The sequence below is a fragment of the Thermobia domestica genome, chromosome 14 (genome assembly GCF_964235325.1).
Source record: "Thermobia domestica chromosome 14, izTheDome1.hap1.1, whole genome shotgun sequence".
NCBI lineage: Eukaryota > Metazoa > Arthropoda > Insecta > Zygentoma > Lepismatidae > Thermobia > Thermobia domestica.
In genome coordinates this window covers 102,299,895-102,371,983 of record NC_137467.1, presented here as the reverse complement: position 1 = coordinate 102,371,983, position 72,089 = coordinate 102,299,895, and positions in this window count along the sequence as shown.

Below are 72,089 nucleotides of genomic sequence, written 5' to 3'. Positions count from 1 at the left end.
GAAAGATATTAATCAAATTACGTTGGGTGTTTATCAGATTAAACTAGAACCTTCGTATATTACAAGATTATTTAGACCATGAAAGATCTGACATTTTTTAATTTGATAGAAATAGGTTTGAGACATGATTGTTACGTTTTAGAATCCTTTGAAGATGTAAAAACGCTACTCGTTATCAGCTTTGGTACGCTTTGCAGTGAATAATGACGAATTGCCCACCATGAAAGTAGAAGACGATCCGATGCTAGGGTATTATTGTACTTGTAAGTCCAGTACTAAGACATTAGGTTGTTGTACACATGTAGAAAATGTCCTATGTTTTTTTTTGGGGGGGGGATTGACATCAACAATAAATCAAATACTCTAGTCGTGCTCTTCTAGAATACATACAATGTGCAGCTAGTCGTAATGTGAACAACGATGGAAACGAAGATGAAATAGTGGAGGTTGAAGTTCAAGAATGATGAGACGTGAGATGCAGAACAAATCTTTATTTGAGAAGAAAACACTGCAAATGACTGACTGGAAAACTAAATGGATAATATTAACGATAAGTTCGGTTAACACTGACCTCGGATTGGGAATCAGCGGGATTTCTTGAACGGTGTTAAGTTAGAGGCGAAACAGGTAAAAAAAAAAAAGTTATTTTTTATGAGAAAGAAATGAAATTCTATAGCGACGGGATAATTACCATATTTGCTAGTGTTTTAGTTTATTAATGAATAACTTCCCTTAGAGTACTATTTTGTATATCGAGGGGACTCCAAAGTGCAATACAAAACAGTACTCAGGTTTTAATTCGAGGTAAACACTTTTCTCTCGTGGAAATTAGTATTATATGCTCGAATTATAGTACAAACAGCGTTAATATTTCTTCATTCTTTCCCACAAAAGTTATGATTTTACCATTTCAAAATGTACAACAAGAAATAAGTTTTCTATTTGAAATGAAAACTTGTGGAATAATTATGTTACGAATCAGAGGATAATAGTTGTAAGTTTGACCTTAAATTTCCTTTCAGCACCGGACTTTTCTTTTCTTTTCTTTTTTTTTTTTTTTTTTTTTTTTTTTTTTTTTTTTTTTTTGAAACGTGCACTCACGACTCAACATGAAATCCAAACCACATAAGCTACTACCGAGAATTAAACCTTGTCTCTCTCGCTTGAAAGGATTATAGAATACTGAAGATAGTTAAGACCTTGTTTTCAGCTATGACACTTTACATTTACTATTCTTATAATATTTTCTCGTAATCGAGATTGGAAAGAAACAAGTTAAAACAGTCCTATCTTCAGGCAGGTAGGAAGTTAAAAAAAAAAGAGAGAGAGAGAGAAAGAGAGAGAGACTGATTCCAAATTTTGCACATACAAACAACAACTGTTCACCCAAACCTCTTGGCTGTTTTTGTTATTGTTGTACTTATTATGCTTGTGTTTGGTAAATTACAAAATATTGTAAACTTTTGGTATGCCAGGGAATAAGCAAAAACTAAAACTAAAGTTCTCTCCGAAGGTGAAAGACAATTGCACCTTACCAAATATATAAAATCACATTGCGTTATTTATTAGTAAGGGAGGAACAAATCAGCGTAACATCGTTTCCAAGAAACCTTCAAATTGACGTTTCTCTAACATGCGAAAATAACTTACGTTATGTCCGTTTTAAAAACACAAAATAGTATCGGCATACAACTTTGACATGTAACGCTGAAAGTACGAAATAATTCTAGCTAATAATAATAATAAAAAAAGAGAGTCGTATTGCGTTTTGCTGGTGGAAAATAAGGAAAGTCTGGAAACACAAACTGAGCAGCTGTAAACAGTCTCGGTGCGCGAACAAAATGATCTCCAATGCCTCCGTAAGACAGGTCGACACTTCAGCTGAGTCGGTATAGATAGTATAGCAATGCTACGTATCTTCATGAGAACACAAAAGACAGTGAATTTGGGGCAGAGTTCGACGCGAGTAAGTGATCACGTGAAGATACTCCCTTATCCACTCAATCTGAGTGTGATGTAAAATCTGTAATATATATCTTGCACACCCTTGTGAAAGAAAGAGCCAGAGAAACAAACGAGAAGTATGTTCCAATGCAGAAACAGTGGTCCTTCCATATGTCCACATTCGGATCAATAAACTGATATAGGAGGGACAGTCTACATCAAATTCTATATACGTTGGATTGGATGGCTATTCGTAGCTCAACCAGAAAAACCTTTGGTGGGAAAAGGAATTTTTTATCTCCTTCGAATGATAAGAGCATAAATATAAACCGCTTGGAATGTTAAACGAATAAATTTCGGTTCTTTTAATTCTGAAAAAGGATCCTTGCTAGATATTCCGCAAAAAGAGTGATTCCATCCTTTTAGCATAGAGTTCCGGTAGAGAAAATACATTTCCATAACACCACAGTTTTGTGGCTTCATGTACCTTAAAAAATTTGGCTCGGTGTATCAAATCCAAACAACGAAAGGGCTGCGTATGGATCATGTTACGAATCTGCATGACTGGGAATCAGATCGCATTATAAAGTGGACCGGATACTTAATATTTTAAAGGATGAAACATGTGACAATGTCGTCCTGAAGGAGATGCAAGCAGTAAAAGAAATCCATTAAACTGCTACAGTTTTACTTTTTGCGGATTATAAGTAAGACCCGAACATAACGCACATTGCTGTAAGACCGGAGAAACATTTAACATTTCCTCCGAGCGGAACCTGTAATCGTAATATAATCCACCAAGGCGAAGACCCTAGAAACGAGAGGAACGAGGCGTCTGTAAATTTACTAAGTTCCAAAGTAACAGACTAACACAAGTGCAAATATTTTCGGTGTCGTAGACAATGCATTCCGTTGTGTAAGAACCCGACCCAGCACAATTAACTGGGACAAGTGTTCTTTTGTATTAAAAAAAAAAACTTTAATGTCTACATGACCTAAGGAGATCGGTAGATAACCTTAACAGTATGAGCAGCCCTTTTCGAGATTAACACTATTACTGCCGTTTTATCCACAAAGCAAATAGATGCATGACACAGTCTTTAATATGAGATCAGTACTGTTTATAATACTGGACGGTAAAGCCATCCAACCCTGGAGAGCTACGCCTTTTCGCACAACGGAGCGCTTCGTAGATATCGTCGGTCGTGATAGAGTTTAGGAGTTCAGATCCATCCTGTTCAGACAAATGGTATTGTAAACTTTGTAAAAGTTCGTAGCGTATGTTTAATCCGTTTCGAAGATCGGCGATACCATTATAGTCCCCTGCTATAATAAGATTGAGAACAGGTGTATCAAATTGAAAGCACTGTTACATAGAACTCCCCCTCTCCCTTTTATACAAAAAAATATTTTTTAATGGATGCCCACACTTCACTACTTATGAGATAAATCACAACATTTCGTTTTCTTTTTTAAATATTTTTTAGCAGATCGAATACTGCATTGGTTCCCAAACTGGGGAGATCATCCCTGAAACGCATGAAAAAATCAAGACGGCTCAGATTACTAAAGTACATCGAATTGCAAAATTATTTTTACACTCTAAAGGCGTCAGATTTTTTCTGAGCAAACTTCTAATTAAATATTGAGATTTTGTTTTACTAATTCTAATATGTACTCTATGGGACAGAAACATGGACATTACGCAAAAGCGATGAAAAAGAATGGAAACTTTCGAAACGTTGGCATAGAGAAAAAGGAGAGAATAACTGGGTTGAATGGAAAACGAATGAATTGTTAGGAATAGTAGCAGTAGGGGGGAAAGAAGAATTTTAAATGCAATTAAGAGGAGGAAAAGGAATTTGTTGGAACATTTACTGAGGAAGAACTGTATTATGAGGCAAGCCCTAGAGGGTGGTGAAAGGGAAGAGAGTGAAGGGATAAAGGGGACTGTAGATGAAGGAAGGTATTAAAACAGAAAATTACTGCGTCAAGACGAAGAGACTAGCTGAGACCGTATATCGAAGCTTCTCAGTTGCAGCAAGTGACTTGCCATTAATGGAAGAATAGCTATGGTGATGATTATGATGATACACTTAGAACTATTGGCCGAAAAGGGTAGAAAAAAATAAAATAATGATGATTATAATCAAACCTTTTCATATTTTACAATACTTTGAGTGAACAGTGAAAATGACTCAACTGTCTGTGTCTTTTGTGTAAACTGAATTTATGTAAATACTTTTGATCTACCAATACAAAATAACGGTATCGAACTCCAAGTTATTTGAAATAGACGTACAAAATCACTCTTACTTGTGAATATGGATTATTTATTCTTGTATAATGTTATATCGCTCAATCCTCGATGTGCCGTATACGCAAGGAGGATAAAAGTGATATTGATAGACAATTATTCAACGTATAAGTATTAATCCATGAAATCAAGCTTGCAGTTACGTGCACTTGTCAATGTCATGAAAATATTTCAATATGAATTTTACGAGCACACATTAAAAATTTCCAACGGATGCTTAAGCCTCGGAGCCAAGGCCATGTCCATGTAGTCGGCCCCTATGGTGTACGGAATTACCGTTGCTCGATACTACATTTTTCTTTAGTTTTGGAAGAACACCACTAATATATTTTGAAATGAAATGATATATCTCCTTTAAAGTCCCACGATTATTCATCGATTTTAAAGGAGACGGTAATGATGAGAAATGAATGAAATGGTGGAAAGAAGAAAGTAGGAGGAAACAGGAAAATCCCGAGAAAACTCTTGCACACGGTGTTTGCCCACCAAAAACGCTCACATGGCGCAAGCTGGGATCGAACCAGGGACTCTATACTCACAAGTGAATGCTCTACTACTGAGAAGATACTTGTGCAAGACTTGCGCAAAAGTCTTGGTCTTGGTCTTGGTCTTTCATCGGGATTCCTAGTCTCGATCTTGGTCTTGGTCTTAGTCTTGCATTGAGGACTCTTGCACAAACTGGTAGACCAAGGCTCTTGCGCTCATCACTAGCAATAAAGCATATATCCTGAATAAAACAAGGTATCACCCTTCCATCCAGGGCAAAAATTACTCGATTCCAAAGTAGATCCTTCGTAATCAGGATTACCATTCTGTGGATCTTTCACAATTAACTAAATATTTTTACATAGTCTTGAACTGAAAATTTTTCTACTGAACTGAAAAATGAAGCTACAACATAATAGCTATAAAATAGTTAGCCAATACTTTGCATAAAATCTACAAAAATTGCCGTAGCAAAACCTCTTCATTTATTACTAATTTTAGTTTTATTAAGTATGTTTGAACGAAAGACATAGTTTAGTAGTCCGCTAAGAACAGTTGAAGCGTAAGAAATCAAAGGCAGGATAGAAGCAAAATATTCATGTATTATGGTTAGTGCCACACCTGCTATTTTTGTCTGAGACAAAAACGTACATTGTGGCGATAAAACGTGACACTCGGATTTCTTAAATTCCTGGATAGGTATGTGTTGGTTTGACGGCACATATTTTTATTTGCAAAGGAAATATGTATTTTGATGTATTGGAGAGCTTCATTGTCTCGAGTTGTCCAGTGCTACGCTGAGCAGAGTAGAACTCAGGTATGAGACGTACATCTGTTACTAATATGCATTTTTAATTTTCTCAGAATAAATTACTAGAGCTCCCTATACTTAACATCGAACAATGCGACTCCATGGTTATAGTACAAATTATTTGTATCCGTGTTATTAATAAATAAATTTAGATTATTACTCACTAATAATATTTTAGCACTGGCCAATATTAAAAGAGGTGTAAAACTGTTAATTTGGTTAAAACAACGGACTAGAGGAAATAAAATAAAACGGTATTGACCAGTCTGAAACGATGCTTACGGTCATCTCAGTCACTACATACGTGAAAAGCGTATTATATGGAATGCTTATTTTATGAAGGACGACATACAAGTGACACTTAAATTAATGTTATTGGTATCTAGCTATTTTAGAGGTCCTGCCACCCAAATAAATAGTACCTTATTTGTACACCATTACGTTATTTGTGAATAACAGAATTAAACTACATTTTTCAAATATTGGTTCCATACTGTATTGGATTCAGTACTACCCGTATCACTTTGAACAAGATGAATTATGATATGACAGTTTGCTGCTCATGTGCAGTAGATATTTGAGAAAGAAATCACGTTCACATGGAGTAAGAAATAGATGCTGAAGAGAGAGTATTTATTACCTTTTAACTTGTGAATATATCAACAATGGTAACAAATTCGATGAAACCGTCGTCAGCCACAATGGCAGCTTTTACACGCTGTCAAAACTGCCTACAGATAGAAGTGAGATGAGTTCGCCATTGCATCCACAACAGGTGACCTGAGAGAAGCAACAGTGTTGTGTTTATGCTTATTAGAGCCCTTTTCAATCACGCCCCATACATAATAGTCGACCATTTGGTCAACATCTGAGGAGCTGAGGGGCTCATATCTACCAGCCATTTTTGAGTGACATGGGTTATGTGGGTAAATTGGAGTTCTGCTGAAAAACATGTTCCCGTAGTACAGGGAGCACGGTGGCTTAGTGGTAGAGTGCTTACCTCTGGTGCGTAGATCCCTGGTTCGATATCCGGCTAAGGAAGTTTATGGTGAACAACATCGTGTCCGTGGGTTTCTTCGGAGTACTCTCGTTTCCTCCAACATTCTCATTCCAGCAATTATTTTACCATAATTCACTTATCTCAATCACGTCTCCCTTATCCTAAAGGTCATAATCGTAGGACGTTAGACTGAAAGGTTTCATTTTCATTTTTTCCCAAGCAGCACACCAGTTAGGCCTATTCAGAGCTAAAGGAGCGTCTTCACCTCGATGTAAGCAACCTCGTTGACTCTGGTACCTTGATGAAAGGAATGTGAAGAAATCGTGCCATCTTCACTGCCGACGATCAAAGAAGTAGTGATGTCAACCGGCTTGGCTCGGTTCGGTTCAACTGAGCCAACAACCCGAGCCGGTTCGATTGGCACGAGCCATTGGCTCGGTTCGGCTTGGCTCAACTGAGCCGATGGCTCGAGCCGGCTCGGTTTCGATGAGCCACCGATTCGGCTCAGGTGAACTATCGGCTTGAACCGGCTCGGTTCGGTTTGTCTCAAGTGAGCCACCGGTTCTGTTCGGTTCGAGTCGGCTCGGTTGGGCGAGCTGTTAGCTCCGCTCACTTCTCGCTTCGGCTCGGTGGTGACTGAGCCGTGAGCCGAGCTGCTCGAGCCGTTGACAACACTACAAAGAAGCGTAACTGATACTAGGAATTTGGTATGCATGACTGCTGGAACTTCATCGTTACTTTTATACAGTAACCGACCATTATTGCGATTAACCTTCTAATCCTGGCAAAATGTTTTTCATCTTAGGAAAACAGAACATTCTGGTCCCCTCCGGATGTTTTAGCTTGTTCAGGAGGTGCTTGGCTCTGGCTTTTTCTGGCAAAAACTGTCCTCGCTATATCATGTAATACTTGTAGCGAAGGTTCTCATCAACCATAAGCTGGATAGTGAGCTCGTCAACTTGCAACCCTCTGCCGTGTGCTTTCATGGAATACCCGAGATAATCGTCGATGGCTGCTTATACAGAATGAAACAATTCCGATGTCCTGATAATATGTGAGCGCCAATAATGTCTCTTTCTATGGGAACGTGCGATATCAACCCGGACAGCCTTCAGATTTCTTCTAAATTTGAAGACTAACGACAAGGCGAAATTCGGGAATGCAGAGATTTGTGAATTGGAGTGGCTTGCAGACAAGGAGACCATGAAATGTTTCTTCATTTCTGGGTTAGCATAGTCATTCCATGTATACCTTAAAAGAAAGGCATTTTTTATATGATTAATATAATTGTTTTGAATATAATCTTAAGGTATCAACAAGCCTATCTTTACACATTTCGAATACGTTACATACTTTTCTTCGTTGTTTGCGATTTATTTTATTTTATTCGTGTCATAACAAACATATGATACAGCTATGAGCCGTGTCTCTCTGAACTTCCTAATTAAATGATCATGGCCTCTCACCTCTACCATGATAAAGTACAAGAATAGGATACTTTATTCTTGTCGCTTCTATAAAAACATTTTCATACTCAATTCTTGTTTTCTCCGAATTAACATATCCTTTTCCTTCTGAACAATTATACCTTCTTTCCTAACACCCATATTTGTTATTCAATGGCAGCTGGTGAATTATTTAATTTTTTGTCACATATATGACAAGTATTTGATGTGTTATATATTTGTCTTCATCTTAAGTTGTGGAATTCCTTTTAACTTCGTCATATATATCTTCTTTATTTCTATTGCTTCTTTTTATTGCATTTGAACAAAATTTTTCGAGTATCAAAACCAATATAACTAAGAGGATTTTTACAATCTCAATTTGCATATTTTAAATAGTAACAAAAAATTATAGGAAGATATTTTTGATATCTTTTAGTTTAAGAACAAATGGGGTCTACTTATAATTTACATAACAAACATTCAAGAGCATTTATTGTAAATAGAAATTTCGAAAAGCGATTATAGTTTTGGAATTCTTGACATTTTGACATGACATACTTTATTCACGCCGACTTTCGTCGAGCCAAGAACCATATGGTCTAATTAATAAGTAAGTAACTTATTGAATCTTGATGGATACTAGGGTTCGATTTGTGGTAAAATCCTGATTTGAGCTGCACTTACCTCCAGTTACCCGATTTCTACTCTTCCATAATTTCTCGCAACTATGACTCGATCCCAAGAGTTCGATTCCTGGCCTGAGCTCATGTTTTTCGGATTCCACGTTAATCAGTAGGTCCCGTCTCATATATCCTCGCTGCTGAAAGGGACGTTAAGCTCAAAATCAACTCAACTCTACTTGATTCCCGTACTCAGCAAGCTAAACAGCATCTTGCTCGAAGCGCTGCATGAGATTATTGGCTCGTAAGTTAAGATAGACAGAAAATACTGAGTGAAGTCACTGAGCTGGATCATTAACGCTGAGATCGGATCCCACACAGAAACGTTTCATGATTTCGAACCCTTATCACAATGTGCAAGACCTAGAACTCAGAATTTGAAGACAACGATATATAGACCCCATACGCAAATTTGGACATGGATATGTATTTAGTAACACATGTTTGAGAGGTTAACCCATTTTGTAAGAAATTACTGCCTTACCTTTAATTTAGGAATCTAAACTACTGGGACGACGAAAAAAAATCTAAAAATTAAATAAAAGTTAAAATAACAGACTATTAGATCGCATTGAAAAACCATAAAATAAAATCTTGTGTAAAGAAACATTAACCGACTTCAAAAAAAGCACTAAAAATAGAAAATAATAAAAGCACTAAAATGCAAACGCATAGAAGAAGTATTTTATTATTATCATTTATTTATTTATTTATTTATTTGTATTGAAGGCCTATGGCCCATAATACAATTCTACACGTTTATGACACACTCCTAGTTTGAATATACACAACAACAAATACAACTAAATAGGTACACTAAAACATTAATTTACAAATGTGTTTTCTTATGATGGAGTAGAGGGTGCATTGTTGTCCTCAACCTCTTTCAAAGCTTCTTCCCGTAAACGATAAAATGACTGCAAAAATTTCGCCAGAGTTGATAGCTTCTGTTTGTCAGTTGCATTTAGAATTTTGTTTAATTCTAAGTTTTTGTCATGGATCCTATCCCCTATCCTTCCCCTATTGCGTTCTTCCTCTAGCACCTTACATTCGAATAAAATATGTATTTCATTTTCAATCTCACCACATAAACTACATAAATAATTTCCGTTTTCATTTTTCGGACTTTTCCACCTGTATATCCCCATTCGAAATATTGCTATAGCGCGTCTTTGGTCCCTCCCTAGCTCGAGATATTTTTCTGCCCCCTCATTTGTTTTAGTCTTTACATATGTTGCCAAAGATCGCTTAGTCTCGCAATCAGCTTTCAAATTTTCAGTTGCATCTGAAATTACTTTTTCTCTAATTACTTTACACATTTCTTTTGATTTCTTGTTTCTTTTTTCTAACAAGTCGAACATATTTAGCTCGTGCAATAGTTTCCCTACTCCCATTATCCAAAAGTTATTACTTCTCTGTTTCATTTGAAAATCAAAGCATTGCTTTTGAATTTCCCTCCCGTTTTCTGATTCGCACAGGTTTAGCCAATATTTTAGAACCCTTATTTTTATGATTGAGCTGACGGGATGCCTCCCTGTATCAAGTAGGATCGCGCTGTTAGGTGCCGATTGTGGTACCCCTAATATTTGTTTAATGAACTTGGTTCCTGCTTTATTAATTATGTTATCAGCACAGTTTGTACCCCAGACTTCACATCCGTACAGAAGTATGGGCTGCAGTAGTGTATTAAATGCACGCATGGCCAATTTGAACGGAACGTTGTTGTGTCTGTTCAAGGTTTTTCGTGTTGCGAATATGCTTTTTTCTGTGATAGCTGCCGATTTTCTTTGGTGGTCGATCCAATTTCCATTATACGGTATGTTCACTCCCAGATATTTAAAAGTTTTAACTGTTTCCAACTCTTCCCCCTGGTATGACCACCTCTCTGCTTTTGCCAGTTTGTACCCCTTTTTAAATACTACTACTTTCGTTTTCTTTACGTTCACTTTGAGATTCCATTCTTTGCAATATGCTTCTAAAGCATTTAATGCTCTCTGCAATCCTATTACGGTTTGTGACATGATTGTCAAGTCGTCAGCGTACAACAATACTGGAATTGATGTTTGCAGTACATGCGGAGGGTGGCTATCGGTTTTATCTAGTGCATCAACTACGTCATTGATGAATAAATTAAATAGTTTTGGGGAAAGTTGGCACCCCTGTCTCAGGCCTATGTAAGATGGTATGGGTTCGGACATTTTATTTCGTCCGCTTTTTACACAGAAATCGACCCGTTTGTATATTTTTTCGATGCTTTGAAGTGTCTGAGTGGACATCCCGTACGTTCTTAGTTTGTACAGTAAAGCAGTTCTGCTAACGGTGTCGAAAGCTTTTTCAAAATCGACGAAGCAGCTGAACATTTTGCCTCGTTTCTGCGTCAACGCTTTGTCAATTAACGTACGCAACACCATTATATTGTCTATCGTGCTATAGCCTTTTCGGAACCCTGCTTGAAGTGGCGATACTTTGTTATTGCAGTTTGCCCAGAGTTCTATTCTTGTGGCCAGGATTCTTGTGTAAATTTTACTTATGACTGGTAAAAGTGTGATTCCTCTATAATTGTTAGGGTCCTGTGCATTACCTTTCCTTTTGTACAGTGGGACAATTATACCCCTTCCCCATAAGTCCGGTATGTCTGCTTCCCGTAGCAGCTTGTTGAACATTCCGGCTAACGATTTCATAAATTTTTCGTTCTCTACACTGTGTTTAAAAAATTCTGCTACAATACCGTCGACCCCTGCTGCTTTATTATTTCTCATACTTTTTGTAGCGAGCTTAATTTCGTGAATGGATATTTCTTTGTCGAGAATGGGATCAGTACTTGAAACTTGTAAGGGAATTGACCGCGTTGTTTTCCATGTGTCCTTACTACCAAGAATTTGCCTAAAGTGTTCCGCCCATACTTCTGTAGGGATTTTTTTGTTTCGGTGTTCCCTGTGTATTGTTTCCGCGAATCATACGCCATACTTCCTTATAATCGTTTGTATCTAGTGCTGTTTGTAAACTCTGGAACCACAGTTCACTCCATTCTTTCCTTTTGTTTTTACATACTTCTTTGTATCGGTTCCGCTTCTTCAGATATTCCGTTAGTAGATTAGAATCCCCTCTGACTCGTTTAAATGTACGTAATGCTGAAGTTGCTTCCCGACGCGCAGCGATGCAATCGGCATCATACCATGGACTTTTATTGTTGATTACTTTAGTGTTGTCAATCTTCATGATCCCCCCCACTGAGTATAGTAATTTGTTTAGAATTGAGTTTGCAGATTCAATATCTCTGCTGTTTACATATGTGTTTATGCCTATTAGGTATAGTTCTGTTAGAGGATTGTCCAGATTTTGTTTGAATTTCTCTTCATTGCTTTTCTGCCATTTGTATTTCAATACACTTTGAGTTTGCCCCTTATCTGGTTGTGTGTGTGTGTAGTGCTCATTATAGAGCTGATCGCTTGCGTGGTTGTGTTTTGTGCTGTTTAATTCTACTATTATAGGCAAAAATCACCTGATCTTAAAGGAACTTTTTGCGCTGAATTCGAATATGCACTCGGTTTCTCTCCATCACGTACAGTTTTCCCGTAACAGACGGATTTTCGGGAAATTCCCTCAAAAATTTCCCTTTTTCAGATATTTTATTCCCCTAGCTCCTGTCCCCTTACATATACTAACATAGAAATTATACCTAAGTATACCTTGATTTATATTTAATAAACCCTAAAAGTTTCGGAAAAATCGCTTTGTTCTTTCTAGAGAAATAAATATATTTGTATGTATACTGTGTGCACTGTTTATTGCACCTGATAGTAATGCTTTCAGATCTCCTGAGTTGGGGTAAAAACGATTTGATTTATTACTACAAACACAGACATAAAAATGAATATTTACAATAGTCAACAACACACTTGTATCTCTTCCCCCTACCAACTGGGAAGAGATATGGCCAAAAGACTCTGATGATGATCATGACCTTGATGAACCATCGACATCAACATGTACATCCAAGGATCAAACGTTCATCCCTGACTGTGTTCGCGAGCCACATTTCATCCGGCAATGTGAACTTAATGACCTAGTCCGTGATTTGCACCTGACAAAACAAGAGGCGGAACTTCTGGGATAAAGGCTCCAGCAGTGGAACTTATTGGATGCAGAAACGAACATATCAGTGTACAGGAAAAGGCATGTTCAATTTTCAAGCTATTTCTCAATGCAAGATAATGTGTGCGTATGTACGGATATAAATGGGTTGATGGCGGAGCTAGGAATTCCTTACGTTCCAGAAGAATGGAGGTTATTTATCGACGCGTCAAAGGCCAGCCTTAAAGCTGTTCTTTTACATAATGGAAATAAAAAACCTTCTATACCACTTGCGCACTCAGTGAAGATTAAGGAATCCTATGACACCATGTCAACTTTGCTAAATCTTATAAATTACAAGGACCATTGTTGGCAAATATGTTGTGATCTCAAGGTAGTTGGTATTTTATTAGGACTGCAGTGCGGTTACACGAAGTACCAATGTTTTTTATGTTTATGGGATAGCCGAGCTGATGACAAACATTATGAAGTGAAGGAATGGGAACCTAGAGTGAATTACGTACCTGGAGAATGCAACGTCAGATACGCTCCTTTGGTAGATCCTAATAAGATATTACTACCGCCACTTCATATCAAGTTAGGACTTATGAAAAACTTTGTCAAAGCCATGGACACATCTGGTGAAGGTTTCAAGTATTTGCGAGATAAGTTCCCTAACCTGAGTGATGCTAAGATTTCAGCGGGAGTGTTTATTGGTCCCCAAATTAGGAAATTAATGCTTGATGATAGCTTTGACAGCAAGTTAAACAGTGCTGAGCTAGCTGCCTGGACAGCATTTAAGTGCTGTGCGCAACTTTCTGGGCAATAACAAAGCTGAGAGTTACACAGAAATCGTACAGGACATGATACAGAAATACAAAGAGTTGGGTTGTAGGATGTCTTTAAAAGTCCACTTTTTGCACTCCCACCTCAGCTTCTTTCCTGCTAACCTAGGTGCTCTCAGCGACGAACAGGGGGAAAGATTCCACCAAGATATAATGGCAATGGAGAAAAGGTACCAGGGACGATGGGATCCTTCAATGATGGGGGACTATTGTTGGGGTCTTGTTAGAGAATGCAACATTTCTTACAAAAGAAGGAAGTAGTGTACGTTTTTGTAACCCAATGGAAGTTTCATATATTGTGATAGTTTTGATTGTCTTTTCATTACCTTTTGGTACATTTGTATTATTGTTTATTGTAAATTGTCACACTTGTAAATTATATTGTATTATATTTTATATATGTGTTTGTGGTAATAAAGCAAAACGTTTTACCTCAACTTAAGAGATCTGAAAGCATTACTATAAGGTGCAATAAACAGTACACACAGTATACATACAAACATATTTATTTAGGTAGAAAGAATAAAGCGATTATTACGAAACTTGGAGGGTTTATTAAATATGAATCAAAGTATACTTAGGTATAATTTCTATGTTAGTATATGCAAGGGGACAAGACCTTGGGGTGTAAAATAAACGAAAAGGGAAATTTTTGAGGGATTTTCCCGAAAATCCCTCTGTTACGGGAAAATCGTACGTGATGGAGAAAAACCGAGTGCATATTCGAATTCAGCGCAAAAAGTTCCTTTAAGAACAGGTATTTCCTTTTATCTAACAAAACCTTTGTTAACTAGTGTTATCTATAAAAAATTTAAATTTTGCCAATTCAAACAACTTAATGCCACATGAAATCATCTTCGAAACTAACTTTAAATTATATACTAATTTGTTTGGCCTGGTACAAATTCCATAATTTTTATAGATAATAGTAATAAAATATTTTCTGCTTTTTAAGCATATTATTATTATTATTATTATTATTATTATTATTATTATTATTATTATTATTATTATTATTATTATTATTATTATTATTATTATTATTATTGTATTAGCAATGGACTTAATTAACATTGTCTTGATTTTGAAAATGTTTTCTAAAAATATTTTTTCTACATTTTTAACAATTATAATGGTATGGTTTAAACCCGCTACACTTGGATCCGACGATACTGATTTGGGTGCGTAAGTTTTAAAGTTGCAAGTCAAAGTTGCCTTAATTTCTTCAAGAATTACGAATTTAATTGTCCACAGATGAAACCTTCCACTAATATAACAAATACTTGAGTGTGCAATGAAGAATTATCATGAAACCTAGCAAGTCTGTAGTTTTCACATCCGAAGTAATCTAAAACTTATGTTTGGAAAAACATTTGCTGAAATGAGTCCCGAAATTTCTTCAGTTTGGACTCACTAAAAGTGAGTTTCTCGAAACTCCACAGAATTGAGTAACTTTCAAATATTGTATCAAGTACCCGTCATCTGTTTTTGGTCGAATGTGCAGTCCAGCTAGTATTAAATTAAACTCATACAACAAAATTGCGTCCTCATAGCCACAACCTAAGTTGAATTACCGTAGAATGGAGAAATGAATGCGATTCATGTAATACTCATTTGTTAATTCGTTATTATTCAGATTAAACTAATTAGTTTATATTCTTCTTTAGCTTTCATAAATTGGATTCACTTCATGTATATAATAATTCATAATCAACTCTTTGAAACTGGAATTGGCATACATCTATATTTTCTCCAGTTTAAACTGGAAGAATGTTTTAGAGAGGGATGTTGTGTTTTATTACTGGTTTTATGAAAAAAAGTAATCGATGATATTGTGATAATTAATAAAGCTTTGGTGATCAATCACTGTCTATTTGCCTGATGCATAGGAAATGAGAAGGATCATAGAAAATTCCAATCAACAATGCTCTCGTTATGCCGGACTGATTGATAGATTGATGACGCAACAAAAGCATACGGTGATGGAGGCTACTAAACCTTGAGCGTTGTTAGTTTGTAATGAAGTTTTGATGAAATCAGCTCTGTGGGTAATATGAGAGTGGTCAGCTTCATTTTAACAATAATCCGCGGAAATTATTCAAACATAATGGGCGAAAGAGCTTCCACAATGAAATTCAACTCAACAAACAATTTTGGCAGTGTTATTAGCAGAACAGGGAAACATCAAAAGATTGTACTAGTATATATCTATATCTATATCTATCTATCTATCTATCTATCTATCTATCTATCTATCTATCTATCTATCTATATATCTATATATCTATATATATATATATGTATATATATATATATATACAGATATCTATCTATGTATAGATAGATATATACAGATCTATCTATCTATATCTATCTGAGAAATATACATGTTACACAGCTTGTGAGTAGATTCGTTGCACCAAACTGATTAAGTTTTCCTCAGTTCCATTTGAGCAACTACGGCGTCGTTTTCAAGATACAGGGTTTCCCATTTGGATGCGCTGGTGTACAACAGTGATAATATATTGCAGCAAGATGCTGTATCTACAATTAGTGCAATGTACACATGAATGTCAGTGACAAGGAGGTGACAGTGTGTCAAACAGTGGATAGCATTATATTGCTAACAAAAAAAAAAAAAATAAATAAATAAATAAAATAAAAAAGGTTATAGCATGTTTTGAGTTCTTTGGTACTGCTGAACAAAATGTGGGAAAACAATAATTTTGTATTTGTTAAGTATTGGGAAAGAAGACTACATGGCGGTTTTGCAATTTACCATTAATTTCGAAATATGCCGTACTGATGGTTTCAACAATACATATTAAGCTTCAGAGAAAAAACACTAAATGACCAGTAAACTCTTTGAATAGCAAAGAGGACATTCAGATGTGAATTTACGATCGAATACCTTGTACGTTCATTTCAGAATGCGGTGTCACTTTTGAAGAATGTCAACAACAACAACTAGAAACATTGTTGCTTTCTTAGAGTTTCCTGTGTAGTACTGCGATTATTACAGTTGGTTTTCAATTATTACAAGCTGGGGTAAACATGGATCTGGAAAGGTAGCGGCATGACATCATGCCGTCTCCCTACCTGTCTTTGCTCTTTGTATTTTTTTAGAAACTGGGGGCGAAACTAGTATATATTTCTTCGAGATCGGGGGACGACGTACCCCTGCGTTCCCCCTCACTTATTCCCCTGATTACAAGTAATTAGAAGGTGACACTGTGAGATATTTAATCCGAGTAGCAATTACAATAATAATAATAATAATAATAATAATAATAATAATAATAATAATAATAATAATAATAATAATAATAATAATAATAATAACAGAAAAATAAGAAGACAAAGAGGCGAGGGAGAAATAATAATTGTATTTTACAGTGTCAATGACACGATCTGGAGGGCTATGAGGCCTTCGAGCCCAGCTTGCACCCGCCTATATGTCTCGAAGAATGGCGAGAGACGCAAATGAAATCTGCACAAGCAGCATAAGTTCGTCTATTTGGCGGACGTTGTCGAAGTCAATGCTTCTCCTCTCGTAACTATGGATCGTTAATCATTGTGGTAATAGTCACTCGCTTTGGAAATGCCTTGTTTACCCGCTACGTATATATATATATATATATATATATATATATATATATATATATATATATATATATATATATATATATATATATATATATATATATATATATATATATATATATATATATATATATACACCAAGCAGTGACCGGGTGAGGCTGTACCGAATTCTACCCAGAAAAGGCCAGAAAAAGGCAGAAAATGAAAAACGCATGAAGGTAAGCTGATATCTACTGGAGCGGGACGCGTGACCAAGAACATGGCAGTAGTGCCATAGAAACAATGTTGCCATCCCAAAACAAATTTATAGTTTTCAGATACAACGTTTACCATTTTATGCCATTAAACCAATTAGCATAAAGCGTGAAAGAAAAATTAGCAAAAGGTGGGTTATTATTGTTTCGCGTTTTAGTTGCATCACATCCATCTAGCAGTTTGAGCTGTCTCCCAAGTGCGTAATTGTGGAAACGAAGGTACGCTTGTGGCAATACTTCAATTTTCACAGTGCCTCAGAATCAGACGCTTGACGTCGACGGGTGTTAGACAGACGTGTCGGTTTGCAGTAATAGTCAGGTGGAAGTTTCGAATGACGCATTCATACAAATAATGAGTGCTCTGAAATGCTTCTCATACACAAAAAAGACAAGCAAAATGGAAGAGAGGCAAGGAGATTGTATGGGGAGTGTTCTCCGAGTAAGCAACGACCTGCACACACCATATTTGCAAAGCTTGAACTTCGTTTGCGTAAAACAGGCCCGTTCATGTGCTACTAAATATGGCGTGGAGTTCTCAGAATAATTTACATCGCTAGATTTTATGAAGTGTTGCTACATTTTGAAGACAATCCCACCAGGACCTGGATCATCTCATGTGCCTTCAATATTGGGCGTATGACGGTGTGGCGTATTCTTCACGATGAGCATATTCATCCTTAACACCTCTAGAAAGTTCAGAAGTTAGAAGCTCAAGATTTCACTGCAGGTGAACAATTCTGTCAATCGTTTCTTGACAGAGTAGCTGTAGATTCGGAGTACACATACTTCCTCTTATTTAGTGGTGAAGCTGTCTTCACACAAGCGGCATATTTCAACACAAAAAACAAACATGTATGGGCCAGAGATGGAGTGGGTCAGTGGGTCGGTGGGTGAGTGGGTCAAGGGAGTAAAGTTTTCTGGGTGGGTCAGTAGGTCGTGGGTCAACAGCATGCGACCCACTACCCACCGTGACCCACTGCCCATTATGACTTACTGCGACCCACCGACTTACTCTGACGTACCGACCCACTCTGCTCACTGCACTGAAAACAGTATCTTCTGAACACTGGTGAATTTGTCTAGGTTTTACTTTCAAGGTCTCCATTTCCCTTCCTTTTTCATTCGTTTCTGTTTACTCACCTGACAAGGAACGTATGCAAACCATGAAAGCTAGATATTTATGAAAATTGGTACCTTGCCTAACTATGGATCGTTGATCATTGTGGTAATAGTCACTCGCTTTGGAAATGCCTTGTTTACTCGCTACGTATAATATATATATACCAAGCAGTGACCGGGTGAGGCTGTACCGAATTCTACCCAGAAAACGCCAGGAAAAGGCAGAAAATGAAAAACGCATGAAGGTAAGCTGATACCTACGGGAGCGGGACGTGTGACCAAGAACACGGCAGTAGTGCCATAGAAACAATTTTGCCATCCCAATACAAATTTATAGTTTTCAGATACAACGTTTGCCATTTTATGCCATTAAACCAATTAGCATAAAACGTGAAAGAAAATGAGCAGAAGGTGGGTTATTATTGTTGCCAAATAAGGGAGATATGAGGCTACAAATTTATAGTTTTCAGATACAACGTTTACCATTTTATGCCATTAAACCAATTAGCATAAAACGTGAAAGAAAATGAGCAGAAGGTGGGTTATTATTGTTGCCAAATAAGGGAGATATGAGGCTACAAATTTATAGTTTTCAGATACAACGTTTACCATTTTATGCCATTAAACCAATTAGCATAAAACGTGAAAGAAAATGAGCAGAAGGTGGGTTATTATTGTTGCCAAATAAGGGAGATATGAGGCTACAAATTTATAGTTTTCAGATACAACGTTTACCATTTTATGCCATTAAACCAATTAGCATAAAACGTGAAAGAAAATGAGCAGAAGGTGGGTTATTATTGTTGCCAAATAAGGGAGATATGAGGCTCTAAAATTAAGAAATTATGGGATCCGTACAGAAAAATGAACAATGTACAAGATGAAGACTGCATAAGACCAAATTTACAGTAGATAATAAACTACAGCGTGCACAGCATCCAGTGACTAATGGGCGTCATACAGGATTCACCCAAAATGTTCACATGGTAGAGTTGCCATAAAAAGAATTTCCATGAGATAGTATGCGGAAATGTGAACAGCAAGTCTTACTGTAGCGCAGCAAATTTAATTGCATATGTGTGGAATCGATATCTCGAACGTTTCCAAGAGCTATAAAGGAAACCCGTCTTGGGGTTTCAACACTATATAAAATCCTGCATGCCTTCCGAATCACAGAAACGAAGGCGTAACGCCTGAAAAGAGTACAGAATAGCTGTGGCACTAATGGTAACAAGACAATGGTAATCTGTGACAAGAAAGTACGTCAGAATCGATCGCATAGATTAATGAACTGTTATAGATGTCAGTCGAGAGTATAGGAAACGGGTAGTTAGCATGTATACTCTAGCATGTATGCTGGGAAACGTATACTCAGATCACCTTATTGATACTTCTTAAATAAATACTACATCACTAACCCGAGAAAGTGCGACAATTAATTTGCCTTGAAAATTTCCACAAGAAAAATAGTTTATCCTTGCAGGCAAGATTTCCCTGGTGATTTTATCAAGAACGACTGATATGATTTTGTTCATATTTCTCCATTAGTAATCAATGCTCCATTAGGAAATCTAGAATATGATATAAATCATTTTTCACTGAAAAATTCACAAAGGGTAGTTTACTATTTGGGTGACTGTTTTTAAGGGTAAATGCATGTCGAAGATACCTCGCGATCGAGGTCGAGGTTTAAGTCGCGGTCGCTACCTCAATGTCTAGGTCGCGATGGATGAAGTGCGCTGATAGCGAGCATGTGGCATTCTTGCTGTTAAGTTCTCAGTTTAAGGAGACACATTGTTGTGGCGCATGGAAATTATTCCGTCAGTGCATAAAAATCACTTCAAAACCGTATTTTGTAATTGAAAGGACCAAAGAGTTTATAAATAGGGACGGACGCAAGACGAGATATGAGAAATGCCAAAGTCTCGTCTCTTGTTTCGCAAAAATATTTGAACCTTATCTCTTGTTCATCTCTATCAATATTCTAAATCAAAGACTTTTACCTTTTATTCAATTTTCAGTAAAGAAATGCCCTCTTTCAGCACTCAGATGAGAAATCGTTTCCCAGTAAAATTTAATAAATAAATAAATAAATAAATCAGGTATGTCTTCAGGTTTCGAGATGGAGGGAGTATTAACTGCAGCAAATGATGTTTCGACACTGCAATTGAGGGGTTTAATGCAACAGTGGTCTAACTCATTTTTAAAAAATGGAGAAAAATCAAGTTAAACTTAAACACATGTGCTTTTTGTACAATATACCAAAAGAAAGCACAAGTGGTTGAATGAGTCATACATTGTACATATTGTACAAAAAACCACATGTGTTTAAGTGTAACTTGATTTTTCTCCATTTTTAAAAATGTGGGTTAGCCACTGTTGTGCTAACCCCTCAATTACATTATTTGACGTTTCCTTCCTATGGATACGTGCCTGTCTATACAGGTATTTCTTTACCTTATATCAATAACGAATTTAGAAGAAGCTCTTTTTATTAATCTCGGAATTGGTGGGTGGGGCTGGGGTTTTAAAGCATAGATATGATTAACAGGAGCTTCTTTTTTTCTTTAAAAATTCTACAATTTACGGACTTCAGCCCGAAAGCGCCCTTCCTGTGACCGCCACTGAATTATACGTATAATACTAAGCTACAGTATAATTCTCAAATAAATATGAATAACTTATCAGACATTCCCATTTCAGTTGCTATTTCTTTCATTCTCTATTTAAAACGTACTTATTATGATGTTTTCTGTGTTTCTTATTTCATTTTGCTGGAACATTCCTCATTAGTTCCATTAATATGTCTTTCATAATCAAATATAATAGTGCAACAAAACCTCTCGAGCATAGACGTACACAATCCTCTGCAGACGAAATTCTAAAGAAATGAAGACTTTATTCCGTGCAGCGCTTTCGGGAGACCCAATGATAACACGAGCCACAACGATGCTTCCGCTGAACATCGATGTAAAAACAAACTCAGTTGTTCATCATCGCGACCACTAATTCGCCCTCGCAGTAGACCTCTATGTCGCGATGTAGCGTACATCTTCGGTATGCGCTTACCCATTTGAATCCATGGGTTTGTGCCAGTATCGAGGGTGCGACCACGACTTAAACCTCGATTTCGATCGCGAGGTATCTTCGGCATGTCCCTACCCTTAGGCAATTTTTTCAAAGATGACTTAGGCAATTCTTTCATAATTTATAAATATATGGTCCGTTTAGAAACCTATAATATGATATAATTATTATTTAAAAAATCACAAGGGGTAGTTTACTCTAAGATGCGAGTTTTTCTTTTCTTTTCTTTTCTTTTCTTTTCTTTTCTTTTCTTTCATTTCTTTTCTTTTCTTTTCTTTCTTTCTTTCTTTCTTTCTTTCTTTCTTTCTTTCTTTCTTTCTTTCTTTCTTTTTTGTAAAAAAACACTCAGGCAATTTGGTACATATGTCATAAGTAAAGGATCTATTAAGAAATCCACAATATTGTAAAAATAATTTTCAATTACAAAATTCACAAGAGGTTGTTTGTTCGTGTGGTGAGTATTACTCGACTAATTTTCTCAGAAATGAAAATGGCAGTTAAGTTTATAATTCACAATTAAGTACTCAATTAAAAAGCCTACAATGTAGTGTCAATAATTTCCCAATAAATTATTTACAAGCGGTAGTTTACACTTAGATCAAGTTTCTTCTTTACGATTTTCTCAAAGACAACTCGAGTAATTTTGTTCATGTTTCGCAAATAAACATTTCCATAAGAACCCTATAATATAGCATGACTTATTTCTCATCAAAAAGTACATAACCAGTTATTTACTTTTGCACTGTAAAACGTAAATCCGTAACGTTAATCTAAAAATGGATGCATCTGAGGTCCGTCCACAGCATGGATGAACGTAAGTGCCGTACATAAACGTTTTGGATGAAAGCGTTTCTGTTTCTGCCGGATGAAAGTTCATCTGACTAGTTTAACAATTATCTCTCCTTCAGGATGAAAGTTTATTTGATGGTTGAAATCATATTCTACAGAAATTCCCGGATATAGGTTGAACTTCTAGCTGTTCTGAAGATTTAGACTGCACTACCATTGTTTCCCTCCGAACGCGAATGTAAATGCAGACTGTGAACTCAACTTCGTATACTGGATTTGAAAAGCTGCAAACGTGAATTACATCAAAAAATTCCTTTTACAGATAATCACAATTTAAGTTTCACTATTGAAAATACGTATCTTAAGGTTTTAGAAAAGCGGTAGCAACATATTACCGTTGTTCGATAACTACTAAGAAGTCCCATTTTCTGTCATAATGCGCTGCTTGCAGAGTAATTATAATTTATATTCTGCTTGAAGAAGATTAATAACGCCATTGGCCACTACATTCATCTAGCCTACATTATAATAGGCATGCGCAACGGCTTAAAGATAGACCGCCTTATGCAGAGTCGTTTTCACATATGATTAGAGTCATGCTAAAGGCCTGACTACTGCAGGAAACATATGTTAATCGACCTCTTTAATAAGGCACTAATCACACGTCAAAATGACTGTGCATAAGGCCCAGATGGTTTACATCTGGTGCGTGGAGTCTCTGGTTTGGTCCCAGTCCGCGCCAAGTAAACTTTGTGATGAACAATCACTATGTGCATGGGTTTTCTTGAGGTTCTTCCATTTACATTATTCCACCGGTTTGGGTACAAAATCTTGCGGACCAACACCTCGCCTGGCCAAAACCTCGCCTCCCAAAACCTCGCGACCCAAAATCTCGAGGGGCCGAAACCTCGCCTGGTCAAAACCTCGCGGGACAAAATCTCGCCTGGCCAAAACCTCGCCGCCCAAGACGTCGCGGGCCAAAATCTCGCGGGCCAAAATCTCGCGGGCCAAAACCTCGCCTGGCGAAAACCTCGCGGGCAAAAATCTCGCCGGGCCAAAACCTCGCCTTGCCAAAACCTCATCTTCCAAAACCTCGCGCCCAAAATATCGCCATACCCAAAATCTCGCCTGACCAAAATGTAAATGTTCCAACAGATGATAAGGATGATGGTATAAAAGACGCTGTTTCAGAAGAAGTATCACGGGTATTTGACCAAGTCCTGCGATACCGTATGAAAATTCTATTTCTGTATTAGAGGATTTCAATGTGAAGGTAGGGCGACAGGATGTTTTTAAACTGGTTATAGGGAAAGAAAGTCTGCATAAGGAAAGTAATGACAACTAACAGGGTTAGTTTCGTGAACTTTGGAACATCCTAAAACTTAAAACTTTAACAAAAATCTAATAATATTTATGGAAGTATGAAATAATATATGAGTTTTTACGACCTCCCTTGATTATGTCCTGTAGGTTAAAGGAGACGTAGATGACCAGGATGAAGGAAATGATCGAATAAAGAAAGTGGGAGGAAACGGGAATAACTCGAGAAAGCCCTCACACACGATGCTTTGTATATTATTATTATTATTATTATTATTAATAATAATATTATTATTATTTGTAATGTGGAATTGCATATTAAGAAACTCATTGGGTAAATTTTAAAGAAAAGTTTCATTTGCGGCGAGGTTTTGGCCACGCGATGTTTTGGGTGGCGAGGTTTTGACTCGGCGAGATTTTAAGCGCCGAGGTTTTGGCAACGGAAGGTTTTGGCCCCGCGACGTTTTGGACGGCGAGGTTTTGGCCCGGCGAGATTTTGGCCCGCGAGATTTTGTCCCGCGAGGTTTTGGCCCGGCGAGGTTTTGGCCGGCGAGATTTAGGGCGGCGAGGTTTTGGCCCGGCGAGATTTTGGCCCGCGAGATTTTGTCCCGCGAGGTTTTGGCCCGGCGAGGTTTTGACCGGCGAGATTTAGGGCGGCGATGTTTCGGCCGCGAGATTTTGTCCGTATCCCTATTCCAGCATTATCATTTGTCTCAGCCACGTACGAGGAACAATATTTTGGGATGGTTCCAAATCCTTTGGGAAGTCCAAATTCAAAATGAAAATAAATGATTTTAAAATCTGGAAAATCGCCCCTAAAATTAGACTACATTTACAGGAAAGACAGAATTTATGGAGGTAGTGGATCCGGACCCCAGGACTTCCCTGATTCATATTATCATCACCGTCTCCTTTATCCTCGGTGGATAAAATGGGATTAATATGTTTGGATAATGTTGCTAATACAATATAATAATATGTAAATGTAAAGAAATTGTCCGTCATTTAATAAAGAGAATGGTTACGCACATGTAAGTCTAAGTAGAAATGAGTTCGATCTTCAAACGAAATCTGTTTTCATTAATATGAACTATGTTCTATTTAGAGTTTACACTCAATATTTTTCGAATAAATAGACATAAGAAATTACACAATCCCGTTTATATTATACCCCAACAGCATAAGATGTACTAGGATATGTAATTTGCGTGTCCGAGCTACTTTTTAGGTACCCGACACTTGGTACATATTATATTCATGTGCTAAGTATGTACTTCAGATACCTACAGTTTTAGGTAATTGTTACACGTAGTTGATATTTGCAACTATGTACCACAAATATAGCATTTATATAACTGGCTCAGTTTCGCACTCTAACAGTCATTTGTTTTAATGTCGTCATTTGGGACATACAGTGTATATCTGTCATGTTCTAGGTACGTCCCTTAGGTACATATTGTTTCAGATACCCTAACAGCACAAGATGTGCTAGGAATTCGCCATTTAGGTGTTCTAAATTCATCTCCCACATTTGAAGCTTTTTTTGCTTCTTTTTCTAAGCGATTGTATTCTAGAAGCAATAAACGCATCAACATTATTAGGTGACAACTGTCGCCGATCATTTGAAAGTGAATATGGAAGAGCCATGAAATAAAGTAGACACTCGTCAATTTGTTATAAAATGACATGTCGAGCAGACTTTATCTGATCCCAAACGGTTATAGTCGAATATATGCAGTGAAAGGAGCACTTTGATTAGCCGAATGCAAAAGACCTCAATAATTTGTCCCTCTACAAGCGGAGTTCTTTTCATTGCCTCCGTGGCCAAGTCGGAAGAGCACGCCAAAGGTTGGTGGTTCGCGCCCATCCTTGGATAGCCCTATATATATATATATATATATATATATATATATATATATATATATATATTTCTTTTACTTGTTTAAAGTGTTGCTTAGACTCACCTTAATTTAAACACATTATGCATATAGGCGATTTAACATATTTTGGGGGAGTAAATCTGTGGCTCATTGACGCTCACGGCATGGGGAACATACCTAGAACATACTAGGAACGTTCCCCGGGTACATGTCAGGCATATCCTCAGGGGCGGACATAGACTGTGACTATCAATTGCTATCCATGTGATTGCTTTCTCAGAAGTATACAAGGCACATACTGGACAGATTCCCACGTACCTGAGGGAATATGATGGGCATATGTCTGCTATGTAATTGTGCTGTTATGATAGTCGTGTTTTCTAAAATATGTAAGTGCACTCGATATAGTTATAATGTTTCTTAAACACTGCATCTAGAACTCGGATCCCGCACTAAAAACGGATCGCTTGAACTACAGACGACTCTCTATTTATAGAGTACGGATGAACAATCCCAAGATGTTTGAATCATTACCATTCGCAACTTTTTGTCGGTCTTCATATTTCGCTGTTTGGATCCACTGAAGGTACTTCAATAGGCAGTTGAGTTTGCAGTTTGCATTCACAATTACATTCGGATGGAATGAAGGCATAGCCTTAGGTTCACTTAAAAAGAAAATTTCCGCAAGGTATGCGCATAACGCCTTGGTAATTGCTTTCGTATGTCGGTCCGTATACTGTACACTTCGTCACTGTTATAATTTCGCACTACGTCTTTCAATTGAGTTAATTTACAACAATACGTAACAAACATTGCTGAATAAGTGTGTGAAACATTAATTCCAAAGTACGTTATTGCACTAGCTCATTCCAAACTTAAACTGAAAATTTGAGAATTACACACGAAATACAGATAGAAAAGAGCGTGTAGATTGATTATCTGCCGGCAAAAAAAAAAAAAAAAAAAAGAAAAGAAATGCACGAATATGCGTAAAATGTACATATGTACGAATTTATAAGTAGAAATGACTATATATTCAGAATATTGTTTTGTCTATTTTTCCATATTCAACTCTTACGCGTACCTAACCTTATACAGATTTACATTATTCAAGCATAATGATCATGAGTACAATACTTCTTTCGTTTTTTAAAAAGGCATTTTCTTCCATTTTAATAACATTTATTTACTTTCGACTTTACATTCATACAAGAACAATCATATTATGTGTACAAATCAAGTATGTTGCAGCCAAAGAAAATTTAGGCCATCATGTATAAAAATAATGATAACGTTTTTTAAAATTCTTAATTCCTTGGGCGATTTTTCACCTTCACTAAGTATCTACATAAAGGGAATTTGTTTCGTAAATTACTGGGAAGTGAAAAAGACTTAGAAATATGTTAGCAAGCGAAGACAGGTTAGTACCTACGTGGTTAGGCTGTTGAAGGTGTAGGAGAGATAATGCAAGAGGATGCGGGTGAGAGGTATAGTTAGTGCACCGGAAATGCAGTGGGGTATGATGAGCCTACTTTAACTTTAAGGGTTGATTTTATATACCTTCAAGCCCGTTATAGTTGAGTTTACTAAAAAGTAGTTTCATGCATCAATTGCAAGTTTTTTTATTATTATTATTATTTTGTTTTGTTAGAAAAGTGCATGCTGAAATATTGAAAATACTTCAATATGCACTTTTCTAATAAAAATAAAAGCAAAGGTTTAGGATAAATTTGCTACTCTTCCACTATACTATTAATTTATTTACTCTTCCATCCCACTGCACTTCTCGTGATACTATTATTACTTAATTTATTTACACTTGTAACTTAGCCTATATTTTAAGCTCTCTTGTAGAGTTCATCGGCGCCCTGTTTCATATGCAATCGTTCATTTTAATTATATAAATTGACATGTCTATTATGACAGATTATATATCTACCCAAAAATGGTGTGTCATTTACATGTAATTAATACATATTCGACTCTCCGAATTAGCGTGCTTTTTAACTTACTGTTAGAAAAGAAAATATCATTAAGAAAATAAGAAAATAGCATTTGATTATTCTCAAGATATTTATTGAATTTTAATAACCAGTACATTCGATATAGATGCACATGCTCATATTTCGCAGAAATGAGAAACGTGAGGTAATTATCTCGAATGTGATAAAGAAAATCACCTGTAAGCTTGTGTTATTTCTAAAATCTTACCTTAACATTATTTTTTTCATTTGTATTTTATTTATTTTCCAATCTATCAAAATTCACCACAACACTCCATAACAAAACGACAAAGTAAATATTTCGTGATTACACTCTACATCGCACAATACCTAAACACATATCGAATCAATTCCAGTGATTTTCAGCTAAATTGTTAAACTTCACTGTATAGAATGAAGGTAATTAAAATGAATTCAGGAAACAGATGAATATTCGACCATGGCTATGGTGTTTAAACCTTTAACCAAATTTTAGTTATCACTAAATACAGTGTAAACATTGCTCTATCACAAGGTGTATCCTTTATTATTTTGATGAAGAAGGACTGATATATAATCATATTATTGAGTAAAGAGAGAAATACTTCTTGCCTAAACTTAACAACGGTCAGAGAATCAATATATCGTTTATATACTAAAGTTGAAACTCTTTTTACAATGCGGAGGTGTTTCCTTGGTTATTTTTTTCCAAAAGAGCCGATTATAATTTTGTTTACATTTTAGAAATAATCGTTTTGGTAATTACTACTGTACGATTCAATTTAAGAAGTGAGAGCGAAAATGGTTAACGCGTTAAACCACATCTTTTATTCGGTATGTAGGGGCTATGAAATAAGTAAATCAGTTTTGATTCTAGTTTTAAAAAAACGGATTGGGATTATTTACAGTGTCAAATAGGTTTCCAATTTGTTGGCATTCACTCTACTCATTCACTCATGAGGACTTGCTGAAAGACCATCACTTTTTACCAAACATTTATTTTTAAAAAGCATAGGGGGGCGTTTCGAAACTCAAGAGAGGGTTTTTCTGTTTGTTTCCATATTTGTGTTCGAAATATTGATTACAGAAATCAATATTTATTTTGTAATCAATATAATTACTAAGTTTAAACCAAAAAACCTAACATTCTCGTTCAGTGTCATTTCTTCATTTAGATCTTTTTACTGGATAATAAGCCGATTTCACAGTTTCTTACCCTCTGCCGCTTGAAAAGCTTGATTACCATAATACACTCATTCGAGCTTAATTTTCGTTATCACATCCACTGAACTTGAGATAAAGGTCGAACGAAAAATGTAGTAAACAAATGCTACAAATCCTGAACTGCATATACGCGCAAAATTTTCTTTGCATTGATGGACTTAATTCTGAATTTCGTTCTTGTTCCTTTTGTAAGATAAAAGTTTCTTAAAATTTTAAAATAAGAAAACAACAATTATTGCTCATTAGTTGAAGTATTATTATTTCTTAGTATTCGATAAGGAGAGATTCACATATTAAAAGAACAATGTTACATCTTCCCTCAGTTACCACCAACACAAACTAAAAAAATATGCTCACAATGAAGTGAAAAGCTAACCATGCTATACATAAACATGTATATGTTTATTAGGAGATATCAGGATGATAAAATCTCATAAATTTACATTTTTCTGCAACGTTGTATGTAAGTTAGTAACCAAGTATTATCATTGTAAACTGACAAATGAAAGCAAATGTCACCATTTCTGCTGAAGAAAAAACATTTATATGTATCATATGTAAGTAAACCTAAAAATGTAACTATAGTTATTGTAAGAATTTATTTTGGGCAATCTATGGTAAACTGAACTCACTTCCCGTTACAAAGTAAATAAATGAAACGAAATTACACTCTATATTTCATTATGAAAACTGAAGATGAGTTGCTTCAATGGAGTGAATAGCATTATTTCATATAAGGTAGGTATGCAGGTAAATACGCCATGTTAAGGATGTTGCATTTTTTTTAAATGGCTTTAATTTTCATGAAACACTAAGAACAAGACACTACAGCGCAGAGTAGTCTTTTACGTGTGTAGAAAAAAGTGTGGCAATGATGCGACCCATTTCTGTTTTGTACCCAAGATAAAAGAAAAGTGTTACAAACTGGTGTATTTACCAACACGTGCAGGTAGTAACCCCAAGTCTAGGATATTACTAGAAACCTGTAATAAATCTTGCAACTGCTTACATCGTATGTATTATACGAACTCAAATATTACTACACAACATGGCTGGAGCAAAAAATTGAATAACCAAAGTGTAAGATAAAGATAAAAAGATAAAATGTTAAAACGATAATCTCCAAAGTATAACGAGATACTTTGTATCGGCTCATAATTACATATATCTCGGGCAGAAAGTGCTTTTACTCAAGCACTATACCTGATATAATGTTAATTAAAAATAATAAAAGAAGAATGTTTTAATATATAAGAAATATACATTATTGTCTAGTTGGTTGCTATGTCGTTGTTTATAGATACTCAGTTAACATGTTTGATTGCAAGTCGGTTTGTGTGACTATACATTAAAAGGGAATCAAAGAATAAATTATTTAATATTCATCATGGACTTGTAATTTCAGTAGAAAAGTTGAGCATACTAGTGAATATAACTTCAGAAGATATTTTAAGGTGAAAACGATTATCGCCGCTGAAGATATAACTGAACCAGGGTTAACGACTACCTTTGGTGAGTCGTTGTAAAAGTTGAAATACAGTTTCAAACCGAAAAGTTTTAATCCATAAGAAGATAAACCAACAGTTCATTTACTGTGACTTAAAAATAACTACACGATATTACATGGGGCATGTGGAATAATGAAAACATCTTTGTCTTCTGCAGTCAGTCCCGCACAAGCGCTGGCGTATTTCGCTGTGCTATGCTTGGTATGGATTTAGTAGCCATGGAATCACAAATACTGAAATTACACTTACAAAACAAAGTATTTCTGGACGAACACGAAAAAGGCGTACATTGCTGTAAACAATCGACAATGTTCTGAGTTAGCACGGTACTAATAGCGGATTCTTACTTCTATTGAAATAATAACGTCCTCTCCACGGAACCTTTCCGAGGCAAACAACACTCCACGGCGGGGCAGTCTCAGTTCTGCCTCCCGGAGTATTCGTCAAATCGAACTTGTCCAAGACCGTGGCACATATTGGAGGCGCATTCTAGCGGATTTTGTCGGAAACATCTCAGCGCTGAACACTTGGCGTATTTAACTACACTGGCGTATACACCTGCAGTTATCTTACTCGATTTTCATTTGAGCTACAACATCTAATTGAACCTAATTAGTCGAATATTAAAATAATATACTAAAATTATACAAACTTTCAAGAAACTATTTTACCCTTGTATTAACAAGAAATTAAACAACCTCGCTAAACAGGAATTAAAATATTCTTAGAATTAAATAGTATAGTGTAAATAATAACTAATTATAGTGGAAATTACTAAAATACCTAAGAAAAATCAGTAGGAAGACTTTTTTGAAACTTTTTGAATAAAATGTTATAAATATTGATGCGTTTGTCGAACAATGAGAACAATTTTAGTTGAACACGAAATACATTTCTTAATGGATAATATAACTGACACATGAAAGTGAGGAAGTTATTTATACTTTATTACATTTTATATCCATTTCTTGACGGATGTAACATAGGGGATAGAAAATTTAATCTGGGATCAAAATGGAAGACGAAAGATGTATGTGTTCTAAAGATATAATCTATAAATACCTTGGTAATACTGTTACAATTGTTGCTCTTCAGAATATGGGACACTGCGTCGAACGTAAAGTGATTTTGTATGTGTCTGCTCTGTGGTTCTGTGTTAAATGAAGCAAGAAAACAACACAGAAGGGGGAGCGATGAAGAGCTTCTGAACTCCGTTGCTAACGGTATTATTCACGCTGTGGATGTTTACGTAATGCCACGCAATGGAACTAATTAGAAAGCAGTTAATTTCTTAAAGCTTCACTAGCCTTAAAAGTAATACTAATTTCAGGATTTCATACACGTACATATATTGATTTTTAAAAACAAATATTATAGGAGTCCCTTTTCAATCCGGCATTCTACATAGAGATATCCTTCAGCAACTTGAGAGAATCTAGTAATTTCAATACTATAATTTTACTAGTGATGCGTTTATGATTAAAATTTTAAGTTAATGTTATAATATTTAGCAACTGAATAAAGGTTAATGGTTCAAACATAATGATATCTGCGAAGGCAGTGAATATATCATATGTCGGAAAAATAACGGAACTTTTAAAATTAAACAAAACATATTAGGTATTACCAACTGTAGTTCTGTTATACACCCCATCCACATCAATACACCGCTGGGCACGTTCAACCAATGTCAAGAGTTATTAACGTCCTTAACGTCATTTTTCGAAATCGCCTCAATGCTTCCGTTAAGGCAGACTGAATGTGTGTAACATTGTCATAAAATGTTTCTTTCATGGTCAATTTTAATTTTGGGAATTGCAAATAGTCGATAAATCAGGCGAACACAGAGGATGTGGAAGCACACTGATTTGCTTTTTAGCCAAAAAGCCACGAACTGCGATCGTTTCATATTAATAAAAATGAGTAATTACTCTTGAGATATCCTGCCCGAGAATCGGAGTAATTACTCCTGCAGTAATCTTCTCCCTCAATTTAGTATCAATAAAACAAGCCACTACTCAGGTCGAGACTGATCTAGATTTATGAACGTTTACTCGCGTGTCCTCTGTGCGTAGCAGTAAGCTATATCAATAAAAGGAGTAGATACTCATTTCTCCCATCTGTCCGGCGGTCATTTCGTTGTGGGTTAATTTATGGCTCAGTATCCTAAACGACATGGAAGGGACAAGTGGCGACGACAGTTTCGAAAAAATCAAAGTGCATTTGTGGATATTATAAAGAAGTTTCCAGTGGTACTTTCAAAGTCACAGCTACTAGAAAGCAAGCTAAGGAAAGCCGAAGCTTTGAAAGCAATTACAGTAAAATACAACGAAATATCAAATACACCAATGACTGAGACACAAATCCAAAAGAAGATCTTTAATATTCGAGCTAGAATAAAACAAACAAACAAACAAAAAAAAAACTGATTTGCGAAAATATTTGCTCATGTCATCTTCGCTAACTTTTTTTTTCTAATCTGATCTCTTCTATCTTCCGATGGTTTTCCACTTGATAACATCTGGAACTTCAAAATCGTCACCACGAATATGTTTAGCAGCATTATATAGAACAAATCAGCACAAAATCAAAATCGTAATTTTGTCTGTTGTGATTCGTATTTTATTTTGCAGAATAAGGAAACAATTTTTCAGTTGACCAAAGCATCTTTCGATAATGACGCGTTCTTTTGTTATGCATTTATTGTAAGATCTCTGTTCCGGAATTGTCGGGTTCTGGAATAGGGTCATTAACTATGAAATACCATACCAGGCGTTCGTAGGAGGAAATCCATTTACACAATTTTCTATCATTACCCTACACATATCAGAATTTTATCATACGGGAATCATGGACTAATCCCGGCAATGTTACATATACACTTGTAAACTCTTCTTTGGCATTTCAAGTTGCTTGCATATTAATACTGGATATCCCCTTCCTATTAACGTTTTCGTCTCCAAAAATACTAAACGTGGGACGTAAAACTGAAAGATTTCATTTCACTTTTTCCGAAAGTACTAGTTTCCTTCATTGGCACGTGTGTACAGTAAAGTGCTCCGATAACATCCCGAAATGTATATTGCTCTTGCCAATTTACTTTTGCTGCTTGTATATCACGCACATTTGCCAGAAAATTAACCCAGTTTTCAGATTTCGCAATAATCCATCCATTACATTTGTAATAGTCAGACGCAGTACTTTGAATTTTCTGACACTCCAACATGGAATCCTGGATCACTCACGTAACGCAAGAAAACCCACATCTTTTCGTCATTACTCAGTGCCCCACCCCAAGTTTCGGTTGATTCTCCTAAAATATGTTGTGCTAAACACTCCACATTTACTTTCTTGAAACTATAAACTTTTTTGTAATCACAATTTGCAACATTTCCACGCAGTTTGTAAGTTTTTTTTTTTTTTTTTTTTTTTTTTTTTTGCGCTGCAAAGCAATCATGTACTCTGTCATGTTTGGCACGGAGTCACCTACTGAGATTGCTCCACAAATCTGGAAAAGTTGCTTGCATCACAGAGCGGTCTCTGAATTTTATTGATATCAAATGCGGAGTAATTACTCAGCTCGAGAATAGAGGTGAGGTTACTCCAAATAGGCGAGGCTTGTCCGAGGTCAGCTGAGACGAGTAATGCTCAGTTCTCTTTTTATTGATACCAATGCGAGTTACTACTTCAAAATTTGGAGTAATGTATAACTTCTCCGTTTTATTGATATCACCCATGGTGCATTGTCGTGCAATAAAGACCAAGTGCCTGTCGCTCACTACTCGGGCCTTACGCGAATGTTTCACTACCACAAACGTTCCATAACACCCAGATACTAATCACCATTAACAGTTTGACCCTGTGGAACGAATTCCCGAAGTATAATACTATGGTAATCGTAAATACAAATCAACATTCTCTTCTCACATGACTATTGAAAACGCAATTCTTTTCGCTTTCGGAGAACCTGAGGACCTCCACGTTGTATTTTGGCGTTTTGTTTGCGGGTCGTACTTGAAGCACCAAGTCTCATTACCAGTTACATAGATTCCAGAAATGTTTTGTTCCGTCTTGATGTTTTAAACAGGTCTTTGCAATGTTCAATGCGAGCAAGTTTTTGGTCGTCAGTTAAAGTGGAAAAAATCGAGCACAGACTTTCCGTTTCTTTAAATCCTTTCTCAAATTTCGCGAATCATGTCTTTCGCCATATTTAATTCCTCCGCCATTTATCTCACAGTCGAATTGGCATCGTGGGTTATCATTTCACACAATAGTTCCGCCAGTTTATTGCAATTTTGGTTTTTCGGTCTGCCTGGCTTCGGGTCGTCTTCCAAGGACTCACGACCGTCCCGATATCGCGTATACCACTCGAAAACATGTGTATGAGATGAGCACTTATCACTATACACTTGTTTCATTATTTCCAGTATTTGTGTAAATGTTTTATCTTGCTTTAAACAAAACTTTATATTGGCTCTTTGCTCGATTGTGTTTTTGTGACGAGATAATACCAGATACACTCACTTTTCTTACTGTAACTTGACACTCCATTAATCGGTTCTCATGATTGCTGTCTCACTTCGTTGAGCAGATATCTAGCTTTCCCATTATATGATGCTTCAATAAATGGATAAAGAAAAAAGTTCTGTTACTTTTCCGACATACTGTGAAATCCAAATAGTAATTCACGCATCCAGAATGAAAGTATCTGTAAACTACTTGAATTCAAAAGAGGATAAGTCATTATTCTAATAGCTTCCTTTTATAATAATCTTCATCGAAGTCGGAACATGTTTGAATAAAAGATTATGCTAATATAAGATGTAGAGCATACAGAGCTCTCTGACAGGCCTGCAGTCAGGGGGGAGGCTAGGGCTGGCTTAGCTCCCCTCCAAATTTTTTGCAGCCCCCCTAACTAAAATCATAGTTCGAATTAACGGGCGATGCCGTGGAAATTCCCCTTCAGAAAAATTTATGTCCGGCTCGTATCACAGAAGTAACATAACATCCCTGTCTGGGATAAATTTTCGCCTTCTACATTTACAGTAACAATACATAAGCATCTCCCTCTCGTTCGAAAGTTTAATTCGAACACTGACTGAAATATTGTAAGAAATTGTATTTCCAAATGTACTTTAGAGTGCTAAATTAAAATTTACTTTTATTATCCTCATTTAAAGTATTGGCCTATTTATGCGCTACGCTTCTTTGAATTGCTAATATTTCTTTGATCGTGAGACTTTTTTTTTTTTCATGCTTCATGTGCAAACGACCATCGCTGCAGGAGAAAAGTAATTTATGGTTATTCTATCGGCAAACATGCATTTGTGTTCAGAAACAACATACTTTTACCTTAATACTGTGGCTAGTCGAGAAAGCGTTTACAATTCGTTACCCCCCCACATCGAACGCGACCTAGGTGGCTACTCGGTAATTTTACTTTCACCAGAGTTGTAAATCATACTATGAGCCAGTCACGGTTTCCAGGTCTTTTCATTTCCCGCACCAGAAGTGTAGAATGAGAATGACCTGCTTCAACTGGTTTCTTGTGTGAAGACATGAAGGTTATCGAAGAAGCAGCTGCAGGTTCAGAAGAAGAAGCAGAAGAAGAAGCAGGTTTTAGCTGCAGTTTCTTATATAAAGAAGAAAAGACGCAGAGGCAAACGCTGATTTAAAGTGCACCCAATTAATAATTACAAAATCGCATTTTATATCGAGGTCTGGAAGGGCCACGAAAAGTTTAGGGGGGCCCTAGCCTTCCCTATGGTTGCGGGCCTGAGCGCCTAGCAACATTTAGCTGTTTCATCAGGTATGTGCTAATCTTCACTGTAATAGGAGCTGATATATATATCTTCAATAAAATTATTGTGACAAACTACACCAAAATCAAGTTGTGGCAAACGACACGACATCGTTTCAGAGTAGCTTTCGAAAATAGACTTTAATGAAAGGAAGCGTGTGTGTGTTTTTTTGGATGTTGAATTGCCACTTTTTGTCCCCATTGATTTATATGAGGAAGTATTTTTCTTTTAAATGGACAGGATTTTGATTGTATGATTCTACTAATTTCTCCTTCTTGCCTACTCAAGTGTCACTTGCTTTTAAAATGTTCTTATCTAATTATAATTCTTATATTAATCTCTAACATTAATGTAATATTGCTTTAGTTTTTATTTATAAAAACAGTAGTTAAATTTCGCATAGAATACATTTAAAGATCTCAAAAGAATAAATCAGTACCATAAAATAAACTTGTTAAAATTCTCGTTTATTTCAAAGAATAAATAGAATGTTTCCTCACATAAATTAAAGGGCTGAGAAACCATGATGGTGTCGATATTCCTTTTTGGGATTTATCAAACCTACAATTAAAATAACATATATTTCGCTCGACTTTTCTATAACGCAAAGTTTCATTAGTTGTTAGTATATAAATTTCCTACCTGGAAAGGACAAGAAGTTTCCTTACTCTATCATCGTAATCTTAAAAAATAAGGGAGGCATGGAATTTGTTACTAAAACAACAAAAATAAATGTCAGCCTCAAACACCACTCAAGAAAGAATTTTAAAGAAAAAATATATTTCCAAAGATGTTTGAACAATGAAATCACAGCATCAAATATCAGACATTCGTCAAGTGGATAAATATAACATTACAAATATTACAGAATGCACTTCTTCATCTTCGTTTTGCAAAGCGGTTTGAGTTACGTTGACCCAATTTAGCGCGATTATAGTGAACATTGTGGTTTCGTAATTAACTGAATACAAGGCCCATTGTGTATGTCATTTTGACACCGAACAATTTGCCCCAAAATTTACTTAAAGCGGAAATTTGCCACCTCCATTCTGGGCAATTTGCCGAATTTAGGTAATTATTTCACGGTAATTTCGTCACTGGTAGTTTTGTCACGAAAATATTAACATATAGGTAATTTCGTTACCGGAATTTTTTACACAGTAATTTCGTCATTGGTAAATTTATCAGCATAGTATTAATATATAGGAAACTTTTTCATAGTTATTTTCCCCCTTTGTTGAACTAACGAGGGAACGATCTCAAGTGTAAACAACCGATTTGGCTGGGGTCCGGATATGTATTACCGGAGACCAAAGTAGGAGACACGTATTCTGGCGTTTGGGCCCATACGCAGACATTTCCGAAATACGGGGCCCCAAAGTGCCCTACATGCTTTACCAAGAAAGCGAATGACGTTACTTGTATACAACCCATTTGGCTGGGGTCCGGATATGTGTTATGCGAGACCAAATTAGGAGACACATATTTTGGCGTTTGACCCCATACGCAGAAATTTCCGAAATACGGGGCCCCAAAGTGCCCCTACATGCTATAACTAGGAAGCGAATGACGTTACTTGTACACAACCGATTTGGCTGCGGTCCGGATATGTGTTACGGGAGACCAAAATAGGAGACTCGTACTTTGGCGTTTGGGTCCATACGCAGACATTTCCTTAATACGGGGCCCGAAAGTGCCCCTATATGCTATAATTAGGAAGCGAATGACGTTACTTGTACACAAGCGATTTGGCTGGGGTCCGGATATGTGTTACGGGAGACCAACGTAGGAGACAAGTATTCTGGCGTTTTGGCCCATACGCAGACATTTCCGAAATAAGGGGCCCCAAAGTGTCCCTACATGCTATAACTAGGAAGCGAATGACGTTACTTGTCCACAACCGAAATGACTGGGGTCCGGATATGTGTTACGGGAAACTTGGGCATATAATAGCCATATTCGGAGCCCAGTCAAATCGGTTGTGTACTAGTAATGTCTTACGCTTCCTAGTTATTGCATGTAGGTGCACTTTGGGGCCCCGCATTTAGGAAATTGCTGCGTATGGGCCCAAACGCCAAAATACGTGTCTCCTAATTTGGTCTTCCGTAACACATATCCAGTTCCCATCCAAATCGGTTGTGTACATGTAACGTCATTCGCTTCCTAGTTATAGCATGTAGGAGCACATTGGGCTCCGTATTTCGGAAATTTCTGCGTATGGACCCAAACACCAAAATACGTGTCTCCTATTTTGGTCACCCGTAACAAATATCCGGACCCAAGCAAAATCGGTTGTGTACAAGTAACGTCATTCGCTTCCTAGTTATAGCATGTAGGAGCACATTGGGCTCCGTATTTCGGAAATTTCTGCGTATGGCCCCAAACGCCAAACTAAGTGTCTCCTAATTTGGTCTCCCGTAACACATCCAGACCTCAGCCTAATTGGTTGTGTAAAACTAACGTCATTATCTTCCTAGTTATAGCATATAGAGGCACTTTGGGGCTCCGTATTTCGGAAATTTATGGGTATGGGCCCAAACGCCAAAATACGTGTCTCCTAATTTTTTCTCCCGTCATATATTCGTACCCCAGCCAAATAGCTTGTGTACAAGTAACGTCATTCGCTTTCTAGTTATAGCATGTAGGAGCACTTTTGGCTTCCGTATTTCGGAAATATCTGCGTATGGGCGCAAACGCCAAAATATATGTATTGTACTCTGGTCTCCCGTAACACATATCCGGACCCCAGCCAAATCGGTTGTGTACAAGTAACGTCATTCTCTTCCTAGTTATAGCATATAGGGGCACTTTGGGGCCCTGTATTTCAGAAATTTCTGCGTATGGGCGCAAACGCCAAAATATATGTATCGTACTTTGGTCTCCCGTAACACACATCCGGACCCCAGCCAAATCGGTTGTGTACAAGTAACGTCATTCTCTTCCTAGTTATAGCATGTAGGAGCACTTTGGGGCCCCGTATTTCGGAAATGTCTGCGTATGGGCCCAAACGCCAAAATACGGGTCTCCTAATTTGGTCCCCACTAACACATACCCGGACCCCAGCCAAATCGGTTGTGTGCAAGTAACGTCATTCGCTTCCTAGTTATAGCGTGTAGAGGCACTTAGGGTCCCCTGTTTCGGAAATGTCTGCGTATGGAACAAAACGCCAAAATACGTGTCTCCTAATTTGGTCTCCACTAACACATATCCGGAAACCAGCCAAATCGCTTGTATACAAGTAACATTATTCGCTTCCTAGTTATAGCATGTAGGAGCACTTTGGGGCTCCGGTTTTCGGAAATGTTTGCATATGGGCCCAAACGCCAAAATACGTTCTCCTAGTTTCTGGGGTAACTTCATTCGTTTCATATAGGTGTACTTTCGGGCCCCGTATTTCGAAAATGTCTTTGTATGGAACAAGACGAAAAAATACTTGTCTCCTACTTTGGTCTCCCGTAACACACATCCGGACCCCAGCCAAATCGCTTATGTACAAGTAACGTCGTTCGTTTCATAGTTATAGCATGGGCTCCCTATATTGGAAATTTCTGTGTATGGGCCCAAAGGCCACAATACGTGTCTCCTACTTTGATCTCCCGTAGCACACATCCGGACCCCAGCCAAATCGCTTGTGTACTAGTAACTTCATTCGCTTCCTAGTTATAGCATGTAGGAGCAAATTGGGCTCCATATTTCGGAAATTTCTGCGTATGGGCCCAAACGCCAAAATACGTGTCTCCTATTTTGGTCACCCGTAACAGATATCCGGACCCAAGCCAAATCGGTTGTGTAGAAGTAACGTCATTCGCTTCCTGGGTATGGCATGTGGGGACATTTTGGGGCCCCGTATTTCGGAAATTTCTGCGTATGGGCCCAAACGCCAAACTAAGTGTCTCCTAATTTGGTCTCCCGTAACACATCCAGACCCCAGCAAAATTTGTTGTTTAAAAGTAACGTCATTTGCTTCCTAGTTATAGCATATCGGGGCACTTTGGCGCTCTGTATTTCGGAAATTTATGGGTATGGGCCCAAACGCCAAAATACGTGTCTCTTAATTTGGTCTCCCGTAACACATATCCGGACCCCAGCCAAATCGGTTGTGTACAAGTAACGTCATTCTCTTCCTAGTTATAGCTTATAGGGGCACTTTGGGGCTCTGTATTCGGAAATTTCTGCGTATTGGCCCAAACGCCAAAATACGTGTCTCCTATTTTGTTCTCCCGTAAAAGATATCCGGACTCCAGCCAAAAAGGTTGTGTACAAGTAACGTCATTCGCTTCCTAGTTATAGCATGTAGGACCACTTTGGAGCCAAGTATTTCGGAAATTACTGCGTATGGGCCCAAACGCCAAAATACGTGTATCCTATTTTGGTCTCTCGTAACACATATCCGGACCCCAGCCAATTCGGTTGTGTACAAGTAACGTCGTTCGTTTCCTAGTTATAGCATGGGCTCCATATATTGGAAATTTCTGCGTATGGGCCCAAAGGCCACAATACGTGTCTCCTACTTTAATGTTCCGTAACAGATATCCGGACCCCAGCCAAATCGGTTGTGTACAATTAACGTCATTTCCTTCGTACTTAAAGCATGTAGGAGCACTTTGGGGCCACGTATTTCGGAAATGTTAGCGTATGGGCCCAAACGCCAAAATACGTGTCTCCCAATTTGGTCTCCACTAACACATACCCGGACCCCAGCCAAATCGGTTGTGTGCAAGTAACGTCATTCGCTTCCTAGTTATAGAGTGTAGGGACACTTTGGGACCGCTGTTTCGGAAATGTCTGCTTATGGGCCAAAACGCCAAAATACGTGTCTCCTAATTTGGTCTCCACTAACACATATCCGGAACCCAGCCAAATCGCTTGTATACAAGTAACATCATTCGTTTCCTAGTTATAGCATGTAGGAGCACTTTGGGGCTCCGTTTTTCGGAAATGTTTGCCCATGTGCCCAAGCGCCAAAATAAGTTCTTCTAGTTTGGTCTTCGTAACACATATTCGGACCCCAGCCAAATCACTTGTGTACTAGTAAGTTCATTCGCTTCCTAGTTATAGCATATAGGGGCACTTTCGGGCCTCGTATTTCGGAAATGTCTTCGTATGGAACCAAACGAAAAAATACTTGTCTCCTACTTTGGTTTCCCGTAACACATATCCGGACCCCAGCCAAATCGCTTGTATACAAGTAACATTATTCGCTTCCTAGGTATAGCATGTAGGAGCACTTTGGGTCTCCGTGTTTCGGAAATTTCTGCGTATGGGCCCAAAGGCCAAAATATGTGTCTCCTAATTTGGTCTCCCATAACACATATCTTGACCCTAGCCAAATGGGTTGTGTACAAGTAAGGTCATTCGCTTTCTTAGTAAAGCATGTAGGGGCACTTTAGAGCCCCGTATTTCGGTAATTTCTACGTATGGGCCCAAACGCCAAAATACGTGTCTCGTACTTTGGTCTCCCGTAACACATATCTGGACCGCAGCCAAATCGGTTGTTTACACTTGAGACCGTTTCCTCGTAAGTACAGACAAAGTAAACGACCAAAACAACTTACTTTATTTTAATCAAACTTGGAAAACAATTCAATTGGTGTTAGATTATTGCTTTTTCAAATTTAATCCTACATCCATATTAATCTGTGTATCTGTGTAAAAAGGATGTGCATGTATGTTAGGAATGGTATAGAGACGAGATGAAACCCAATACACTCTCGGTCTCGTCTCGAGCCAAAAAACATCGTATCAGTCTCGGTCTCGTTTCGAGCAATATATGGAGCTCCTTCGTGACTAAGCCGTTAGCGTATGTGCCTTTGGCGTGATAGACCTGGATTCAATTCTAGGCAGGAAGTTATGTGGTTAGGATCCCACGTTGAGCTGTAGTTCACGTCTGATGTAGCCTCGATAATATAGTCGAAAGAGACGGAGCAAGAGGCATTTTGTTTAAGATATCCTCTGTATCGAAAACAAATATTAGACCTCAATCAATAAATTCCAACACTTACATTACTTTATACTTTACTAGTTATGCACGTGCCTTTGGAACATGGGATTCCGGATTCAAATCCTGGTGGGAGATCATTGAAAAGTTTCAACGCGTAAAGGTAGTTTAGATTCCACCTTAAACTGTAGGTTCACATCTTGTATAACTTCGGTGTTGATAGGGCCGCTAAATTTCAAGCTACCAAGTATAAAATTTACATCTTGATATTTTAAACCCCAATTCTCTGGTTTAATCTGATAGTTTCCCTCTTCCCATGATCTTGCCTTATTCTGAAATTCCTACTCTCTTCCAATGTTAGCATCTTATTCTCAGTTTCAGAACAAAGTTGATACAACATAAGCAGTTGCAGTTAAAAATAATAATAATAATAACAATACTACTACTACTACTACTACTACTACTACTACTACTACTACTACTACTAATAATAATAATAATAATAATAATAATAATAATAATAATAATAATAATAATAATAATAATAAATAAAATAAACATATCTTTCCCAGGAATATTTCTAAGCTGCATGGAAAGAAATGTCTGGAAACTGAAACATTATGTGTTTGTTTTACAAAACTAAGTTTCGAAATAATTTGGCAACGTTTTTTTGGGTCATTTCAAAGTCTGGAAAGATAATAAATTATAGTGAATCCCAATTCAAAATTATGGTCTTTGCTGTTTAAAACATTTTCGATATACCTAAGTACCAAACTATTTGAGGTGGCATTTTCCGCCTTCGTCCTGTGTACGCGTCTATGACTAAGACCATCTAAGGGCAATTCTTCCACCATCTAACATATCCACCCCCATAAAATGTTGCATAGCCGGCCCTGGATCTTTCGGGCTATTGCGCGGTAAGGTTTGGTATATATTAGGTATATTGGAAGTTGGCACAACTTCAACAAAGTATTATTATTACTATATTATTATTATTATTATTATTATTATTATTATTATTATTATTATTATTATTCATAGTAAACATACAATTTCGCTCGTGTAGCTCTACTTAGCAGTATTAAATGAAATCATAAAATATTCTTACTTTCTTCATTCTGAGAATTCCGTTCCATTCGCTCCCAGTCTGCAACAAATATCGCAGCCACTTCTCTCCACATTTTTATTTTTAAATCACGATTCATGTAGCTCGGATCTCTTAAATCATATAGGCATGGCCTATTTTGTATTTCGATTATAAACTCCTCTGTGATCAACACACTAACCATGATTGGAGATGTACACAGCACACGTTTCCAAACACAACTGAAAATTTCCTCTTTGTGATTACACTTGTGGTTATCTGCTTCGGGGTGGAGCTCGAGCTTCGGAGATAGAAACTCAAATTCAAGTTATTCATCTTTTGCCTAAAGTCAAATATTTTGCTTATGGATTAAAATGGCACCAGCTAACTGTCAATCAAGTGTATCACGAGAAATAACCCTATTGTGTTACATAGATTTTATTGGGATTAGCTAATTTTTCGGAATTTCCTTGTATTTTTGTGAACTTTCTTTTGTTATACACACACACACACTTCATAAAAGCAGAGTTCCAATCTCTGCACAAAGCGTCTTCCAAGCAGCTGTTTCTTGCTACAATCCCCTTGCCTGGCAACACGTCTTTCCTTTTTGTCCTTCCTTTTGAAATCTTTTAAACAGCAGGCGGTCTATTGTTCCGACCCGCACCAAATAAGCTCAAACTGGCGTTTTCTCAGCGATTTTATTGCTTTCGCGTTTATGATTAGCCACCCAGATTTAAATACATGGTCAGCGTATTCCAAGCGTACGCATGAGCAATAAATACGCTTCGCGATCGCCTCAAATAGCCGGGTACTAATCTGTGGAAGAAAAGTTTACTTCTTCCTGTCCTTTTTGGAATTTGCAACTGAAAACATCCTTTTGCTGTGAGTCATTGGCTTTTGGTCAATATGCAAGAGATTGAAAAGACAGCATCCCTCAACAGGGGTTCGCAACTGCTTCGCTCTAATAATCACACAAGTGTATGGGTTTGTTTTATGTATATTGGACATGGTGAGAGAGAGAGGGGGAAGGGGATTTTGACTACGTTTTATGCCACGTGATAACGGAGTAAGAAAAGTATCCTTTTCTGAATTGTATTTACTCTTGTTTGTTGTGAGTTGAACATGGTTGTAATTGAAAGTTGATCGATGCTGGTTTCTGAAGATGCACCGAAGTTGACTTGAAGAATGAGAATTGTAGTGTAGCAGCAACTTGACTATTTGTTAAATAACTTGGAATAGGTAAGTAATATTTTTAATATATCTTTATTTAAACTAGATAGATTTATTTAAACTAATATTTAAACTAGATAAGTTCGATTCACTTAATCTTTATCGGGGATGAATTATTAGATACTTATATTAAAATAATTTAATAATTGTTGCCAATCTTTGGTGCCAGAATCAAATGTTCATGCAGATCATCAGACGTGAGCCTAATCATCCAAAGTTACTATTTTGTAAAAGAATACCTTGCAATCTTCTGGTATGTAAACAAAAAATGCAGCGGACTAAACGGAGGTAGTAGTTGCACTTATAGAAAAAATCAGAATTTTCAATTAAAAATTGAACCTTATTGGATGATAATATGTATAATGCTTTATAAATTTGAAATTTGACCTTTGACTTAAAACAGGGTGCGTTGGGGAGTTTAGCGTCCTTCTTCAGCAGGGAGGCTATATAGACACGGGACCTATAGCTTAAAGTAACATCCAAATCACTATCGGTTTGAATCCGAGGACTCCCAGTACGGTTTGAACCCGAAACCAGACGCGCCGAAGGCCATACAGGGTAGCCCACAAAAGTAACAATTTGTTAATGTAGTTTCATTTTGAAGAAGAGATATCTTCAATAGAAATAAGTAAATAGCTGTTTAAATCATTAGTTCTTAACTTAAACTTTTTTGCTACCTACGAAAGCAACTGATCTCGAATTCTTATTTGTACAATGTAAAGAAGAATTTCATGTATACTTTGATATGAATTGTACTATACAAAGAAAATTTAATGAACTGTTACTTCTCTTATCAATTTCGTTTCGATAAAGAAGGTAATTGCGCTAAAACAGGGAACATTTTTGGAGTTATTTCTTATTTGAATGCTCGAGTACCAAAACATAAGAGATTATTTTTACTTAAACATGACTTTAGTAGCAATCGTCCTAAATGATTGTTGATAGTATGTTCCAAAGAGTCTAGAGCAGTGGTTCTCAAACTGGAGTCCACTTCCCCCAGGGGTCCGCGTGACCTGGCTACGGGGTCCGCGACGTCTAAAAATTGAAATGTGTTGTGATAAAATGGAAGTCACAGCTGTTATGCATAAAGTATTTTTTCAGTTACTAAAAAGAAAACAATTAGAAATTGTACCTACGTTTGTAAATTTGAATATTTTCTTTACTAAATTTCTACCCTGAAGCCGGTCAACCGTTATATAGGACTACTTCAGGTGAGAGGAATTCCTTCTTTGTTAGGGCATTTTTTCAAAAGGAGTTGTACATTAACTGCACGACGCCACGAAATTTCCTGGATTTCATCTTCCAGTGGCGGAAAGCTCCCACAACTACCACCAATTTCAGATTTCTTTTAAATTATCTTGGAAGATAGATCGCAACAGAGAAACAAGAATGCTCAATTTGTGAAAAAAATATAAAAAAAAATATTAAAATGATATATACACTAGAGTGGGCCGAAAACGGCAGACTTTTTTTTCTTTCTTTTTTTCTTTTTTTTCTTTTTTTGGAGAAAATTAAGATTGAGTACCGTGCAAAAGTTGTAAAATGTTATATTATGATTCCTCACCAAAACAGAGGCGGATTAAAAGATATTTAACCGGGCCCCGGGGGCCCCAAGGAAAGTTAATTTTGAAAAAAAAAATTGTTGCGAGTAGTGAGAATATTATTGAAATAACTTTTCTTAGAAAGTTAAGTTTGAGTACCATGCAAAAGTTATATACTATTATGTTATGTTTCTTCACCAAAATAGAGCCGGATAAAAAGATATTTAACCGGGCCCCGTGGACCGGAAGAACGATATTTTTTTTTTTTTTTAAAGTAGCGAGCAAAGAAAATATTATTAAAGTGTATTTTTAGAAATTTAAGTTTCACTACCGTGCAAAAGTTGAATAATATTATGTTTCTTCACAGAAACAGAGCCGGAATAGAAGTTATTTAACCGGGCCCAGGGGGCCCTAAAGAACGTTTATTAAAAAAAATAGTTGTGAATAGTGAAAATATTGAAATATTTTTTTTTTTAGAAAGTTACCTTGGGTACCGTGCAAAATTTATGTCATGTTTCCTCGCCAAAACAGAGGCAGATAAAAATATTTCACCAGGCCCTGAGGGTCCGAAAAGTATAATTTTTTAAATATATATAATTATTTTAAGTATATATAGAAAATTGGTTAAGATTCCTAATACTTTAACTTGACCCCAGGATTTTAAATGTTCTGATCTGATGTGCAGCTCTTCGTCTGATTGGTGTTTAGTAGATATAATAGTACAGACACAAATACATAGGTAAGGTTGAAAAATTGACAACAAACACCAAACTAGCCCAGAACTCACCACGTGGAGGTGGCTACACAGCGAGTTCCTCTCACCCACCCTCCTCCTACTTAAAACTAGAGATGCACGTGCTCAGAAAAAACCGACTTTTCTGAAAAAAAAACTCGGATTTTTCTGCTTCGCTTTTTTGCTTGGGAAATTTTGGGCTTTTTTTTTAAATTGTGCTTTAAATTGATAAAGCAGACTTTGTTACGTTTTCCTACAACACAAAGCTCATTTAGTTAGTGGTTGATGCAGATAATAATATAAAATTTCTAAAATAAACCATGAATTTCGAAAAGATTTTTTTTTAATTCTTAATATTTACATTATGAATTCCAAAGGATTAACCAATATATACAGGGTGTTTCAAAACAACACCAACAACGTTTGAGAGGTGATTCCTGACACCAAGATAAGACAAAAAGTATAGACCAACCTGGATGCACAAATGCTTCCTTTCGGATTTATAGGCTGACGTAAACTTGAAAAAAATGAAATTTAAAGGTCTATAGCTCCAAAACTATGGGACCTACCGTAGTCGTGTCAAGACTTCATTTAGAAACTAGTATGTGCACTATCCAAAAATACATGTTTCAGAATCCTAAGGTACTCACGCAACAATTTTTATAGAGTCAGTTTAGCTACAGCATATGATTCGAAGTACTCACCAACTACCTTTATAAAAATCGTTGCGGAAGTACTGCAGGATTCTGAAACATGGATATTTGGATAGGGCATATATTATATTAGGGCCGCTACGCCTCTGGCTCTGACAGTTCTGCACGTGGACAAAACAGTTGCCAAATTGTCGTGGGTTTAACCGTACAAACTAAGAATAAACACAAAAGCCAGCAAATACATTCGAAATGACTTGCTTAATAAATACTGAATTTTCATAGATTTTTCGCTTTCCGTGTAAGGATACAATATAAAAATAGAGATTTTCCCCCCCTAGAGTAAGCAAAACTGCAGAAGGAGAATTAAGTTCTTCGGAACATTTTTCTTTTGTTATGTATGTTCTTAACAGTGGATTTTCCCACACTCAAGTCATCAGCCACTCTGTTCACCACCCTGGTCACAGGAAGAAGAGGACCACCATTATCGCACTCGTTCACGAAGTCTGTATATCAATTCTCGGCTTTTTCCTTTATACCCTCCTATTTCCTTTGGCTTCGGTTCTGAAGAACTAATCATTGTCACCATTTAATTACAACAATATTCTTAACAGGACATCCAAACACACAAAAAGGAAAGAAAACAACACAAAGTTGCAATAATCAAATACAATCTCAAACAACTTTTCACTCAACTATGCACAAACAAAAGGAAGAAGACAGAAAAGAAAAACGTCTGGTTTCCATGCCAACGCGGTGACAGCTCGGTCACTCATGGGCCTTGTGTGGGGGGTCAGTATAGTATTAACCCTCGCTTTCTTTTTCGCATAGCAGTCAGAGCCAGAGATACAGCGGCTATAGTATAGTACTGAAGTGAAGTCTTGACGCGACTACGGTAGGTCCCATAGTATTAGAGCTATGGACGTTTAAAATTAATTTTTTCATGTTTTCGGCAGACTATAACTCCAGAAGGAAGTATTTGTGCACCCAGCTTGATCTATATTTTTCGTCTTATCTTGGTGTCAGGAATCACCTCCCAAACGATGTCAGTGTTGTTTTGAAACACCCTGTATAATGATTTTTTAACCTCTTATATACAAAAGTGAGACTTTTTAAAAAAATATATATATATATACACAAATAACTAGCAAAATTGTATGTAGTATTGTTACTTCAAAATATAACACACCCTCTTTTTGAAACAAAATAAAGTAAAACATGAGAGAAATGCATTTATATAATAGCCTACTCTTAAAGGCTGAACATCAAGAGCTTCGTTTCGGGCGGTTCTGTACATTGTTGAAACTTTACAGTTAAGTTTTAATTGTCATATACATTGTATGAATATTTCGAACAAAATTTTCATTGATTGATCACATACGTAATTACCGATTTTGCGAATTCGAAGCACCTGATAGGTGGTAACAGATTAAGTTTCGAATTCTGTAGTGTACTGACTGTTCCTTAAGCTTGTTCAGAATCGGGAAAGTACCGAATTTTCTGTTCATGAATCATATGCGTAATAGACTGTTTATCTGAGCTCGTGCTTCCCTAGACTCTAGAATATATAACCACTATCACGGTTTACCCAGTCTTGAAGATTTCTGAATTTCTAACAAGAGGAATTCAACATATCGTTGTGACTTTCTTTTTTTCTTTTTTTCTTTTTCTTTTTTTTTTCTTTTTTTTACTAAAAATAAAAACTATGAAATACATTTAAGAAGAGTGGAAAAAACCAATCACTGTTCCAATTCACAAGAAAGGAGACAAAATTGATTGTAATAATTATCGAGGCATTTCTCTTAACATTGTACTAACAAGGTTGATCCCATACGCAGATGAAATTATTGGAGATTATCAGTGTAGATTTAGGTGAAATCGATCAAATATCGACCAGATATTTGCCATTCGACAAATACTCGAAAAGAAATCGGAATATACAGTATTACCCAGTACATCAACTGTTTATTGAATTAGAAAGGCTTAGGACTCGGTTAGGAGGGAAACATTGTACAAAATTCTTACAAAATTTGGAATATCGAAAAAGCTAGTTTGATAATTAAAATGTGTTTAAATGAATCCCAGAGTAAAATCTGAGTAGAAAAATGCGAGCTTCCACATCGAAAATAGTCTGAAACAAGGAGATGCGTTATCGCCATTATAATTCAGCTTTGTTCCGGAGTATGCTATAAGGAAAATCAAAGATAGCAACCAGGGCCTAGATTTGAACGGTGTTCACCAGGTTATGGCGTTTGCTGATGATGTAAATTTAATAGAGGATGGTAGGAGAACAATAGAAATGCAGAGGGCTTATTAAACGCTTGAAGCGACACTGATTTAGAAGTAAATGCAGAGAAAATTAAATACATGGAAATTCACCAGGATTGTAATAGGCAAATAATGAATGCGTTAAAACATCAAATAATAATTTCGACAAAGTGGATACCTTCAAATATCTGGGATCAATATTACCAGACCAAAATCATATCCACGAAGAAATTAAATGTCGACTGAAATCAGAAAATTTGTGTTACTATTCAGTTCAAAATATTTTGTCATCGCGAATTGTCAAGGAATTTAAAGCTTAAAATATATAAAATGATAATCATGCCTGTTGTGCTTTATGGTTGTGAAACATGGTCATTTACGCTGAGGGAAGAACGCAGACTGAAAATATTTGACAATAAAATCCTGAGACGAATATCCGGACCCAAGAGGAACGGGAATGGAAAATGGCGGACTTCATAACGAGGAACTACATAATTTATACGGTATACCAAACATCGTTAGGGTCATCTAGTCTAGGAGGCTCAGGTGGCTAGGTCATGTAGCCAGAAGGGAAGAAGGTAAGAACGCTTTCAAAGTCTTAACTGGAAGACCAATCGGAAAACGTCCATTAGGAAAACCTAGGCGCAGATGGGAGGACAATATTAAGATGAATCTCGCAGAAATAGGAATACAGTGTAGAAACTGGGTCGAATTGGGTAAGGATAGAAGTCAATGGAGAGCTTTTGCGAACGCGGTATTGAACCTTCGGATTCCATAGGCCATATGGTTAAACAGAACTGCACAACAAACATGACTGAGTGGTTAGCTTTTGCGTTTCTATCGGGAAGTTCAGGATTCAACCCGTCATTCGACCATTTTGACAAAAGTTTTTCTTAATTACATCTGTGAATGTAGAGATAGTGCGTGTACTGTGAGTCCTGGCCGACTTCCTTTCTTATTATTTTAAAATCGTTGTTATTACTAATTACCAGCAGCGACGGATTTGCGAAGGGAGTTATGGAGGGGATGTCTTTTGGATTGAAGCCTGTATCCCGAAATTAAGAAATTTCTAAAACAAACTAAATATTAGTTATGCCTTTGCTCATAAACTTCAAGCTCTCCTCAAATAAAAAAATAGGATTTTTAGAAAATTAAACATTAATAAGAAAAAAACCCTCCCAAAATACTTTTCTAAATCCGCCACTGATTATCAGTATAAAACGGTCTTCAAGGTTGTATCCGGAAGATTATTGCTGAATATACAAATGAAACTAAATATTTGTGATGCCTATATTCACAAGCTTCAAGCTCCTCCCAAATAAAAATTAGGAAGTTTTAGAAAAACTAAACATTAATCAGAGAAACAACTCCCAAAATACGTTTCTAAATCCGCTCCTGATTATTTATATAAATTTGTATTTAGAGTTGTATCCGGAAGATATTGCTAAATCATTGCACAGCTACAGTATAAAAGAAATGTACAACTACGCTCTGACGGATACATTGAAAAACGTAATTTTAACTGTGTGCTAGAAGGCAAAGTACTAAGCTCGAAAAAATGAAACACGGATGACTAAAAATGAGATGATCTAGAGAAGAAAAAAGATGGTAACTCAGAAGTTAAAATTTAATAGCCTCTAAAATTGCCCTCAAATACTACACACTTTGTTTACTTTAATTCATAAAACATGTGCTCCATCTATCATAATGGTGAATTCCAAAGCGAAATATGGCATTTAGGTGATGAAATCTTATTAAACTATAGAGTATACTATAAGAAAGCTACTTAGATAGAAAAATCATGAAAATGAAAAAAGCCAAAATTTTCAAAATTCTCGTTTTTTTTTTCAAAAAAGTCGGCTTTTTACGTGCAAAAAACCATCGATTCAAAAAAGCCGGCTTTTTTGCATCTCTACTTAAAACTCCTTATTTGAATCTTGGAACAAAATATTGAGATTTATGTCCGAAGCTTGGTAGATACTTTCGTGCTTCCAGTTTTGCGCGAATATAACCGTTTCGTGCAACATTACCGCATAGTTCTGAAAACGATTCTGTTACTCCCTTTGCACACCTCTCCAAAGCCTGTGTGTGGAAGGGAAACGTGATGAACTGTGAAACCTCCTCTTTTCCACAATCATTTCGGTTAGTTCTTCTGAAGATACGTTAGCCGAAATTGGAGGTTTCGTTACTATTACTTCTGACCAATCGGTTAAATTAATAAAATCCACATATTTTTCAGTGCTTTGCTTACTGCAGTTGTCAATTAGAACTATAGTTTGTTATTTTCGGTCATCAAAATAGAGAGCCTTAAAATTAGTAGCTTTACACTGTTGACGGTTTCTTTTTCTTTTTCTTTTTCATTTTTTGCTAGTTTCCCACGAATTTTGTTTTTATCTACTACCTTGTCTTGGTTAGTTTTGTTCAGTAAATTCATATCTTCTAAAACAGCGGATTCAATTTTAGCTGCCGACCTATTCGAGACACCTGTTAAATCTTGCGGTACTCATTTGTTTAGGGCTCACTATTGTTTATTTAGATTTACTTTAGGTTTTATTCTCTAAACGATAGCTCCATGCGAACTCTTCATCGTTTGAATTTTGGGTGGAAGCGCTTAATGTATGTTCCAAGTGCGGGATTGAGGCTAACGATTGTAACCCTCTTGTAATTGGTACCGCAGCATCATAATCGATCTGTGTGTCATGCTTTCTTTTGAGCTCATGGGTTTCTGCTTTATCTACATTGCAACTCGTCATTTGTCTCTGATTTCCCTGATCTAATATGAGCTCCCACTCCAAAAGCGGTATTTAATTTGATTTATCACACTTACAGGTTAATCTATCGCAGCATTTGCAAGAGAAAATATCAAATAACTTCTGAGCACCGTTATTAAAATTCTTTAATTTGACTCTCAATGGAGGTATCTTGTTTCTTAATGCGGTTAATGATCGTTTTGCATTTTGATTTGTAATTCAAAATAATATCCTTAATTCGAAGGCAAGACAATACAAGAAGAGAGGCTCGCAGCCATATCGTTTCTAGTTTATTTGAATTCAGCAATGTAAGCGCCGCCTTCGGAAAGCCAGTGTTGTGCATTTTGCATCCAGATGCGAAAAATGATATTCTCTTTAAAGTTTGAGAGTTCTGAGTTGGGCTCAACACGAAGGTTTTTTGTGTGCTAATATGGTAGTTATGAAAGTTAGTTAAGCTCTTAATAGTTATTTGCGTATATTGAAACCATGTATTTCATATGTATTTTATGTCTGGTAAAAATGTTCTTATTACCTAAAATCATTTTATTTGAACAAACAATTAGGCGCTTTAGGGCCAAGAGGCCCCGGTTAAATATAGTTTTAAAATCAACATATTTGACATGGCTTCATTTCGTGCCAATGCACAACTTTTGATAACTACTCAATTCTGAATATCTGAAAAAAAAATCGGCCCACCCTAATATACACACAATATTGGTTTATAACCGCTTCCTTTCCAGAACAACTCTGAAACAATAATATAAAACTCTGGTCTTATTGTTGAAGCACGTTTTTTTCCTCCTTCAATTTTCCATGAGTGATCAATTTTAAAAAAAGGCAATTAAACTTGGGACTTGCTGTATCGTTAAGCAACAAGGAGAAACTACACTCGATGTTGTTCCTTTTCTTCAATAGCAAGATCATGTGATTAGATCATAAAAGCACAGTTTAACTGCCCCTCACATTTTCAAGTTTTTAATTTCAAGGATTTAAGTATGTCACCACACACACCTTTACCTATAATAAAATACTTATTGCATTATTTTCTCGATCTTTTTCTTGTCAGTGGTAATTCTAATCAGTATATATATTTTTTAATACCATGTTAAATTTCAGATAACATTGCCAGGTGGTCCGCAGATCACTTTCCGAATGAACAGGAGGTCCGCGTTATCGGAAAGTTTGAGAACCACTGGTCTAGAAGACTAACCTGGTTGCTGTTTGGCGGGATATTAACAGATGGCAGCATCCAAAACAAGGAGAGACATACTGTAATTTTGTTGTTAGTGATTGTTCAAATGTTCAAGTTGTTTCTACTATAGTGTGCCAACATGAGAAATGTATATATGCGTGTTGTGGTGTTGTGTTTGTGTTTCTTAATCTTATGAAATTTATAAATTTGTAGATAGCAAAAACCCATAAACATATCATAATTTCTTTCGAACATCACCATAAAAAACTGATCAAAAAATGTTTAGAAGTACAAGTGTAAAATAAAGCGCGTGATATTTGAAGAAATATAAAGTTTCATATCTAAGGAGATGTAAATAATAATACAGGTAAGATGTTAATTTCATTTTTCCAATATGCATATACTTGTTTAGGCCACATGTATTTCAAAATATTGATTTAAGATTTTGAGACCCTTCTCTGTAGAATCTCTTTGAAGATAGTATTAAATCTCATTACTCTCTAGATGTTTTCAAGTTTCACAAATATTTTTCAGTCGATCAAAAATTAAAAAAAAAAAAAACATATTTCCTGTACTAATTCTTTGGAAATTTTAATGATTAGTTCGTTCGGCCAACTATTTTTTTAAAATATTTTTTTATTTCTTTGAAGATGAGAAAACGGAAGAAATATTTTGTTGCCATAACAAATAAATAAAAAGGAAACACATAGTATTCTAGCTTTCAGGTACAGTTGTACTAACGCTATAGGGGAAATTTTAATAATAATTCCTTCACGCTGTAGTTTTAGTTTTAAGAGCATAAGAAATTATTCATCACACATAAAGACAGACATTATATATATAAAATATCTGTCTCTCTCTGTGTGTGTGCCCACCCTAATTTACATTAGCCCTCCCTAAATTTGGAGACTGGCTAGAGGCCTGCTCTGTGATAAAGAGCTAATATCTGAAGAAGTTTCCTAGTTAGATTTCTGTGTAGGTATTTCAGTGTTGAACACCATAATGTTTATTGTTTCTTGGTATTCTTTCCTCTTCTTTCTCAATGCTCATTGCTTCTATTCTTTTATCATATTTCTTCTACTTTATTGTACACGAGATAACTATGAAACTTTTCTTAGTAACCGTATCCGAAATTGATTGAATGACTTACTTCCTAAATTTCTAATTGTAAAACATATTTATTGCTCCAGTAAATGGCTTTCGGTAATCTTGGGGAAGCAATACGAACATGTTAAATTGATTTAGAGTATCCTTTGAGTCAAATGTTCAAAGCATGTGACATTTCTTTCAATTACTAAATAATTTATAAGAGTACATAGGAAGCTTATTTAAAATCTAATGAAAAGATAATATTTCATGTCTGATAATAAGATAAGATGTAGTGCTTGATGTAACATGAGATCACGGGAACGCTTTTCTCCTGTTAAACTCTAATTTTCACTTTGAAAGAGGCGACAAAATGATCATTCGAGGGAGAAGAGAGCGATCAATAGAAAGAGGAGGGAACAAGGTTGCAATGAAAAGCGTCAGCTGGTGAAGTTATTGTCGAACATGCCTCAGAAGTGGATCTGGGAAATGGAGTGTTCATGAAGAATAACAGCTGAAAGTGAAACCGCGCGTCATCCTGCTGAACACAAACTCTAACTTCGAAATCATTTTCATATTTCTTTTCTCAAAGAAATCTAATCCATTGGTTTGGCAAAGTCTGGCATATACACAAGAAGAGTTTCAGATACATTCTTTATTTGTATGTGAACATGGAATCTTTGCTATATCATCTGATGACAATGACGTTACTATTTACGAAAATCGAATTAAAACCGCAAAATGAATACATTAATTACTGTAAGTTAATAGATTTTTAAAAATTTTTGTTAACTGTGTAATTTACCGCTCACAATACGCATTTTTAATTAAAAACGGGATACATGTCTCTGTTTTAATTGCAATTCCAATGCAAGGAAGGGCTTCAACAAACTCGAACCTCAGGCCTAGACATATAGATCTTTTTAAGGTAAGAAGAAATATCCACAGGCAATATTGTAACTATTGTATTCGTTATTCCTTTCAAGCATTCATGGAAGTCTATACAGTAACTACGAATGTAAATAGAAAGACTTTGATTTTAATTTTTGACATAAGTGTATTTACAAAGATGTCATTCATCATAAAGAGCATTTACTGACCAGTTAACTTGTTCTTTTGCCTTGCTAAATAATGTATTAAACTTTCTGCACTTCCATACACAGAGGGATACTTAGATAATTGATCAAATAATTTACGAGTGGCCAGGGCACCAACTTACATCGTGTTAACTTATTTATTTCTAAACAAGGTTCGGTAGTTCTTGGTAAAACTTGAAGAAACTTGCAACATTCTTAACAAGTTCGTTTGGACGATGTTCAAATTTTCACACAAAATGAGTGACTAATGGCCAACAAGTTGGTCCAATTTAAAAAAAAAATTCAGGATAAATATTTCGTATCACGACATCCTTTACAATCACCAATATATGAATCAAAATATACAGTATATGTTGTAGTTTGTTACATATTCTATTATGTAACCACACGTACTATTAATTAACCATATATTGAGCCATTAATTCTAAAAAATGAATTATTAGATTTGTCTAATATTCTATGGTTATGACCTTCAGGCTAAAGAAGAAGAATGATAAATATAAGCGAGTAGGATTATGTGTGTTAAAACTCCATTATCTGTGACTTTCATCAGGCACGTAGCCAGGATTTCGTGAAAGGGGGGGTCCGCGACATGAAATATTGTGGTCATCACAAAAGGGGCTCGATCATTCTAAACTATTTTACTGGAACATATATTGGTTCGTTTAGCCAGGATTTCGTAACGGGGGGCGGAGGGGGGGGCGGAGTGACATGAAATTCTGGAAAAAAAGTATTGAAAAAGATTTTACAATATTTACGTCCTTCTCCTGTTTATTCAATTTTCCTTTCGTTATGATCTCAATTATTATAAAAAGTCTTGTAAGCTATCTTCTAATATAAATAAAATAGAGTTTGTGTGTTTGTCTGTGTGCGGCCTGGGGACCAGACGAGTGGACCGAGAGTTACCGAATTTTGGTCAGGGGTACCTTGGCCCAGGCCCCAGATCAAGACGAAGCGTTTTTTTAAAATTTCGAAACAGGGGGGTCTCAGGGGGGCGTTTACCGGAACCGGCTTGATAACCAGACAGATTGACCGAGAGTTACCAAATTTTAGTCACGAATACCTTGGTCCAGACTCCAGACCAGAGTTAAACGTTTTTGTCGAAATTCGAACCAGGGGGTCTCAGGGGGGCGTTTACCGGAACATGTAAAAGTAGTTGAAAATGACCGATATTTATTTATTTATTTAACAAGCACCAGATACAGCTCAGAAACCATTAGACACTGGATATCCAACAACATTAACAATGGAAAGGATTTGGGAAGGTATCGACCAGGGCCTGTTTAGTAGGTGCCATGCCGGCATTGCCTGGTAAAACTGAAGGAAACCCTGGTAAATTTCAGTCAGGATGGTCGGCAACGGGATACGAAGCCACGACCTACCGAATGCGAAGCCAACGCTCTACCACTTGAGCTATTAGTGTCGAATTCATATTTTCGCGGTCGCTGAAATCAATGGTGAAACTCCTATCGTATTAACTTCCAAATTCACGCTATTCGGCTCCGGGTAGGGGGCCACTAGAGGGGGATGGTGAGATACCAAGACATATAAAAGTAATCCAAAATGACCGATATTAGTGTCAAATCCATAGTTTTCGCGGTCGCTAAAATCAATGGTGATACTTCCATTAGCGATGACTTGCAAATTTAGTTACAATTGTATGCGGGCCGGGAGTCAGCAGGGAGACATGTAAAAAATAGCCCAAAATGACAGATATTAGTATCAAATCCATAGTTTTCGCGGTCGCTGAGATCAATGGTGATACTCCCGGTACTCCCACAGGCGTTGACTTCCAAATACAGCACCTGTGCGAAGCATGTGTATATTCAACTAGTTTTACAATATATGCATTCCTTTCTCTGTAGAATCAAATGCTAACAGAACTTTCTTTCAACATAAATTTTTGTTTTTATTATTACCGTCAACTATTGTCGGTTCCAAATGACAGGTTAAAGGAGCAATATAAAATGGTGCTTGAAATAACATGTTTGATACTGCAAGGATGCGATGACGAAAAATTATGATTAAAAATGTCCATGCTGTTACATAACAGCATTATGCTTTCGAAAGCTTGAAATCTCCCTGACTAGTAGCAGAAATTCTGAGAATTCCATAACTTTACTTGAAATGTCAAGTTCCCTGAGTCTTCCAGAATATCTAGCTTACCTCGCTACCATATTGCAAGTAATACAAATCTCCTCATAAGAAAGAGTAAGCGAAAGCTTCCTGTAGTTTTCTTTTTAATTTTTAACGCTGATCCTTCTTTTTGTCATTTCATTTTGTTTTATCCTTCCTTAATTTTTTCATTTCTGGTCTCGAAGGGGGGTCCGGACCCCCTGGACCCCCCACCCTTGGCTACGTGCCTGCTTTCATGTATAAAATGTTTTAATGTAAAACGGCCAAATGTCGGACTATACATATATATATCTGGAGCTGTAAATATGTACATCTAAATAAACAGCTATTCAGCAAATACACAAATATTTCTGATTTTCAATATGCTAAAAAATGGTTTCATCAACTTTGCTTATAGATTCTGGATTATGTTAAAGTAAAAAGTAGATAAAATTTAAAGTTTTGACAAAGTGGAGAAGTGATCCCATCAACATACCCGATGATGGATGAATATAATATAAAATAGTATTTAACAACATGTTGAATTTAACAATAGTTGATGGAATTTTAGTAGTAAATCAATAACTAGTTTTGAGACATATAGGGTGGTCCAAAAATGTCGAAACACGAATAAAAATTCAATTATCTACAAAATAGAAAATCTAACATTGAAAGTTTGTTAGATTTTCAACAAACTTTGTGCTGAGAGACTATGCTGCACGATATTGGGGATACAGTCAGATTGTTGAAATCTGTCGTATTGAATATATTAAATAAAAGTAACTTAATATTTTAAAGCTAATTCAAGATAGAAACCGTGTCCATTTTATATCCTGCAGAATTTTTACACGCTAATTACAAACCTCCATTGTTAGTTTTACTACATTATAGATATTTCAACTTTCACATAGGCGTTTCCATACATTTGGACACCGTGTATATGGATATACATTATGAATGAAGTTGTCATTACTTTTAATTAGTCGATATTTATAATGGTGAAGAACTTCTATTAATACAAAGAAAATTTTCCCACTTTTAATGGAAAACAAATATATTTCGCCTCGGCCTTTCCATAGCTAAGGAAAACTACAGATTAAATTTAAATATTTTAATTTATGGATCAAATCAGAAAGTTGTGAATAAAAACAAGATATCAAACAAAACTTAAAAGATTGCAGTTTCTTGGCAGATAATCAAAATTCAGTATCATTTCATTTTTAACAAATATTGAAAGGGAGAAGCTCATGTTATTTGTATGTAGAAGTAAGGTTCATTGTTCAATACCGCTACTTCTCCAAAACAACGGAAGAGTGCGTTGAACTTTGAAAAACTGAAGTAGGAAGTAAAAATCCCATGGAAGTTTCCAGTGGTTAACAAAACCAGAAGATGAAAGAGTGGAACGTTCAGTTGTTCAGTTTACGTTCAATTGTTCCTTCAGTTTAGGTCGAGTCTTTGTTTAGTTTATGGTCAGTTTTCATTGTCTTCGTCATTTACACTCGCAGTAGTTTTACAGTCGTTCTCAAAGAGCTTCTTGCAAGCATTCTCGGTTAGAGTTAATTGCGAGTTCCACAATTGAATTAAAATTTTGGAATGTAAAATTGCTTTCTATCAATCGTGTCTAGTAGTGCACTGCTATTAGCATAACAGATTATTTTGCTATAGACAGATTTCACATTACAAGACATGATATCAACAATACTTTAGTATTTACCGTACAATGGAGCTTCGGAAGTCACACCAAGTAAACGTGCAAAAGAACTATATTTAAGTGTTATCAGGATTTAAATTGTAAGCATTATATCACATAAATTGTGATAATCATAACACTTGTGTTGTTTCTGAACATAAAAGATTATTGAAAGTACAGAATTCCCACTTTACAGTTCCACACTGGGGTTAGAGATGTTTGTTGGGTAAATACCCAGTAGGTAGATAAATCAAAAATGGGTATTTACCCTTTTTGTGTTTACCTACCCCCAAAATGGTTATTTTTATGAAAATTCAGTTATTATGAAGTTTTAAGAATTGTTAAACATACTGGTGACGCTTTTTCTGTATTTTGTTAATTACTGAAATTGTTACAAATATTACACTACGGATATTTTACATTAAATGCATAATATCCCTTACTTTTTTGAGATTTTTGCAGTACTTTGTACTGCTGCAGAAGTGCAAGACCTGGCAACATCACAGCACTGGTTTGAATATCAAAAAAGAAAGATAATTATTGCAATTGGTTGCGCATTGGTCTCTGCCTTCAATACTAGTCTTGTGCTGTGCTCTGACTGTTCTGCAAGTTGGGATTGCATGAGTTTCTGTCTAAACTATATTCTTTCACTGTTATCTCAAAAGTGTTTTGAAACACTATACTGTAAATATAACATAGGGAAGAAGAAGGGTCGTGTATTGCAGTTCTTTAAAGCCAGAAACAAAGGTGTTGTTTGCAAGTTCAGTAATAAAGAATATAAACATGCGAATGTCAATAAAACGACAAATTATTTGAAAAGGTGTTTCAAGTGCCCAGCTCATGTGAAATGGCTTGAAGAACCAACATTCTGCAGTACTTTTCGAATATCGTTGCAAGTACATCATCTGCTAAATTATTAGAAATAGACATTCCTGATGTTTTCATGTCAAAACAAAGCCCTGCGCCTCTATCTCTGGGTTCATGTGCAAATACAGCTATTAGTTCTTATTCAAGTAATCATTGGGTTTTTTGTCACCATTTGTGAATCACAAAGATGCCGTCACAAACGTGAGCTGTAAACAGTTTAGTATAGTTTAATTTAGTAAGGTGGATATTAACCCTTACGGTACCAAGGGGGGTGTTCGTCGAACCCACAGCAAATTGAAGTCTGACTTTTGCTTTTGTGCCCTAACAAAAAATTCAGCATTGTCAGAAGGAATGTTAAGAACAGAATTCAACTGCATTTCTTTCTCTCTTTTTATGAACCCCTCTTACCGTTGATAAGGCATGCGTTTGAGAGTGCCTGAAGCTTCAATGTGAGATATCATATAAAAAAAATAATGTTACATGTACCTACAGGGCAGTGTCCAATCGAAGTGATAACACCTCAGCTGTGAAGAGAACAACCACCAATAACAATATAATTTAATAAAACCTTTGAATGAAGTCGAGACATGAGTTGAGTTGAGTTGATTTTAAGTTTAACGTCCCTTTCAGCAGCGAGGCTATATGCGACGTGAACCTACTCATTAACGTGGAATCCGAACCACATGAGCTCTTGCCGGGAATCGATCCCGGGTCTCCCACGCCAAAGGCACGTATGCTAACCGCTTAGCCACGTAGGAGCTCAAAGTCGAGACATGAATGAAAGAAACGTTTCATCCAAGAAATATAAGAAAATATATTATAAACGGTTCTATTCCACCACGGGACACCGCAACAAAGATTACATTACATTACACTGAGCATTGTTGTTGTTTATTCTCTTCCCAGCTGAGGTGATTTTACCTCGATTGGACACTATAAGTATACCTGGGAGATAATATTCATTTTATTATATGACAGCTCACATTGAAGCTTCAGGTACCATCAAATGGAGTAGTTACTTGGAACTAACGGCAACTTGAACCTCATATTCATGCTCAGAGTGTTAGATTCATACGAAATAGACACAAATATCAACAGTTTCACTTTGAACCAAAATGGGGATGGGGGTGCCACAGGCTACTAATGGAACATTCCCTAAAATCTATTTTTTCATAATTTTTCTTGAAGAACTTCATAGGTAAAGAGGAGATCAAAATATTGAATCGAACTTTTTGAAAGAGGGAAACTGTGGGGGTTAGGTGTTACATTTTTCAGACGTAGCCCTTGTGTACACCTATACATACATCTAAGTACACCTAAACATACAATATTGATCAAGCCAATTTTGAGAAATAATTCACACCACTTTTCCTATTTTACGTCATTGCTCACGGAGAAATCAGAGTCAGAGTTGAAGCATGAGCGATTAATGTCTCCTGGAGTTACCTATAGAGGGACTCGGTTGTTGTCTCAAGATTGATGTCGGATCATTTTAATATACTTGTCTACATATGACATTTTATAGTATATAATTATTTTGTAATTTTGACAACTGTATGCGTACTCAATAATACTTTCATTTGCATGCAAAATAGGCAAATAAATAAATAAATAAATATGCCCTCTCTTCACCAAGGTGTGAACGGCTTTTACCTGGATTAGTTTCACCAAGACCTAAAAATGACGAAATCATGGTCTGACTTCAAGCCTTAGGTTAGATGGTTAGGTTGTATACGTAGAAATCGAATATAAGCGCTGTTTGTTGAATCTTTGGGATACAGTCCCAGTTTTAAATGTAAAATTTGCTATGATTCCGAATTGTGTGATGATTCTGACTCTGAACTTACGATTGATTCTGAGTAGGACGTAAAATTTGTGGTCGTTTTATAGTGCTACAAATATGGTAGAGGTTAATTGCTGTTCTACACTGAATAATTTAAAGTATAAAATTACCTTCATTGAATTACTATACAGTTTAAGGTTGTTTATCACATTAATATTTTAAACATGCTATTCCAAAAAATAGTTTTACAAAGCATTATTGTCAGTGTTAAACTCCATTTAGTGAACATACTAAAAATAAGGAATTAGTTATTTAAGTGTTTTAAGAAGTATTATTAATTATTTTATGGATAATTTTCTTTCAATAGCATATTTACTGAATAATTTGATCAACTAATTTATTAAATTTAGTTACTTTAATTATACTGCAACTTTCATAATCATACAATTACTTCTACAGAATGGAAATTCGGTAAATGTGTAATTTGTTTAGTTTCTAATTATTTTCTAATTATTACTTACTAAAACCGAGTTTCATTACTTTGATATAACTATATCAACATCTTAGTTATTATAGTGTAGTTTTTGAAACAGATTGAATTTAATTTATTAGTTCAGTAAACCAGGAGTATACAATAGGTACGCTAGACACGGGAGAAGGCGTGACTTCGTGCGTCCCCCTACCTTTTCAGATTCACTTTTACCCCTGCATTAGACTGCAAACCTCTGCTATCTCGTATATTTGAATTGCCATGTTTGCTGTTTTGTGAACTGTTAACAGTATATACGAAACATGCAGTATATCAAATTATTATGATAGTTGAAGAGGCACCTTTAATTACAAACACTATGTCCATGTACTTTTGCATTGTTGTCTCAAGACACTTCATGACTGTTAAATTTATATTTGCGTTCTCTGATAGAGGTTAGGTTATATAAGACGGGATTTACAGTTTAGAAAGGAGATTACTGTAATGTGTTTTGATGTTCTCTCATCTGGAATTGAGCTCGGGGCCAGTCCGCCAAAGACATACACTAGTCACTATACAAATGAGGATGACACAACATTTCATGAAGTCAACCAAACCACGGAAAACACCAGAGTTACTAGAATCTTCAGACTTTTAATTGAGATATACAGCTTATTCAAACACCCCAAAATCTTATGCAATCAATCAAAAGTGAGCGAATGTGACTTCTTTTTCTACAAAATTATTATGAGACTTAATAGAAATGATCATGGGAATGAATCGTGATAGAATACTTAGGAGGACCGTACTCAGAAAATTTTGTTGGATGAGTCTAAAGTTTGGAGATCCAATACTGTAAGATATTGCATCTATGTAATCCGATGTAATTCTACAGCCGAGAAATTATATCTGATTCTCAAATTCCGCCATCTATATTCTAAGAAAAAAATATAGAATTAGATTTTTTAAAGAAGAGAAAGAGTATGTAGAGATGAAATGTAACATCAAATCTTTAGGCTACTTCAGTTATTTCTCTACGAAACAATTATAGTTTTATTATGAAAGTGTACAATCAAATGTCGAGTTAAGAAGTTTTGAGGAGGGTATTCGAACCCGGTAGATTCTCCGTGTGGGTGCACCCCTGGTGCTCACACCAGTTAAATTCAGCATAATTTCACGTAATGTGTTTATTACAGTGTTTATACTGTAATGTGTTTATACTTAATGTGTTTATACCTTTACTTTTTCAATCAGATATCCCAAATACATTACACAATTCAGGTCCACTGCTAATTCCCTTCATATAAGACGCGAGAAATGCAAAAAATGGTATTTTCATTTCATTTCGTAATTTATCAGCCATTTATTCTTTTAAATTTACTTTGAGATTTCGACACAGTTTAGTTTTTACCTGCAGATGATAGTTAACTTTGGTCGATTGTCTTCTAACTTCTTTCTAAACTTTCACAATTCGTCAGTGCACTAAGAGTTATACAGTGGTGTGCAATCACTCAACAGAATCCTCTACAAAATAGAGTAATGATAAGATTTTTCTTACAAGAAATATTCCGAAAAATGCTTCCGTTTAGAACAGGCCTTAGATTCGCTAGTATTGCGAAAGTATTTTAGAAAATTAACTCAAACCAATCGAGGAGGGTGTACCAGAGTATATAGAATATATCCACGTAATTTCTTTATAGTTCAGCATATATTTACTTTAATTGAGAGATGTAATGGAGGTATAAGGATAGATATAGAGGAAAACGGTGTAATGGCACGCTATGTATAATTACACGCACCATGTTTTCAAAGAAGCGGAAGAAGGAGAAGGTCTGCATGGTGCTCAACCCTACCAACAACGTGCCCAACGAACCTCACTTGAGTGGGAGAGCGCTGCAGAGAACGTACTGCGGAGTATGAGAATATATTGAAAATCTTTGTTTTTCTTCAAAAATTTCACAAGTTTTCTTTAGTAGTTAAGTTCAAACTTACTTCTGAGGTACGGTATTTTGTAGACAATATGTATAAATAGTCAATTTAGAATAAATATAGAGTTAGTATTTTGTTGTAATATTTAAGCATGCCAGTCAAAAACAAACAAACAAAAAAAGATCCAGATGGCCTAATTTGGGGTAATAGCTCGCATGAACACAAGAGTGCGTGTGAATAAAAATGCCTCATCCGATTTTGGAAAGTGTGATACGTTCCCCGTGAATCCAGAAGTTTCTATAGATGCTGATTTTGCTGCAAGTGATCAGTGCTGTAGTCAGACTGAGGAAAATATGGAAGCAGACCTTTCTCATGATGCAATAGACTCGACGAAACAAAAATTTAGTGACGTTTCTGAACTGTCAGTCACTGAACCATCAAGAGAAGTCACTAATTCCGAAAAATTCTTCACAATAGTCCCATTAACAGCAGTTTCTCCAATTCCTAGGCAAAAACCATCGTCAGTAAAGCAGAAGGGAAAGCAACAAAGCTCAGATATTCTAACAGCAATGCGTCGTAAGGCTCTTCGGCAATAAAAAGAGCGAAGAAAGCAATTACTTTTAGGTAGTATCATCATATGGAAGTTTAAAAAAGAATTTAACTAAGAACTCCGCTGTTGCGTGCTATTACTCTTAACTGGAGGGTAACTGCACGCAGTGTAAGGTTTCAAATTTCCGTCTGCTATCTTATAACGGAGAGTACTTACGCAATAGTTCCGAGTTATTTCATAGTAAACATACGTGGGTATGTACAGCACTATTCGTTAGATTCCATGGTGCTCTCTCATTGTTGTTCTGAACAATTAAAAAAAAAAACGCGTGTCATTACCCCCTTTTCCTCTAAGCTATAGTTTTGAAAATGGTCGATAGTATAACTACCAAAAATTCTAGCGGTACATAGCTGAAGGAAATTATGGCCAAGAAATAATAAATACTAATAAACACATTTATAAATCAATCAGAATAACACCACACAACACTTTTTCACATTTGTCACTGAAATACACCGAGTGAATAATGTTTCTGCGCATAAAGTACGATCTTCGAGCAAGTTCCACCCTCCTCCAAAGAAATAACCTTTCCGTGTTTTTAGTGTTACATCTCAACGTACGTTACTGCAAATATCAATACTTGTCTTTTTTTCTATTTTTCATGTGTTAAAGATGAAAAGAAACAGTTCCAAAATTTCCTTCAGATTCCCCCAATAGAGAAGGTAAGATTTTACCATTGTAGCAATATTACCAAGTACAGTATATTTTGATAAGTTATTCGCTTTTCTTAAAAACATTTAGTTTATTCAAGCAAGAAACCCGTAATCTAAAGAAAAATAAGAGATTATACGTATTTAAAATGTCTGGAAAATAAATTAAAATTTGAATCTCTGGAGAAGGATTCCAAATCGCCCATTCTCCTTGGTACGACCTCGGAAATCAGTGATTTTGTTTGTTCCATTATTGTACTTTCATTGCAAGAAATTGAGATAAAAAAAATGTAGATTACTGATCGAAAGAATGTTATACACTACTACTATATTCTTCTAAAAAAAATGTAGATTACTGATCGAAAGAATGAGTTATACACTACTACTATATTTTTCTAATTTAAATTGCAGTTCATTCTTTGATTCTGTTTAAAGCGCCACATTACTGGAAATTAGTCAACAGCAGTTGTCAACGCACACGTTCACTTTGATTCTGTTTAAAGCGCCACATTGCGGGAAATGAGTCAACAACAGCGGTCAACGTTGCTCGTTCAAATCTTGATTTGAGCGTCAGGCAGTGAAACCATATCTAGTATCTTGGTGCTACATCTAGCATAATTCACATGCCTTTAGCATCTAGCATCTTGACTTTAGCATCTTGGCCAAATCTAGCATAATTTCATTCTTTCCTCTGGAGAACAGAAAATTTAGATGGTTCAAGGACCATCGGGAATAATCCTTTTTAGTTGAAACTCTGGTTGGAGCAATGAAACCAATCACTCTTTCCGCTGTTGTATTGTTGAACTCACAGAAATGTTCAAAAATACAAAACGTGACATTGCAAAATATATTTACTTACCCATAGTTTTATTACTGTCAACTGAATCCTAAGTGTGAGGTTGTCTGGGATGTTTCTGACCCTTTTAAATTTACAACTTGAGAGTGGAGGGAGTATGAGCGTCTGGGGACAGATAGTGATATGCCGCTAAAAGAAATGCTTCAGAGCTGATGTCAGAAGCGGCATGTTTTGTATATAATTATTTCTTAAAATGTTATCCATTCATAAATTGGCCCATCCCCCTCCCTCTTTTCGATACAGAGAACCAACTATTCTGCTGAAGAATGAATCCTAAACCTTCCCTGAAAATGCTAAAAGCAATAATAAGTGAAAATATATATGACAAATATGTGAGTGAATCAAATAATGCAGACGAACGGGATGATGACGAAGTTTTGTTTGACGATAACAGTACTTGATGCAGCGCAGTCCAACACATGTAAATAGCCTTGAAGTGTTCGTATTTGTGTATGTGTACGTGTGTGGATGTGCTTGCTTTTGAATATTTATATACACCTGTGTCTTATAATTGTTATAATAATATCCACTGGATTAAGTGAAAATATAAAACGGATTTGGTGGCTGCCAAATTAACGTTATCTTGGTAAGTCATTCTCTTTTAATATTTAGTAATATTAAATTAGATTATAATTTAGCGTCCTTTTTAAAAGCAAAACTCTATAAGACGTGAACCTACAGCTTAACGTTGGATTTGAATCACATGAGCTCCTACCGGGAATGAAACCCCGGTCTCCCGCGCCGAAGACGCGTACGTTAACCACATAGAAACGGGGAAACTCAATATTTAGTAATATGTATATTAAGTTGTAAAGTTACATTTGTATAAATTTCAGTAAATATAATCTTTACAATGTAAAGACTCAGCTAGGCACGTTATCTTGTTTGAAAAAAGAAAGAACATCTCTTGCGGTTCAATCTCCAGTTGGACTGCGGGACGATAGAAAGACGAATGAGATATTTTTAAATTATATTTTATGTAGTAGTCCTGTTCTTTCATAATTTCCGTGTTTGATAAGAATAAGTACAAATAGAAATTTAAGTCACATTCAAATATATATTAAATATTCGATTAATCTAGGGATAGTTGATAAATGAAGTGCGCCCAGAGATACGCTATTTCGCCACTCAGTGGATACAATGTGAGTGTATTAAATGTCTACTGATTTATCCATCAAATTTAAATTTTGTAAAAATATTGTGTGAACATTAATCTCAGTATTTTTTTCTTAAATTCGATATCTAAAGGGGATTTTTTTCCTGTTCACCAGGTCTCTGTAATCGTTCGGCATGAAAACTCTGAAGTTTGCACAAATGTTCTCTTAGGCTGTTAATAACGAAAGATTTTGAGAAAGGGATCCTCCAGGAGCGTTATTTAGGGGAAAATTCCTGATTGTTTCATATTATATATATATATATATATATATATATATATATAGGAACTTGTTTCAAAATTTTATTTTAAATATGAGTATTTTAATAATTTTATGAAAGAAAGATATAACTTGATTAGTGAACCGCCTTGCAGACGGCTGCCTGGTGAAAATAGTATTTGTATATTTATCCAAACTGGATTCAAAACATTCTTCATGAACATAGTCAAAGTGGTTCTCAGCCTCCTAGGATGTCTCTACTTCCGTCTTATTGTGTGTTATAGAAGAAAAATCTCGTCCAGTTCTTTACCAGGAGGTAATGTGCCTAAGATCGATGACACATTCCCGCGCTGGATGGCGATGCTGATACGTTGGAAAAGGAATGCAGTAGCTCGGGGGTCACCAGTTTTGATTGCTATTCGATGACCAACCTCATTAATGAAATTAGATCCTTCGTGACCCCAAGACCCACTAGTTTCTATTGCTACTGTTACAAACCAATATTTGTCCAATAGGTTTGAGTATTTTAGTCTTTTGTCTGATTCTCTGTGAGCGGCGACGAGACCTGCCTGAATTGAAGAATGGGATAAGTTGGAAGGAGCAAACGTATCGGAACATGTGAAATCCCAGACTAGTGCCTTTCCATTTTTCCACGGTACCAAAGTCATGCCATCAGGCCTTTTACCATCAGAGCGGCAACAACCATTTGGTTCTTTTATTGAAGGAACTCCTGCTGAAACGAGGGCTCTACAAATAATGTCGTTTACAATATGATGTCGAGATTGTCTTCCCGCACTTTTTTTTTTTTTTTGCATATATATAATGTGCATTTTACCAATTTATTTCATTATCATTCCTGACAGTTTTGTACATGAATACAGTTAAAACACTTCATTAAAATAATAAAGATAAGTCTTTCAAATTAGTTCGGAAAGGAATTTGAAAATCTGGCATAATTTACAAAAGTCTAGCATAATTCAGGCCCGTGTTTTTCATCATCGCGAATCTCGAGTGTGGCAACCCTGGCGTCAGGAGACTGCAGTTTCTCCCCTAAGCTGCCTGTGCTTTCCTTCTCTACTGCACACAGAGCAGTCTATGACGCTCGCTGCTCTTTTGTGAACGTGGTGTCATGATGGAATGCATATATTCAAGGAGTAAAACAAGCGAAGAGTAGAAACGAAACGACACTATAATAATATTCCAAATATTATTAAATGTTTAAAGGAGCAACAAACAACGCACGATATTTGGCGGTTCACATGCTCTTGCGAACTGTCCAACGCGACGCCACTGAATTGAAACTTATTCTGCCATACAGAAAGAAAGAAAAAACATTTTCTCATTCGCCTTCAGTTCCTCAACCAAATGATAATATTGACTATGTCTTTTACTACTTGTATTTATTGCATGAATGCTAGTTGCTTCTTTCTGACTTTCATTGCTGCAGTATTAGGGTCATATTTAAAGTTTCTGCCACCCCGAGCATTAAAAATTATCTCCCCTTTAATATAATGAAAAAACCGACGTAGAAAATTTGAGACAGTGAAATGAATAATGAAAGTCGAAATAAAAAAAAAAATGTTCAAATCTCGTTCATATACACACACACGTGCGAAATAAAGTTCTAAAATTTCCGAAACTGGAGTATGGAAAACCTACTCTTATGGACTTATGGACCAAAACTGGAGTATTGAACTGATGCTAAAATTTTGCAGAAATTCCAAGCCATGCTCCATGTTAGCTCATTTGTAAATATAGTCCTCTGCACTATCAACGAGGTAAAGTTCCTTGATCCAACGACCTAATCATCTTTCATGCAAGTAGAAGGGCCGGCCTTAGATGGTGCGGGGTCCCAGGTTTACAATTAACTTGCACCAAGGTCTGGAGAACACACACACACACACAAATATATATATATATATATATATATATATATATATATAAATATATATATATAGTCCTGCTGGTCTAGTGGTTAGCCCGTGCGCCTGTAGTGTACATAGTCTTCAGCCCGATTCCCGGTGGGTGAGCACACAAGATTTAATTTCATAATCACTCCCTTTCATTAATCATCCATCTCCTAAGAACGAATCCTGGGACGTTAAATAAAAAATATATAACATTTTCATTTCATTTCAAAAGTTTAATAGAGCTTTTGCAGTCAGAACGGATGGCAATCAAAACGTGCGCTTAAATAGTGCGTGAAAATTCATAGATTAAACATATATAGGACACATTTCAATATAAAATTATATATATGTAAATCTATAACTAGCAATATTAGTATATCATATCTGAAAAGAACATAGTCATAATACTACTTGTTTTAGTGACTTCTGAAATTTTGAAAAGTTGTTAAAATGAATTACGTTTTTAGTCCCTACATTACCAACATTACCAAACACTGAAAGCCACCGGACCTTCCGAAAATTTTAAAGGTTTTAAAAGAAACCCTAAATTTGCGTTTTACTTTCCCCATTGCCAAAAACTTTCCTGGGAGGACCCCCGAATCCACCCCTAAATGAAATCCTAGCTACGCCACTGTGCATATATAAAATATAGTAAATATCTATAGTACTATAGAATTTCATACTAATGTACGGTATTAAATACAACAATGTATCAGCAAGCCAATCCAGTAAGTTTTGACATGCATTTCGAAGAGTACTTTTCGAAAATATAGGTGATGTAGCTGACCCCCTTCATTTTATTTGTAAAACGAGTAAAGGGGTGAATAACAAAAGCACAATAACCGACACTGGGAGGAAGTAGACATCTATTTGAGGATAAGCTTATCATAGTCGTCATGTTAAAGTCAACCATCTTGTATATTGCTCAACTTTTTTTAAATAGGAAGGTGCTGATGTAATATATCAAATTAGGCTAGAATTTTACGAGAAATACAATTGTGAAGCCTATTTTCATATGTTCATATTTTTAAGATATAATGAAATACACATTGATATGAATTAGTTGGTTCAAAGATTTCTTAACAGCTGTATCTTTTTGAAAAAAAAATCAAATCAGGAAAACCTAATGTAAGCTAGTGAAAACATCGTCGGTAGCTACTTATGAAAAGTATAAGCTTGAAATCGTTATTGACTGCAGACAAAATGAAGTGGTGATGAGACGATCACGGTAGTATCACATGACGTAATCAGTAAGAACGCCAGGAATATTTACTTGGGGTGTTCAAAATAAAAGAGGGTGTGAACCCAGAATAATTATATACATTTTTACACAAACCCAAAGAACAATATTTTTAGGACCAGGAGTGTCTGTAAGGAAATTTGGGGGGAGGGTTGGGATGTGCAGAATACTCCCTGGACATATTATCTATTTTTACGACAGAAGTTGTAAACGTAAAAAAAATAAAAAATAAAGAAACTACTGCAGCATTAAATTCAGAAAATATTTGGTTATGACTGGAAACTTAATACAAATTATTCATTTACTTGTTACACAGGAAAAATGAGGTGTGAAAACAATACAAAATGACTAATACTTTAGCGTGTTACTTGTGTGTTAATCTAAAACCAAAGACATCGCCTTCCGAGCATATCAGAAGTAACAAGTACTCAAGAACTCAACACTCAGTACAATTCTGGATGAATGTCCAACAAGCCACCAATCCAACAATCAAAACCATCGGAACCCGAAATCCATTAAGACAGATGCACCAAATGCAGTCTCAATGATAATCTAATTAAACTTACCACTATTCTTACCAACCACCTCAACAGCATCCAACCTTTCTGTTTACTATTATTTGACTTGGAAAAGGCTTTTGATTCAGTTTGGCATGATGGATTACTTTACAAACTTAATCTTTTCGACAACTACTCGCATATGTCAGACTGATTTATTACTACCTTACCAATCGCATAGCATATGTCTGCATTAATTCATCTTTGTCTTTTCCTGTTTTCCCTCTTAGTGGTTTACCGCAAGGGTCAGTGTTATCGCCACTCTTATATGTATTATATGTTTGAGATTTGCCTGTTCC